Source organism: Pterocles gutturalis, unplaced genomic scaffold, assembly GCF_000699245.1.
Source record: "Pterocles gutturalis isolate BGI_N339 unplaced genomic scaffold, ASM69924v1 scaffold6141, whole genome shotgun sequence".
Lineage (NCBI taxonomy): Eukaryota > Metazoa > Chordata > Aves > Pterocliformes > Pteroclidae > Pterocles > Pterocles gutturalis.
Window position 1 is genome coordinate 1 of NW_010100246.1, and position 58,913 is coordinate 58,913.

The 58,913-nt window shown below is 41.3% G+C and overlaps 1 protein-coding gene across 1 annotated transcript; it reads left to right on the forward strand.

The window, feature by feature from the left end:
- Positions 1 to 1,166: 1,166 nt before the first annotated feature.
- DAB1 (Dab, reelin signal transducer, homolog 1 (Drosophila)) lies at positions 1,167 to 50,194 on the forward strand (the record flags this gene model as incomplete). Its single annotated transcript, XM_010078987.1, has 12 exons — positions 1,167 to 1,306; positions 3,643 to 3,741; positions 24,142 to 24,273; positions 24,905 to 25,024; positions 25,618 to 25,656; positions 26,944 to 27,009; positions 30,952 to 31,011; positions 44,555 to 44,617; positions 45,749 to 45,857; positions 47,775 to 48,323; positions 49,151 to 49,278; positions 50,111 to 50,194. Coding segments are annotated over 12 exons (1,589 nt in total), but the record flags the coding sequence as incomplete, so codon positions are not given.
- Positions 50,195 to 58,913: the final 8,719 nt, after the last annotated feature.

The window sequence follows — 58,913 nt, forward strand, 5'->3', positions numbered from 1 at the left end:
CAGCCTCTGGCTCTTTGTTCATTTTTCACAATAGCTAGAAAGATGGGGGGTAATCTGTGACTAGAGCTCCTCAGTGGTAATACTATAGATTTTAGCAACATCAGTCTGTATTTAGACAGGTTTTCTGGTGGAATTTGTTGGGTCTGAGAAAAAAACTTTAAATTCTTCAACATCTCCCATTTTTGTTTGCTGCTTTGTGCCTGGGAAGTTGGTTTGGTTACTTGTTTGGTTGCAGTTACTTGCAGCTCACTGCTGTTTTTTTGAGATACTAGCAAGAAATTCCACAGACAGCTGCAAAATGTATCTTTAATCAATTTTAGGAAGACTAATTCCCTAACTAACATATTTCTTCCAGCTAAGACACAGAATAAACTCTTCTGCAGATAGTCGGGGGAAAAAAGTCTTCCTGATAAAACTATCCCTTTCATGGACTGCTGTATTGTCATCGTGGTGTGGTTCAGGCTATTCTGAGCATTGTAGTTTGTGTACATTGGCCTTATCAGCACTGTGCTGTCTTATCCCCGATTGCTTTTTTTTTATTAAGAAACATTCTTGTGCCATTTTTTAAACTTGCCAGGGTGAGCCTGTGGGAGCCAACGTTGCTGGTTGCATTTTTTTCTGAATACATCTATAAGCAGAAAGAACAAAACAAGGAGACAGTATTTTTTTGCAGAGGTTTTAGAGCATCAGTATTCTATAGGCAAATAACATCGTTTGTTTTTTCATCATTCAGATGGTAATAGTGTAAATATTGCTGATACGGTTAGATCGGTCAGTATATAAGGCAATAGTTGCATGTTTCTGTTAGAGCTTTGTCTGCAAAATGAAGAATTCTCCAATGTCTTTGGATGAAAAAAAAACCCCGCACGGATCAGAAGTTTTCAGATCCATGAGGTCTGATTCAGGCTTATCTCTTATTTCTGTAAAACTAATTTGTGTGCAAATTTTGTGCAGGAGATTTAGTATGGCAATGGTTTCACCGTGAATTCATCTGAGGTAGCAAGGCTAAAGGTTTTATTGAATTAGTACTGTTCTTCCAATTTTATTGAAATGTTGGCATGTTTAGGTAGGAGTTAGATCTAATTTGCCACTTAATTGCGAGTATTTATTCGTTTGTTTTCCTTTGCACTCACACAAATTTCCTTGTTTCCCTTTTGTCTTTTCAGGTCAGGATCGCAGTGAAGCCACTTTAATAAAGAGGTTTAAAGGTGACGGTGTCCGATACAAAGCAAAACTGATTGGGATAGATGAGGTTTCTGCCGCACGAGGAGACAAGTTATGCCAAGATTCCATGATGAAGCTCAAGGTGCATTAAACTTTTAATGTTTAATATTATGGAGTCTGGGGAGTGAATTCCAGCTTGAACTTTTACTCATTCTCCTTTTGTGACAGTGAGTCACGCTCTAGTTAATTATGTATTGAAATCAGTCAATTTTACATGAACTCCTGGCTTATCCCAGTTTAATTTTAATACATTATCTCCAAGTTCAGTTAGTTATTCATGATTGACACCACTGCAATTTGTCCACAAATTATAAACAACGCACCTGCAAATTGAATAATTTTATTATGCAAAAGGAGAGGTAAACCACTATGAAGAAAAATGGTGTATCAGAGCATTTCACATGACAGTGCTGATCAACTACAGCCCTGCCTTTGGCCGTTCTCTCCTGTCGGTACAGATAAGAGGGGGTGAGTGACATTGGGGGGTGTAGGGGACAACTGGTGTCCTCACTGAGGGGATAATGTATTGTACCTATAATGGCAGGATTGATGGGTTACAGTGTCAGGAGGCAGTGCACTGAGAAAATAAAGAGGGGTCCCCAGAGTTTGGGGAAAGAAACGGAGAAAAGGAGAACATAAAGAAAAAGCAGATTTGGAGCAGACTGCTAACGTAGAGAGCAGGCAGAGTCTGAAGGCAGTAGTGATGTAGGAGGATGAGCTTCCTGGAGCATGCTAGACATCTCTCTCTGGTTCAATCTTTTTTTACAACCCTCAAAGAGCCTAAGAGCTCTCCACAGGAAGCATCCTTTATGTGGCCCTGGGAAATGTGGAAGAGCTGGAGTGGTTGAGAAGGATGGATTGTGTTTTTTTCTTGAGTGCAGTGCTGGCTGTTGGCTTCCCATCTGCATTGTAGGGTTACAAGCTAGGTCAAGGAGTAAACCCTCCACAGGCTTTTCCCCCTTTTTTTCCTTCCAGTCCTCTCCCCAGCAGTCTACCAAGAGAGCTGATGGATTTCCCATTACTGATTTTTTCAGGAGAATAAATCACTAAGTAGTACCTTTACCAACTAGCAGAAAATGGAAAGAATAGGTAGTTGGTTATTCATTAAAAAAAACAGCAGAGGGTGACGTGCATCTTACGGTTCAACAATCTAAAAGAAAGATCTGGTAGATAATTTACAAATCAATTACAAATATTTTATGACAAGCAGAAACTATTCTTAAAGGTGCACTGTTGATTTATCACATCTGCCACAATGTTCTTTCCCATTTTGATTGTATACTGGATTTTTCTCATCATTTCGTAGTTCCTAGAAGCAATTTGGGAGAATTGTCACTGTTCTGCTGCCCAAGTTTTTTTTTTCTCTCTCCTCCCTGGGTTACCATTTCCACATCTCCTGGATGCCCAATACCTGTTTGCATAGTGGTAAGACTGATCTAAATGGTGCTGTGAGGTGACTAAAACTATTAAGGGAAGAGAACATTAGAAATTCACGTTTGTATGTAAGGCAGCATAGCGTGAAGTTATGGGCTCTGGAAACCTAGTGTCAGCAACTGAGTTTTAAGGCCAAGCATACAGTTTTGGAGTGACTTTTGACAACTGACTTCATTTTTTCTCTTTCATTTGCATGTCTGTGGAATGTGAACAACGACCTCATGAAAGTCTTAAAACGTGTTAGTGGTTGTGAAAAGGTTGAAATTGCAGAGCACCAGATAAAGGCTAAATATTTTTATTTATTTACTAGTGCAGTTGGTTGCATTTGATCTTAGTACAGTGCTATTCATCAGGGCAGGCTCCTGAGAAGGTGGAAGTAGAAGTTACTGCTATAGTTATGCTGTGGGAGGATAATACATGAAATGCATATCGACAAGTTCACTTGAGCAATAAAAGCCTGAGATTATGAAAAAAAAAAACTAACCCTCAATACCAGTTATTTACAGCAGAGGTGTAGTTTGATTTTACTTGTTCCACATAAGTGTGCCCATGAAGTGAGCTAAAGTCGTTGGCATCTTTTTCCTCCACTGTTTGGTTTTTTTTTTCTAAAAAAAAAAAAAAAAAGTTGGCATCTTTTTCCTCCACTGTTTGTCTTTTTTTTTTCTTAAAAAAAAAACCAAAAACAAAACAAAAAAAAAATCTTACAGCTGGGAAAAGTGTGCTAGAAATGGCCTTCAGCTTCCATGAAAACAAATTTCGTGGAGGATTAGCTGGTGCAGGGGTTGGAAGTGGGAGCACATCTGAAATGCTCTCTGGGTAGCATAAAGAGATGTGGTGCCTTGAAAAAGTAAGAGAGGGACTGGTCCTGGGAAGCCCATAAGTTTTCCTAAAGAAGTGGTGAATTGTCCACAAGCAAATCTTTGTGCTCTGCTGTGGCACCTGGAAGAGTAATGAAACCAGCCAAACTGTTCTTTGTTTCAATAGGGAATTGTTGCTGCGGCTCGTTCGAAAGGAGAACATAAACAGAAAATCTTCTTAACAGTTTCCTTTGGGGGAATCAAAATCTTCGATGAAAAGACAGGGGTAAGTAAAATAATCACGTGATGGAACCAAATTGAATCTTTTCATGGATGTTTCTTTAAAAGCATTCCTGGCTGGGCAGTAATGTCTCACCGGTGTAAGCACACAGGAAGCATTTGACAAGCTCGATAAAGGGTTATCATACATCAGAGCAAGCCTTTAGATGGCTGAGGTGTAAAGTGTAGCATGGGGACGTGGTTTATTGTAAAGCCTTGTCCTGGATGCTTCTGCAGAACCACTTACTTGAGTTCACAGATGCTCCTTGTGTGCAGAAAAACACAGCTCTGAGCCCAGAAAGTGGCGAGAAGAGATTTGTTTTCCTTCTGCCAGATAAAAAATTGTTTCGTGGAAATACCAGCCCACTGTTTGCGGAAGGCTGGAGCAGTCTGTGGTGTAGTCTGGTGTCTGCGCCTGTATGGGTTCTCTCATCCAGCCTGGGCACCAGTGCACCAGTCCTCTGGATGGTGCTTAAGACTCCTCAGCGGTACCAAGTGACATTGGGGAGTCTAAGGACAAGGGGTTGGGATTAGAGGCCAGGATTGTCTTAGATTGGGCGCCTTGTGTCATGGGAAGCTGAGAGGAGGAAAACAAGCTGGAACAGGGAGCTGTGGACAGCCCCAGGAGTGTGAAGCTTGTTGTCCCCAAGCCTGAGATAGAGAGAGAAAAGGAAGGGTGCTGGGAGCTGGGGAGCTCCTGGGAGCAGGACACACTTGTCTGGGGTTGCCCTGCAAATGTCCCAGGGGAATCCTAAAGAATTTCTTTCAGGTCTGTAATTCCAGATCAGGGCAGATGTAGTCAACGTAACGCAATATACTCCTGTTAACAGCAGTGGCTGTCTTCTGTCAGATATGCAATAACCATAAGAATCAGAGCTTTTGTATCGTTAATGGTAAAAAAAAGTATAGATTGTATGGAATTGGAGGTAAAAGATATTGGAAAGTTTGAGGTTGCTGTTTAAGGTTGCCAGGCAGCAACTTGTCCAGTAGCATCTGGTCGAGGAAGATGCAGGAGACTTCCCTGCCTTACGTAGTTTTTGCCACAGCAATATCATGTTTGATTTTTTAAATTGCTCTGAAAGAAGAAACCTAAGCAAAACATTACACTACTTAGATCTAAGCAACAACACACAAACTGTTTTAGTCCTAATTAAGAAGATTTTTACAGCAGTTTAAGCTCTGCCTTGAATTTTAAAAAGCTCTTGATTTAATCTTTTGAAAGATTAACTATTAAACATGATGCCAGAAATAAAACCCTACTGATGATAGATGAAATTATCTTTGCCAGTTAATTTATATTATTAGAAAATCAATGTCATTGAGCTCACTGATACATAATACAAGTAGTTAGTAATGAAAAGCTCATTTGGAATGTGTTGTGTACGGCGTGTCTAAAGAATTCCTACAAAAGCAGTGTTTAAGAGAACGTTGCTGAGGGTAGAGCCCGCGTTCAGAAGATAGGAAATGTCAGGACTGGGGCTGCCAGTGCAGCCGTGGTTGGCTCCTCTGATAGACGTTAGGGTAGTAGTTAGCTGTGTGATGCCATACCTTTTTTTTGGCCAGAGAATACCAGCTTCGTTCAGTGTACAGAACAGAGTGTGATACGCTGAACAATAAGGCAATATTTTGTTTTATTCAGCCTACTGCCTTGCCACACACGCTGTACCAGCTTGGTTCAGTGTACAGAACAGTGTGATACGCTGAACAATAAGGCAATATTTTGTTTTATTCAGCCTACTGCCTTGCCATGCGCTCTGCAAAATGCACTGAGGCCAGTTGGGAAAATAAAAAAAAAAAGAAGAAGAGAGACTTGTCCTTCGGCACTTGTCTTTGAATGTTTCACAAACACAGGATTTATTTTCGTAAAATGAAGAGGGAGATGGGATGGGTTTAGAAACACAGGTGTGGTTTAGCCAGATTGCCCTTCCTGCAGCGTCCTGCACACACTCCCATCTGCAGCTGGTGAGGAGGGGACATGAGAGGCAGTCTCCTTCATTTCATAGCTTTGACACCCAGTACTCTAAATCTGACATAACTATATCATCCTTATAGTAACCCTGTCACTCAGTCACTGGTGCTGAGACTGAAACCTTTAAATCCACCTTCCAGCTGTCTGCCCCTGAGCTGCCGGAGTGATGGACAGGAGTATTGAGTTCTCCTTGACACAGACTGTGACAGAGGGATGTGGGGAGCTTTTGACATCGGTTTTTACGTGTGTTTTGGAAAGCAAGAGAACCGTGCTCTCCCTGCCAAGCTTTTGGAGCAGGGATGCGTGACCTCCTCTAGCAGTTCTCAACGGCCACCATCCCTTTGGCTTTTTCCCCAGCTTGGGTCTCTCTGTGTCCCAAGAGTTTCTCATCCTTGACCCATCCTTCTCATAGTCTCTCTCATCCAGCCTGTCTCTGCTTCGTCAACCCCAGCTTGAATCTCTCTGTGTCCCAGAGTTTCTCATCCTTGACCCATCCTTCTCATAGTCTCTCTCATCCAGCCTGTCTCTGCTTCGTCAACCCACAGTTGTCATCTTGTTCCCGTTCCTGTTGGTCGTCAAATACAATCTCAACATTATGTGGAGCTTCCTGTAAAGCCAAAGAAGGACGATGCAGTTAGGCAATGCAGGATGCTGATAATCCTATGCTTGATTTCGAAGCAGTAGAGAAGATCCCAAAAGTTGGCAAAACTGGGGATGTATGATTGCTCTGCCTGGCTGTTTTGATGGGACAGAAGGGAAGGGGGCAGGAAAAAGTTTGTGCTTTGCTCATGCAGACCTTCTGGTATCAGTGTTAAGAGTTTATACAGTTTGGAGACTGACGTTCACATTCATGCATCAGGGAAAAAAATATGCCCTCAATAGGGAACAGCCTGGATAATCTTGCATTTGTTTTCTCCTCCTTTAACTGCCTTCCCTATCCCCCACAATGCTTTATTTTTAGTTGTATTTCTGTAATTCTGGGATTCCCAAATGGATATTTTGGGGCACAGTGCTCATTTATTGTTTATTTGGAAAGGTTATGTACGTCTCTAGAGTGTCCTTTCTTAATTTTTATCACTGGCTACTGCTATCACATCTGCCACAATGGCAGTCTGATGCGTTAGGAAAGGAAAAAAATATTCTGAAAAATTGTAGGGTTCTGTATGTTTGGTATCTTGTAGGCTACTATTGCATTTTAATTTATCACAATAAAAAATCAATTTGTAGCTGAAAACTAGCAAATTTTTAAAAATTGGCAGTGTCGTAGCTGACTTTGTAGAGATGATTTAGGGGAATTGTTCCATATTTCATTACAGATGAAGGGCTGGAGTTGGCTTGCTCCTGAAAATGATAAGCAAGGTTTTTCCCCCTGTACTTTATAGCTCTTTTTAATATGTTCCAGACCTAATATTCATCAAAAAAAAGATTGATTTTAATAACGCTGTTATTCCAGCCATCAGGAATTCTGCCCTTTGAGTAAATTTGTCCATGAAGAAAATGAGGTTGAAGGTGGAATATAATTTGGGAAGAATTTATCTCACCGAGAAAACTACAGGAAAGATTTGCTGTGATTTTGCACTGTAGATGCGATACAGTTTAATTCATCTATAGCACTGCAATAGAAATATTAACACTCCTCTCTTAGGTTTCATCATTCTGTTCCATGGATTAATCTAACTAGGTCCCTTCGTACCACTTTTCAAATACTTGCTGATGTATTTTAGAATGCTTATCAGAGTTCACCCTCCAAGCCTGTGGTTTCTATATAGTTACAGACTCGCTCGTCTGCTGGAGGAACCTGCTCACGTGGGCAGAACACCTCAAATTGTTCTGCTGTTCAAGTCCCAACATTAGCTGTAAATTCTGAAGTTGTATTTGGTTTGACTGACAGGATGTTCTCCTCTTGTATGCCAAAAATTGTCATTACACATGGGTTTTGACCCTGTTTTTTCTTATAAATGCACCTTTTTGGTCAGCTGTCGTATGTTGGCTTTCCATCCCACTTGCCTTCTCTAGAATATGTTTGCTAAATATATACCTGGAGGAAATACTTTTTTTTTTTTAATTAACATTAAAAATCTCCCACAATTATTACTAAACCCAGGCTTTTTCTACCCAGTGCCGCTTCGGAGATTTCATGGCTGCATATTATATGAAAACAATTTTTGACCATTTGTTCTGTCAGATTCCCCCTGCACCCCGGTGAGATCTCAAGATGTCATCTTTCAGACACAGTACGGCACGAGCTGAAATGGGTTCTTCAGTGGTAGACTTCCATGAGAGTTCTTTTGTATTTTTCAAAAGCATGGTCTGTAGAAGGCAAAAATGCAAATAGTTGTATTGTGCTCTTTAATATTCTCGTTTTAAGGGTGGAAATCAGTGGCTAAGGTCGTCCTTAGAAAGTGACAAAAAACATAACTCTCAATATAGCAGGATACGCAAAAATTTTAAAGGATCATCCTTGTTCATTAGCTATTTATGAATATTATTTTGTTAATCACACACATCAGGCTATCTCCCCGTGATAGCTCAGTAATGCTTCATTAGACATGCATGACTAATATGGTTTCCATAAAGAGGCTGTAATTGTCTCATTGTTTATTTATGTAACAATAAATCTTTGTTTACTGTAGGTTACTTTTCAAAAATGTATTTAAAAATAACAAATTCCATAAAATACTTGGGAAACCATTTTCTTCTACATTCATGTCATGGGTGTACTTTTAAGCTCCTGCGCTTTCTGATTGCAAAATCCTGTTGACTCTAGTGGAAAAACCCAGGCACTGTGAAAGAGAAATATGGTGAAAGCAAAAAATTATGATTTGTCTTTAAGAATTACTAATTTTAAAGTAAAATTTTGTATCAGCACATGGACATGCAAATTGCTGGAATATACTGCAATATATATCTATATGAGCTAGTGTTATGATCCAGCCGCTGGTTTAGTTGTCCACATCTGCCCATCTTCCTGACCTTTTAAGCTCTCTTGACCTTATAATGCACAGACTTTTCCGAGTTGCTGCTAAGGCTTCTATAAAATGTTTTCCAGGTTATTCTGTGACTTTATCAGGTTTGTGCTGGTAACCCCTGGGTTTGCTGCTCTTCTCCATTTGATGTGAGTGACAGTGTTAGTTATGCTGATGGATTGCTAACAGGACAGCTCGACTTGGCTGAAAGGAAATTTTAGCAAGATTAAAATTCTCACTGTTGGCAGAAGATGCCTCATTTAAAATGTACCAAAGGTACTTCTTAACTTTACTGGAAATCTGTTGGTTCTGGCATCTTTGACCAGAAATCGAGGTACGATTATGGATCTGTAGTTATTCCTCGAAGCACATGTGCCGGAGCAGATGAAATGTCAAACTGTCAAGTCTCTGTCACTGAGCATCTCTGAATATTTAAAAATAGAAATAAGGAATTAGTTTTATCAGCTCTCTACTCGCTCTGCAGCGAGCAGGAGAGATGGTGTGATTAGTTCCTTGGATTTTTGTGGTTGCCAGAGCATGGTATTGGCCAGGAGATGGTTAATGGTCCCTGTCTGGGGCTCCTTCCTGCTCTAGGCCAGAAGCTCCCAGAGGTGGGTTTCGTCCTCTTCACTTCTTTGAAACTGAACTTCCCAGAGTTCCTCTTCATGGCTGCTCACAGGTGGAGCACTTCATTAGCACTGTTGATTTATCAGCTGATGTTGAATGAAGTCCTTCTTCCGGCCTCCCTGCCTCCCCTCTCTGGATTTTACCCATGTGTTTCTGATTTCTCTTTCCCCCTCCTGCAGTTTTCAGCTGGGATTTCCTGGGTGCTTTCTGTCCTTGATCTTTTTTTTTTTTTTCTTTTCCTGATATGCTTTTTATGAGTTACTTCATTTCCAAATACAAATGTGGTTCTTGTGTCAAACCAAATGCCCTGTCTCCTTCTGTTCAAATCCTGCCCCATCTCTCCAGCCCTCTCTTCACACGTTTAGCTAACAGCTCAGGCTTAACGTGACTAAACCAAGCCTTTTCATCCTGACTCCCAAAGGTCTTTCTCTGACCTCCTTTTCAGAGTGCCGAGGGAAATATCAGCATCATCTATTATTCAGCCCTGTGAACTCAGCAGCGTTTTTCAACTCAACCTTGTTTTCGTTTGTCACATCCAAGGTAACCCTGGATCTTGCAGATTCTTCTTAACGACTCTGAAATACAGCATTTATTGTCGTGCTTACAGTTAAAACACAGTCCTGCCTCTATCATCTTGTGTCTCAGTTGTTACCCTTTTCTTTGTCCTTGACAAATGTGACTTTTATTTTTGAAATCCATCGTGACTGCCAAGATTGCTGTCTCAGCTTATTCTTTCGATCATGTCACACTTCTCTTTGCATTCCTACACTGAATCTGCCTTCTGTATTTTATCCGCCTATAGCCTAACTGTTTTTATCCCAGGCTCTTCATGGCTATCTTTACTCTTCATCCACTTTCAAGGAGTCATTCCACAGTACCAACTATTCATCATTCATTTATTCGGTTTTCAAATAAACGACTCTGAGCCTCTTCCCATCCTGCTCATCATACTTTGGAGGAATTCTTTGCACGTAGTCATGCAGTACCCTCTTATTTTTGCTTCAAATCCTTCCTTGGAACACCCCTGTACTAAAAACTTGTTAAATTCAATGGGGCCGAGACTGCTGGTACCCTGTGCTCGCAGCCTGCCATGCAGATCTGTGCTGTCTCTTGCAGTCACCCTCTTGTCATTCCCTGGGATGAGGACAGCGCATCTAGTGCCTTGTCGATCCAGCCCACGAAATCATTCTTCTGCCAGAGAGCTACTGCGGTCATGCATCCCAGAGAAATCCCAAGGAGTGTCTGTCCCTTAGTTTTCCATGGTTGGAATTCAAGTATAAACTCTCTGGGATTACCTTTTAAGTAATTTTTTTTTTTAATCTGAATTACCTGTTAGTAGGAATTTTTTGTAAGAAATGTTGGGGTTTGGACCACGCTGAGGGCTTCCAAGGACTGCAGTGATGAAAACATTACATAGTAACAGTAAAGAGAATACTAAGAAACAGCAAAGTCAAATTTTGCATGAAAAATTGACATGAGGATACTTGTGGCCTTTCTTACGCGTTACAGGAATTGTATGTGTTGTCCTCAGCTTCTGCCTGTGCAGGATCCTCTGGCCAACTGGGAGTCTTGCCCTGCTGCTTGGCAGTTTCCCATCTTTTGACTTGTAAATATGAATCGTAAGACGTGGCATTTACTGTTCCACATGCAATAAATATCTCTAATTAGAATATGGCAGAGTAGGGGACTGAAAAACCCTGTACATTACTCCTGCAAGGTATTTATAGTCGTCTGATACTTCAAAAAGGAAACAATAACACATTTCATAAATAACATTGGACAGTTAGCAAAATGTAAATGTCAGAAGAACCTAATTCCGTAATTACATCCCTTATTGACTGTTGTAACTCATTTCTTACTGGCCTTCCAAACTGTGCCCTAGACAGTTTGGATGGTTCGGAGTGCTCCACTGGGATTTTTAATGGCCACAGGCTCATAGAGGTACATTTGATAGATGCCCAGAGATTGTGAAAACCTTATGTATTACAACAGTTTTATCACTGTGAAACAAAGCTCCCAAAAGGCAAAACTCGGGTGTGATTTTGCACATTGTGAAGTCTGAGTGTTTTGGGATCAGGAGCTTTGGTTTGAACCTTACAGCTTTCCTCCTAACGCTTGGCATACAGAGGAAGGCTGAAATTTTCTTTCCTCTCATCTGTTCTGCTCTGATCTACACCTGAGTTCAACCTTCTTGTGCCGAGTATCCTCAGGAACTGCCTTGTAATATTTCTGACACTAATTGGCATGAAGATACAATAAAGCTCTTCCAGACGTTTCGTCCAAACTGAAATAATTAGTGGGAGTTTGGTGTAGTTGTATTTTTCAGTGTGAAAAGGGTAAAAATCTGATTGCTTTCCAAAAGGCAGGGAATAAGATTGTATGACTTTAGTGATGGCCTCGTTTGGGTATATACAGCCTCCTGTGGTTTAATCCAGGCAGCAGGATGGATTGAGGAGAGGGAGGTACGGGTACGTGCATTGTGTGTAGGGATGGGGACCCTCACTCTATGCACTACTTTCCTCCGGTTAAAACAGCAGAAAACTCAGAGTATAGAGTTATACTGGGGTTTTTTTCCCTGTAATCACTAGCCGTTTATGATTCAGATAAATAAATCAGGATATGAAAGGCACATTGTCGTCCCACTGACTCCAGCTGTGATTTTGCCTTACAGAAGAGCACGCAAAATCCAGAGCTCCCCGGGATGGGGGAGTTGTTTACAAGTACTGGTATTTTTAAGCCAAGTTAATGCATTAACTAGAAAAGTGAAAGAAAGAACACTAGAAAAAAAATTTCAGGCCCATTTTCAGCACACGCCGAATTATAATGGCTGGATTTCAAACCGCTCAGGAAAGGATTTAGCAAGAGAAGTGCTGACATAATGATAGCGCAGGCGGCTGAGATGCACCGAAACCTCCCTGGAAAGCAGTGGGGGACCTTCAGTGGGTGCCGTAACAGAAAGTTACGTCTCCCTTTGAAATCTGCTGTTCCTTCCTCTTGGAGATGGCTGTGAAGCATTACGCCCCAGGTGTGCCGGTGATTTTCCTTCCTATTCGGTGCATTTTTGCTGGCAGGCTGCTCTGCAATTTTCCATTTGCCCTGGTAATAGCCATACTACCAGTGACGCTTCTGAGTTCCTGTGCTAACTTGTAGTCTGTTTAACCTCTCCTGTTGCTGGGGTCAGATGGAATGGAGATGGATGACCTTCACTGTCAGTGTAGTGGGTCAGGGAAACTATGGGAAGGTTTACTTTTAAAGTTACCTGGAGTTTGTGGGGTGATAGTAATAGATCTCTATTGGTAGTAAAATCAGTGTTCTGCCCTCCGGAAGATGTTTGTGTTTACAGGGAAGTCAGCAAGAGCTCTGTTCTGTCTGAGAGTCCAGGGGAACGAGTACATGTGTTGGAGAGAGTCCGGAGGAGAGCCAGGAAAATGGTCCAAGGCAGGAGCACCTCCCCTATGAGGACAGGCTGAGAGAGTTGGGGTTGTTCAGCCTGGAGAAGAGAAGGCTCTGAGGAGACCTAATAGCAGCCTCCCAGTAATGAAAGGGGGCTACTCAGGAGGGATGGGGAGGGACTCTTTATCGGAGGGGTAGTGAGAGGACAAGGGGTAATGGGGTATAAGCTGAAAGAGGGGAGATTTAGACTAGACATTAGGAGGAAATTTTTCACTGTGAGGGTGGTGAGGCAGTGGCCCAGGTTGCCCAGAGAAGCTGTGGATGCCCCATCCCTGGAGGGGTTCAAGGCCAGGCTGGATGAGGCTTTGGGCAACCTGGGCTAGTGGGAGGTGTCCCTGCCCATGGCAGGGGGTGGGACTCGATGATCTTTAAGGTCCTTTCCAACCCAAACCATTCTGTGATTCTGTGAAATGCCTTTTCTTCTACTTAGCCTATGGAATAAGTGACCCTGAGGAAGGAAAAGGGGAGGAAAGACTGGATTCCACTGGATGCTCTTATTTGTCCGCAGTCATCCAACACAAATACCTGCTTTTATCTCTGTCTTTCAGTTGAATAAGTCATAAATTTCAGATACCAATAGATCTTTGCTTAATAAATAAATAACTGTTCATAAAAGTTGGCTTCCTAAATGAGATAATTGCACTCATAACCTTTCTGGTTTGTGCACTGCAGGCTCAGCGTGTAGGTAACCATGTGTCGCAGAGCCCACGGGCTGGAACAGCATCTCCTGTTGTGCTACCCAGCACCTGGTGGTAATCATGGAACTACAGCAGTGCCTAACGTGTCCCGAAATTGTAGCGCTCCTCTAGAAAAAGCAGCATTTAACAGACTCTAGCTTACCATTAGTACTTTTTAATCCTTTGTGGTTCCAGTCCTAACTCTGCATCGTTGCGCTCCCAGTGAAGCAAACAGCAACACTCCGTCAGACTGTGAAGGGAGCGTTGTGAAATAGGTGAGGCAGAGCACTAATTAATTTGAGTGCCTTGACATTTAAAGCAGATGAGAAGTCTGGATATCTGAAAATACTGCATGTGGCTCCTAGACCCTGCTCTGCATAGCTCTGAGCATTTTTTTTTCTTTTTAGGTAGTCAAAATACACATCTGAATCCAATTTTTTTTTTATCACTTTCTTGCTTTTAAAAAGGCTGAGTTGGATTGTAGGAGGTTTTATAGCCTTATGGGATCTTTGATTAGCCAAATGCGCTCCTGTGAATGATACAGCAACTTGGAAGTATTTTAAAGTGTAAAGCACATGAGAATGTGCATAAGGCTTGGTGCTGAGAGTGAATTAGTGAGGAAGTTCAGTTTTGATTAGGAGAAGAGAGGTCGGACACGTGCTGTGCACAGAAGTTGTAAAGGGTGGGGGAGAACTAAAGGAATAAGTAGTAGAAAACAAGCCAGCATCCACGCATCAAAGCTGTGAAAGGCTCTACTGCGTGCATTTGAGTGAAAGGTGAGGGCAGCAGTGCCTGACAGCGTTTCTGAAAGGCAGGCCCTGCGTGACACCCGCTGCCGGGACAGGAAAGCAAGGCAGGGAGAGAGAAAAGCAAAGGCTGTGCTCTCTGCTGGGCCACCTCTGCCTGCGGACAGTTTGATCAAAGTTGGCTTTTGGAGATTTCAGTTAGAAGAAGACTAAAACCAAACATTCAGCCTGCTTTACATTAAAATGAGTGTGGACGAAACAACTCTGGGCATTAAAATGGGCAAATGGGAACTTTACGGCTCCCTTTTGGAGGGTGCCAGGGCAGAACTTACACTCTCCATTGCGGGAGTTGAAATGCAGAACTGTTGTCAGACAATGTGCCCAGCACATACTGAGTGCAACTCCAGGAATTCCTACCTCGGGATAAAACAGGGGGGGAAAAACCCCCAAAATTGAAACAAAAATTACCTGCAGGTTCCTTGTTCTTTTTTAGAATCAATTTGAGGTTTGCTTTTTACTTTTTTTTTTAATTATTCTTATCTTAGGGCTTAAGTACTGGCACACACTCATTGTGTTGCTGCAGGTGTTTTATGTCCTGGGTTTAGTGTCTGTTGTGGGACCCGAGCAAACAAAGGAGTGGCACATTTATTGGGTTGTTTCTTTATACATGCAACTGTAACTTAAAAGGAAAGGTTTCCTCTCTTTTTCTGTAGAAAGGTGGAAAATAAAATGGCATGAAGTGCCGGCATGGTCTTTATGACCAGGATGGGTAGTTAATGATGCTGTTTCTGAACTGTAAAGCTCATCGCTCCAGAGTCATCTTTTGCTAACCTGCAGGTGCACTGTGCCCATCAACAGCCTTCAGGCACATTCAGCATGGGTGTCGTTATAATGCTCTGTGGTTGTACACCTCCAGTTATGGAACAGTCTGAGATCTTATAATATTGATGGAGGTTGATCCTTCGTCTTTTCAAGAAGTCTGCCATAGCCTCCCAGGCCGGTTCTGCATTGGGAAAATATCCAGCAGCTGAGACATCTCTGCTGGGAACCAGGAGGATTTCCCAGCAGAGAAACAAAATTTTGGCAAAAGTATTAGTAGAGAAGGGTGACCCTGGGATGAAAAGCTTAACTGTTTGTGGTATGGAAAGGTAAACTCCAGTGTTTCTCATAACCAAACCAATGTCTGTGGTAGGAGACATTTCAGAATGTCTCCTTCAGCTGGAACTGTATATTTATATGTTGGCCACTGGAAAATTAAGCCATTAGAGGTGAAGAGTTGGGCTGTGTGGAATTTGTCCAGTTCTTTACTGTGACACTTGAAACCAGTCTGTTGTTGTAGAACGCTTTGTATGCTTTGGTTTATTTCTGATTATGAATTCACTGTTGTATTTGAAAGATATGAAACACTGTGTTGTGTGAACTTCTCAACTTCTTTGTTTTCATTTTCATTTGTCTCATGAAGGTAACCTACTGGTTATACAGTTTGTGAATTCCTAGAATCCTTTTCTATTCTTATTCTTCTGTATTCATGCCCCCTTTAGAGTCTTACTAAATTGGTATGATTATCTGGGAGACAGGTAGATAAATATAAAATAAATCCCTCCTGTCCTTCTTCCCCTTTTCCAGAGAAGTTTGTAACACTATGGAAGTACATTTATGGTTAAAGAAAGTTGCTGTTTGATGACTATCCAGTGCAGCTTAAATTTTAGTACTGCCAGTATGAATAGGATTTTTGTGATCTTCGCAAGCTCTGTTTTATAGGTTTTGCATGACAAATCAAGAGAATCAGAGGCTGGTTTTCACTGATGAGCTTTTCAAATCACAGGCTACAAGAAGAAGGTGGGTCATAATGCTCACTGAATCTGAAGCAGTTACAATCTGAGACAGTTGAAGCCAAAAAATTACCTCCAAAGCTCCTGGGAGTTGTACGAAGGAAATTCTTGTGCTGTTCATGTACATCAAAAGCATTTCAGGAGGTGAGGAATATTGGTGTAAAGGAAAAAAAAAAGAACCTTGTAAAAGTAAAGGCTTCTCAAAAGACATTCACAGGCTGGAAAGATGAACGCAATAAAAATTCGGAGAGGTTCAGTGATTCTGTAACAAAGCGACTGTCTCTACTGAATATTGTGCTCCCTCAAGTTCAAGATTTAATAAGAGTCTTACAAACTTGAGTACAGCACTAAAAAATCCAAGGCATGGTCAGAGGTGCTACACTTCGGCTGTATGCAAGCTTTGCCTTGAGAGTACAGGGCAATACTGGCATATTTGTGGCTGTTTTGATCTACTGACCGTTTTGCAGAAGGTGATGAGGTGTGGGCTAAGGGGGAATACACTCACACAGGTGTGTTACAGCCCTGGAAGCCCAGCAGTGGCCACTGGGCAGCTGCCATCCCAAAGAATAAAATAATAGCTTCATAGACAAGTATTGTTACTTGTGCACCACATTGAAATAGCGAAATGGCAAGGTAAAGCTGTGTCGGTCCTATACGATTGTTGCAGTGTAGGGCCATCTTGCATTACCGAGCTGATTATGGACTGGTGGGGCCATTCACTTTGGTATCAGGGATCAGATTTGCTCCTTCTTGGTATTGCTGTGGAAATCCTTCTTTGTTTTAACCATCCTGACAAAACAATGATGATGTCTGATGCAGAAACTATAAGGAATATTATAAGACTCATGGGAGGTCCAGCATCATGCCTTTAGTGTAGTACATTTGTTTTTCCAAGGCTCTGTAAAAATATTTCCTTGCCCTTTAGGATTTTCTTTGTCCTGGAACAATATTTGCAAGTACATATTTAAAATATAATTTGAGATTAAGAGTAATTGGAAAAGGGGTTTAGACTTAGCTGGCTACTTTCACTCCTGGTACAGTAAGAAATTGAAAACCTTTTGAAGTGAAGATAGAAATTGGCCATGTGTGCGTTCCAGTTTTGTTTTGTTCCTTCCACAAGTTCATATATCTAATAAATGGATCTTCTGCATGAGCAACTTAGCATTTGCTTCCTAAGACAATGAACAATAACTAAATTCATATCTGGGCTTTGTCAGGCATTATTACAAATTATGAGAGCCAGACAGAAGTTTATTACCGTAGTGGTGTTCTCTTTCACAAATTAGGTTCTTGGAACATCCAGCTAGCTCCATATCTCAGATCCATTCATCACAATTACACTGCTGTGCTGGCAAAGTTAAGTCCTGCTGACTTAATGGATTCCTGGTGAATATCAGGGGTCTCGAGTGAGGACAGCTCCGGGCCAGTCGAGAGCACCCCTGCATGTGCGTACCGCAGGAGGCACAAACAAGGACACTCGCATTTGCTCTTGCTCTCTTAAGAGTTTGCTGCTCTTGCTCCCCAGGTAAGACACAAGGAGTAGCAGGATACTTTTTTCATCAAGGAAAGGAAATGGTAAGGATTAATTCAGATCTTTGCTGAGGCTGAAGCACCCTTTTAAGCTGTCTTCCCGAGTCCAACCAGACAGGCTCCTACGTGGGGTACATTTGCAAAGTGCTCCACTTTATATAGGATGAATTGGAGTGTACAGGGTGTGCTTAGTCTCGCACTTCACCTGAAGATGTGCTTATCCTTACATGTACAATTCTGCTCACTGACTTTCCTCCTTCCTGACTCAGCAGCACGTTGCTGCATAAGCTTGGGAAGTCACATAGTCTGTTTCTTGCTTCTGTCTCCTTGGTTGCAGGAAGAGAAGGGCTCTCAGGAGTTCATTATTGTTGTTATTAAGAGGAAATTCAATTTACACATCTTCTGGATGCTTTGGTGTGTCACAGCCAGACTGCTGACCCCCTGGAGGGACGGAGGCTGTGATGACTGGGGCTAAATCCCTCTTGATTCTGTTCTTTATCAGCACTGTATTTTATGTGTCCTTTTCTGATACATAGACCAAGCTTTGATCTGCGTATAATCTGAAAGCATGCTTTTCGTGCCAAGTGTTTTTATTGCAAAGCTTGTGTATTGAAACACCTTTTAGGAGTTGGCACTTGGAAAAGTCAAGTCTTGAGGTTATTGTCTGCAAAATCAGTGCGCATGGAAGACACACAGGGATTAGACAAATTTATTTCCTTCTCATCATGAAGACGTGCTTAAAGGCTGCCATCTGAGAAGTCCCTTCAGGCTTGGAGGACACTCCAGAGGTTACATTTTCCCTTTCTGCTCCTATTGGGTTTTTTTTGCAGATGGAAAGTCCGTAACCTATTGCTGGGCTCAAACTGTGTGAGTGGCTTTGATTCAAAAAGATTCAGGGCTGGACCATTTGTTTCGGCTGTGTAGTGTGTAGCAAGCGTTCAGTCTCCCTCAGCAGAAGGGTTCAGTTCTCACTCCATGGTGGTATGTTCGGTTTATACTCCTTCGTGATCAAAACTGATTGCCTTGGCCAGTGCCTGGAAATGCCTCCCAGCACTGAAATCTCCACAACCTCAAGATGTTTCTAGTGGGTTTTGCTTTTCAAGTATTCATATGTGATATTTCTTTTTGAAAGCTGAATTGAAATTATACTTTGTTCCGAGACTACTTGCTCTTCTAGTAAAAAATCAGCATTTTGATAATTTGCTAGGCTTATCTGTACTGCTTTCTTCCTTTCCTAGGTCAAACTAGATGAAATTTTCCATGTGTTGTAGTAAATGTTTATATAACGGATTTTTGGGTCTGTCAAGTGTTTACCCACTACCACATTTAAGCCAAATCACTGTGTTCTGTCCTGTATTATTTATTCTGCTGGCCTCTCCCCATGGACATGCAACTGGAGTACTCATCACCATAGGAAAGGACTGTCAGATTCGAAATAGAATGTTTCCTATTTGCCTTTTGTTGAGAGACGTAGTTTCTAAAGCTGTTTCCTTTGTGAGTGCCGTTTTCATCCTCTCGCAGTGATGGTGGCGGGGGAGCAGTTGGCTTTTCCAGTGGACGAGCTCTGTCACCACCCCTGCTGTCGGTCACCCTGGGCTGTGTCCAGCAGTAATTCGCAGGGAGTTTGGAGTCATCAGTAACTCTAGCTCTGAAACACACCTAGCTCCCTCCTCGTGGCTGTTTCTGATTAAGCTGAAAATTTCAGCAGGGGTTAGGGGAAGGCTGGGTGCGGTTCCCCCATCTGCTCCTTCCCTGCGTGTCTCAGTAGGCTGATGCCTTGCCGCCCCCTCTGCCACGCAAACGCTAAGTTCCAGAAACCAACACCGGAGAGTTTGTGGTGCTGATACGATTTTACTGAGTCATCTTCTGTTTCACTGACGTTTGAGATCAGTGACTTTTTCCCCAAACTGTCTGTACACAGTCTCATTGAAATGGGACTGTCTCTAGGGTGAAAGGAACTTGAAGGACTCACAACTGCTTAACAGGTATCCACACACCGGTGATGGGTACCAGGGAAAACCCCAGGGCAGCAAGGGCTGATGGAATAGTTGTTCCAGATGCCTGTGTGTCTCTTTTTCTTTTTTTGTTTTTTTTTCCTCCTTTTTTGTTTGTTTGGTTGGGGTTTTTTGTTTACATACAGGGACTGCTCTCCATCCATACCTGAAAGTTAGAAAACTAGACAGGTCTGCGGTTTGAATGTGCAGCTGTAGAGAATTTAGATGTTCCACATCTGCTCCTTAAGGACGTGTGTGGATGTGGGGTGTTTACAATGGAGGAGAGCAGCTCCAGGCTACCTCTGCTAAGTACATTTTAATGAAACAGTGTTGTAGCACAAATATAGGCAATTAGAGAAACGTGTGTGCAGTTGGTGTCCCTGTGATCCCTGCAAATCTCTGCTAAAACAAAAAGGAGTTGTTAGGAAGTGGCCATGAAGAGCATTTGACAAAGTACTGTAGTAGCCGCATCTTGAGCATCGCTAAGGATCACGGCAGCCTCCCAGGTATAGAGGAGGAGCTGGCTGCACATCTGTACCACTCTGGTGTTTCTGGCAGCAATGAGATAAAATTCATTTCAGAGCCACTCGCCTGTTTTACAGTTCATTGTTTTCACTTAATGCGTTGCAGTAAGTAGTGGTCAGTGTACTATTGCACTTCTGGCTTGCTAAGCTTCTTCTTAAGGCGTTGCTGTAATTTTCCACATTAGGTTCGGTTTCTATGATTTGTTCAGTAGTCTTCCTAAACATGAGTTGGAGTACAGGGGACTTGCCAGGAGACAGCAGCATGGCTGAAACCGTAGTCCATAGAGTTATTTTACTACGTATGAATCTATTAAGGATTTTGCAGTTTGGTGAGTAAATTTGGTGTTTGGGGAGCTTTACGTGACATGTAAATATACTATTGCTTATTCAAAGGTGAGAATTGAATAGGCAAGAACAGAAACACAGAGGATGCTTGGGCTGCCTCTGTCACCCCCATCCTGGTGTCAGTAGCGTGGAAATTACAACAGTGGGCAACTTAAATCCCCGTGAGACTTGTCCGTATAGACACAATACGGTATGGCATGTGCTCCCTGCCTTTGGTGGGGCAGCTTTTCTAGGAGGCTCTGCAGCTCACAGGATATTTTTTGTTGTGGCTCCTACGAGAGTGCCCCGGGCTCCACTAAATAGACAACCTCATTAAAAGAGAAATAGCGACAGCAGAGCAGTGACTTTCTCATGCCATCTCACTCACATATTTGACATGATTGCTGGACCCTCCAAGTACTTAATTGATTGACTTAATTGATTTAGTGGCACTGGAGGCTACAGCATGGAAATAAAGGGGCAAGATGAGGATAGGGGGTGAAGAAATTTATGATAGGTACCAAGCGACCTGAGGGAAATTAGAAATGCTACAGATCTCCGAGGCAGCTAAATCAATTCCATGTGATGTACAGGGAGCGACCTGGGGGAAGAGGAGAAGCGGGGCACAGAATGGAGACAAGGAGAGAAAATGATGGCTAGTGGGAGAGACCGGAGCAAACTGGAGGGGAAGAGGGAAAGCCAGCAGCCTTGGCAGAGGGGGTGCTTGGACTTCTTTAATGCCAGGAAAAAACTTTCTAATGTATGAATAAGATACAATCATGCCATCATGTTTAGCCTAAGAAGAAGGACTTGTGCATCGTGGGACTGTTGTAGTTATCTGGTTTGAGACTTTATCTGTGCTTGCATTTAAAATCCTTGATGTTTGCAACAGTGACTGAAGTCGCAGGAGACCTAAAATAATTTAGAAGCTATGTACAGTGGATTTTTTTTAACAACTGAAGCTTAAATGTTAAATTACTTTCTAATCCGTGTGATATTTAATTGGCTGTATTGAACCATATTACAAATTAAGCCTTCTCCATAATTTTTTTCTGTCGGACTGCAGCCTTCCAAAACAGTTTGATCCCTCACTTATGAATTGGTAAATGGCTCGTAGCGGTGCTCAGCGAAGACCCAGCAAAAACATCAAATGGTGTGTGATGGAATCCATCTGCATGTGCCACAAACATCCCTGAGTTATGAGATACTTCTTTGGTGTGTTTCTGACCCACTAGAGACAGGATTAAGTCATGGTAAAACCTTGAAGATGTTACAAAACTGAAAGAAAAAAAGGGGGCTGGGGTGAGAGAGGGGCAGATCAGCTTGTGAATAATAGCTGTTGAGCACTGACCAGCAGTTCTGCTAGAAGCAATTTTACGTGGTTTTTGTTTAATTTTCCTTTGGGACTGTTCATATTGAGTATCAAAAGGGTGGCTACACGTGAGCAGTTACAAATGGGGGGATAAAGATGCCATTTCTATTGCTTGGTCTCATTTGGTGGGACAGATTAATCTGTGTGAAGGCACCAGATGCAAATCTAATCAAAACATGCAAAATCTCTGTATTTATAGACAGCCTCAGTGGTAAGTAGATGGTGTTTCTCCTCGTGCTGTCCCTTCTGCTGTCCTTTATTGTGTGCGGGGTGCTGGGCAGGCTGCATCCTGCAAACAAAGATTTCCGGAAAGGATGGAGTTCTGATCTTGAATTTTGTGGTGGTAGTTCTCTACTGCCTGCAAGAGGAGTCTCATTTCTGCTTTGTGATGAGCAAAGAATCAGGCACTCGGTAAATAGTATTTGAAATGAAGTATTGGAATATGTAGAAAGGGCACATGAGATGAATCGAGGGCTGTGAAAGCACAGGTTGGAAGGAGTGCTTGTATCTATGTGTGAATACAGATGTGTGTATGCAACATTGCATTTAATGTCTGTTCCAACTCAGTATCCCTCAAACAAATGGAAAACTCTTGCTAAACGCTCCATATAGTAAAATATGTGAAAGGATAAAGTTGCAGTTACCTTTACTTAATTTGTACATCTATTGATACAGTATGTAAAATATCATCGCTATTAAAAATGTAATGATTTTCAAACAGTTAATGAAGGTTTCCAAATAAATTGGAGTGTCTCCATCTGCTGTCTTACATTGCGGGTGGTACTTTTCCATGGTAGAATGAGCTTCAAATTTAATTCCACGAGGAAGGAATCTGATCGCAGTTTAATTTCAGCGCAAAGCGCTCTCTCGCAATCAATAAAGCAATGTCAAGGAACTTTGATTTAATAGAAGCCACAGAAAACGTTCCCCGTCATATGCAGAATAGAGAGATGGGAACATTTCATTTCATTGTAACAGATAGCACGCAACGTGGTTTTCAGAAAAACCTAATAAGTCAATATCCCTGTATTATCTAAGTAAGATCCCATCATTAATTTTAAACGCTTAACACGTTGGGAGAGTCTGAAGCGCACCTTGGGCTTAGCGACGTTCAGCCTGAAGTCTTGCGAGCAAGCAATCTTGATCTTGGGGAGTTAGGAGTCATTTACTGCGAAATGAAAATGAAACATGTCCAGTCTTTTGTTTGATATGTAGTCATCTGTCTCTTGCGTTCTGCTTCTCCTTTTAAACTTCAGTCCGTGTTCTACACAAGTCTCATCACTTGTCACTTGCCCTGCACGCACTCAGCCTTTTTGCTTCTACGTACGCACATCCTCTCCGGTTTTGAATTTTAAAATGTTTGGTTTTTTTTTTTAAACACTAAAAATAACTGGTTGTTTAGAGATTGCCTGGATACCATGCTGATTTTCGAAATGTGCTTTTCTCAAAACCAGCAACTCAAAAGAATTCTTTGCGAGGCTTTGCCTGCTCTCGGAAATAGCGTTATCCCCAGATGATATAAGAGCAGGTCAATATATCAGAAGGTAGTAATTTGAAATAACAGATTGTTTTAGATAAATTTTATGAGGATATTATTTTAAGTAGAAATACATAAATATTATTCTGGTAATACAATAATACTTAGACCAAAGTGAGAAAGGTGCTAGCACTCCAAAGCATGCTTCTAGGAGACTCACATTCACGTCCTGGCTCTGGGGAGAGTTTTACTCGTGTGTTTAAACAGAAGTTGAGACTTTTTATTATTATCATTAAGCAAAGTGGGATTTTAAAGAAAACATGAACTTTTGCATTTAGCATTGATTTTGAGTTGGATAATTGCATTTCCATGAAGTTTTTGGGAAAAATACATTTTTGGAGTTCTGTTGTGCTCTAAATGGAACGTCACTTTCCGTCTGATGCCGAGTGTTGCGGAGATAAAGCAAGTCTGGTCCCGATTCTGGGAGAGACTGGCCATCTCGGCTCTAGCTCTGCAGCCCCTGCAGATCAGTCTGTCCTCTGAGTCGCCCTGGATGAAGCTACAGGGAGCTGCTGCTTCTCTTACATGCCTACAAATATTGATTCTGTACCTAGGATGCTGTGTAGGTAGGAACTAGGTGATATATTTTCTGTTGAATTCGATCTCACCAAAAGATACCAAGAAAAATATTCAATTGAAGCTTTTAGTGAAATTATTACAGCAAGTCAAGTTTGGCTAGAATTTGAAAAAAGAATAGGCTGAAAAAATTCAAATATTAACTGATTTTGATACCAGGTTGTATTTGTTTGTTTTAATTCCATAGGTGTGTTGAGATCTAGGTAAAGCACTGACAAAAGAGAAATTATACAGCTTTTTAGTAGAACATTTTGATGGATATTTCTCTATTTTTTAATAGCTACTACAGCACCACCATGCAGTTCATGAAATTTCATACATCGCAAAGGATATCACAGACCATCGAGCGTTTGGATATGTATGTGGAAAGGAGGGAAACCACAGATTTGTGGCAATAAAAACAGCCCAGGCAGTAAGTGTCCCATGACTGTCATTTTCTATGATGTAACTCAGCAGAAAAGCCATGTTCATAAGAAGCTGTTCAAAAGGCCAGTTTTGTATTGTGTATGATTGTCACAAGTGTCTGCTTAGGTGCTCTTAAATAGCAAATTAATGAAACCAGCTTGGGAAAAAATGGGATGTATTTTGCGATTTCCAATTTTTCATTATGTATTTTTTAATAATTATTTACTATTTTCCTTTCTAACTAAACTAGACTGGCTATAGATACGTTTGGTTATATTCCTGTACTCATCTAAATAGAAAGTAATAGATACCAAATAGCTACTTTGCATATAGTGTACTGCAATTTCATTGCATGAGAAACCCCTAATAAATATGCTTTTATATTCATATGTATGCCTTTTGTATTCATAATGCCTTTTATATTCCTAATGCGTTTATATTCATAATTATACTTATTAATTTGCACTTATAGTTTGTTCAATAGAAATTAACCCAAGCCTGGATGCTGGGCTACAAAATAATTCTCTGAGAAGTTCTCTCCCATAGTGGAGGTGCTATAACTGCTCTGTCAGCAGGGTGGAATAAGAGGTATATAATTTCCCATATAGAAACTTTCCTTCTTCTTTTTGCTTCCATAGGCTGAACCTGTAATTCTGGACTTGCGAGACCTGTTTCAGCTCATCTATGAACTGAAACAAAGGGAAGAAATGGAAAAAAAGGCACAAAAGGACAAACAGTGTGAACAAGCGGTATACCAGGTACACGCATAAGCTTAGACTACTGCCAAGAAAAATATGGTTTGAAGTATCCCCCAAAGTTGCTCCAAAGAGGCATTGAGCATCCTCAGCATTTCTTAACAGCAATGGGTTTGAACGGTGCTAGCTTCAAATGGACAAACACGAACCTAACAGCCATCGAGAGCTCAGACGTAGGATTAAACAGGGATGAAACTATCCCTTGGGGCATGATGAGCATGTGTAGCAACTGGAAATGATCTGTTCATTTCCCATGTAGTGTTTCTTCTAATTCAGGAGGAAAACTTTAATGAAGGTCAGTGTGTTGTAAGTCAGGTTTTTAAGTGTCTAATACTTTAGGGAAGATTCAATATACTTCTGAATGTGTGTTTTCGAATCAATCCACTAAGATGCAGATTGTTAAACTTGGATGAAACTTGAATAAAGTTACTTTGAACAATAATGTGACTTTATCTGTATGCTAAAGAAAGAACACTATATGCTTACCTGCCCGTTTTGCTTATTTCTTTGCTGTCCCTCAATTTCTTAAAACAGTTCTTTTATCTCTACTGTTTATGTTCTTTGCTTTTACTGCCTGTCCTCTTACTTTGCTGTAGACAATTTTGGAAGAAGATGTAGAAGATCCTGTATACCAGGTAATTTCTGAAGCTGTATGGCCTTGGAGTTTCAGAAATAACTAGATAATATGTTACCTTCAAACACAGCCAAAACCTTTAACAAGATGTTTTGAAATTTACTGAGATAGGTCTTCTGATAAATTTGTAAGATTTTTACAGAAAATAGCGTATTTAGAGATTAAGCTGTAAGTAATAGCACAATATGTCTATATAGAAATATTAGATTAAATATATCCTAAAATGTGGCTTGTGAGTCCAAAAGTTTCCAAATGAGAATTATCATAATTTTTTAATACAAAGTCTAACTGAAAGTGAGTTACTTTGAGAATAAGGAAGGTGACATCTTGTTCTGATAGTAATAAATTAACATTTTGGTTTTGGCTTATGTGGGGCCCGAACTTGTTCAGAGGGTGAATATTTGGGAAAAAAAAACAACAATGGAATTGATGTTATAACACACTCCCTTGTTGGCGTTTGGGCTATGATTTAATAATAGATCTGAAATTTAAGTCTTGTTTCATCCAAGCAAAATGTCTGGGAGCAAAGATGATTATCAGAAATATGTCATATATTCATGTCCGATACCCTACTGAGTGTGAAGAAGAAAAGGATGTAATTTCATTCTCATGTTTTTGTGCTGAAACAAAATATATGGTAGTTTTTCATTTTTTTTTCTTCCTGGAGATTTTGTGTTCTTCCACTTAGGCATGTCAGTGGGAGGCAGGCTGAAAGAAACTGATTCAACCATTAGTGAATATTGAATAGCGCCCAAGGTGCAGTAGGGAAGATAATAAGAATTAGGATGGCCTAAATTACTATTCAGCTTTTATAATGTCAGGAGTTTTACTTTGTGCTCTTCACAATAAAGTGAGAACTTGAAAATAAAAAGTGTTGTGACAGCCTTTTGCCATGTGGCCCGTTGCGTGAGCACCAGCCTATTCTCCCAGTTTGGATTTATTCATAGATAATAAATATGTGTGGAAATAATTGCCATTATGTAAAAGAGGCAAAATTCACGTTGACTTCAGAAAATTAATATTGGGCCACAAGCGGTCTCCCTAGTGAGAAAGAATTAGGAAGTTGCTCTAATGATCATTAGAGGAGATTTAGGTCTATTCGTTGCCGGTTAATGAAATATGAAACAACCTTACTCTGCGCTTTCCAACAAACATGTTGTCCTGCTGCCAGCCTGTACTTTGAACTTGTTTCTTTAATGCCTGCCTGTGTTTTTACGTGGAATTCCAAATCGCCTTTTTCCCTTCTGTTTCATCTTTGACTTTTCCTCTCTGGCGGCTGGTGTAATAGTACATTGTGTTTGAGGCTGGACACGAGCCAATCCGTGAGCCTGAAATGGAAGAAAACATTTATCAGGTATAAAATCGCTCACTTCGGTGTTTTCATTGCAATGATTTGCAAGCATTTAGTAAAGTACATTTCATATATGGTTCACTTTTGTTAGCTTTCATTCATCACAAAAACATCTGGCATCTCATTCCGATGACGACGTGAGTAATCCGCCCCGTCTCAGTGTGATTCTTCTGTTTGTCATTTCAGCTTCTGCAAATTTTATTGACTTTGTCAAGGGTCTTAAACTTTTGAGTACATCGTGTAAGATGATAAATAGTGGATTCTGTTTTTCTGTTAATTTTTTGAAACTTTTTACACCTATTCTAAGAAACAGATACTGAAATCTTACGGAGGACAGACCATCCAAGCAATTCTTAGAAAGACATTTTGGTGGCACTGCTCTTCTTTCTGGCTAACCAAGGAAAGAACTGACCAAAACCTAAGAGCTTTCAATGGGTATCCCTCAGATTTGGGAAAATATTTTCAGAGTGCGTATGTTATGTTAGAGCCCAAGCTTGCATTCTTCACGCTGACAAAAAATTGCATTGAAAGCAATATAAAATAATCTTTTGTCATTCAATTTATCCTCAAGGGATTGGTACAGGGTTTATTAAAATATAATGTGATTCATTTTGTGTCACGTACTAAAGGCAAATCTGGAGATAGAAATTTCTGTATGCTGTAAGAAAATTGTGATTTGAGGAAATCATTTAGTATGGAGGGGAAGAAGACTGGAGCAGTGATTAAACATTTCATCTAGCTGTACTAGAGGTTGATCTGCTAATAGGAAAAGCTTTTTTTAAGGTAGACGGGAGCAGGGATAGAACAAAACAAAACAAAAAAAAGAGGCATTTTTTTAAGTAATGAGGAAAGGTAGGAAAATAGTAGAAAAAAATGAAATGGTGGAGCAGCTGTGAGCCTAAATAGAAAGAAGCTAAGTGGGAAAGGGAAATGCAAGTTAAACATTAGAAAATAACCATCTCATAGATCCCATCACAGGGTCATTACTGTTGATTTCCCGGCGCTCCACCACCCAGACTTGAGTATGCATCTTTCTGCATCTCTACACCAAGACATGCCAAGCTCTCAAGGTCAGAGTATGCCTAAGGTTGAAAGTTTTCTACCACATAGTGTTGAAAGTTTGACTATTTTCAGGAAAGCAATCTGTTAAATAATCACTGCTCTAGTTGTCAGTTTTATGCTAGAAATAAAAATCCCATGGCAACTACCTTCCAACAAAAAAAATCTGATTGTTGTTCATCGAAGTGCGGAGCTTTTGGTGACATTGTAGAGAAGTACCAGCGGAAGCAAGCAAAATAGGGTCTTCTCTCCCAGTGTTTGGAGGTTTTAGAGCAAATGCCGGTGGGTAGGGAAGAAGTAGGAACCGTGTTCTGAGGAGTGGCCTAGAGGACAGGAGGACTCTCTGGACATTTTCTTTTTCTTAAAATGGAAGTAGTAGATGATAAGCAGTGAGGTCTTGCCTCACCTCGAAGTATTACTGTTACTGTCCTGTAAATCACCAGAGAATTGCTGAAGGCTTCATATGACAGTGTCTGGATGTGGTGAAGTTTTTTCTCCCACAGTGGTGCACAGAAAATACCTGTGATGCACAGTATGCCGTACTCTCAGGATATGCGATCTAGCATTGTCCTTCATTGTATTTACTACAGGCATAGGATTTGCTTGAATAAAGCAAATGCTGAAATTAGGGAGCTGTGAGTCTTTTTCTGTTATTATTGTAACTGACAGATGCTGACGCATTGCTGCCATAGACCTGCCCAGAGCCGCAGTTTCCTCGTTCCCATGCACTTTGTGAGCTCTTGGCTTGCTGTGAACCTGGGTTCCCACAGCTCGGATCTTACACTTGGATCACTGGCAAAATTGTTTCTCTTCCAAGATCTTGATGATCTCAGAACCATCCAGGTTGCTATTAAAAATGAAGTTGGAAGAGGTCCTCTTTTCTTTTTTGGGTTTGTTTTTTGTTGGGTTTTTTTTTAGTTTGATGCAAATTGGTGCCAGCTTCTATTATTTACTGCAAAGCCTTCCCCGTACTATACTTTGGTCAATATGTCTGTTCAGTAACATGATGTAGCCTCACTTCAGCCTTGCCAAATCTTTCTGCTGCTGCTGCTCTGATCTTTCAACCCAGAGCTGCTACACAAAGAATTCACTTCTCCCTTGGTGGAAAAGATTCTTGCCCAGTGGGTGACTACAGATGGAAGATAAGTGCCAAAAGTGACAATTTCTATTTCGTTTTAACATTGTAGAGGTCACAATTTTCTTTTTAAGCATTCTTTCTCTGTCTGTCACCTTTCTTTGATACATTACCGCAAAGGCTGTCTGTGTCTGTCTGTTCTTTTAATATTGTCTGTCGATAGAAGTTGCTCTAATGCGTTAGTTAGGCAAGGAGTTGATCACTGACCATGTACCAATCTTCTCACCTACTGTCAGACCTCTTAATAGCATCTCTTTTTCTGTCTGTTGTTTTATGGTAGTGAGGTGGGGAAGGGATTTAGTTACGTGGTTTTGTATTGTGTATGTAGCAGCGCTGGTCTCTATGGAGAGGCAAGTTCTGCTCCATCAGGAGTTGACAGGCTGAGATGGGGGGGGTTTGAGTTGCGGTGCTTGTATTGTGGGTAAGATGCAAGTATGTCAAAATGGTTCACAGCTGTCTCGGAGCCAGAGCTGTCAGCAGCAATAGTGCTGGTACCCCTTTGCTGATATTGCTAATAAAAAAAAAAACAGGAGAAATCCCTTGCAGACCTCCAGTCTATGCAGAGATGCAAAAAAGTGTGATGATACGCGGCAAGTAAAGATAGCAGGAAGTCAGGAGGTATCGAGTTGGCAGAGAAAAATGTCTTTCAGAAGAGTTTCTCTGTCTTGATATTAGAAGTCAGAAGCTTTTTTCTAATGTAATTGTAGGCTGGAGTAAGAGAGAGGGGATTGATAGTACAGGGGAACGCTCGTTCCATAATAAGCTCTGGAGAGGAATGTGCAAACTGGGATGACTTCATGGGGAAGTTGACTGATGGGGAAAGTTTCCACAGAGAAATGAAAAATAAGTGCTGCTGATAGTTTATAAATAATTTACCTTACCACATTTGGCTTCTCTTTATGAAAACTAAACTTTCCAGTGGCTTACTGAAGACACCATTCTTGTTTTCTGCTCTTGCACTGTCACTTAACAGCCTGTAAAAAGAGAGCACTTTATTTCCGTGAAATTGAATTGTTCCACTCCTACCAGTTTCACATTATGTAATGTCATAGGTGGTTTTAGTGGAAGAGAATACTTTGAGAAAACCAAGGCAAGCAAGTCATTCCTGGGATAGGAATAGAGGAGATCTTTTAAAAACCTTGTTCAATTTCTATGAGGGTTCTGCGCTCATGCTCTTCAAAAACTTCTGCAATGCACACCAAGTTAAAGACGCCCTGTTTCCCATGAAGACTTTGACATTTAAACATGGGCAAGATCATGTGTGAACAGTAGGGAGAGTTTCTGATATATTATACAGAATAAGAAATGATAGCACATCTCAGTGAATGAGTAACATTCTTTCACCTTCTGATAAGCCAGCCCTACTCTAATATCAAAACTCGTAAGATATTTCACAGAAGCATGGAAGAGTTTGGGTTGGAAGGGACCTTAAAGCCCATAGAGTTCCACCCCCTGCAATGGGCAGGGACACTTCCCACTAGCCCAGGTTGCCCAAAGCCTCATCCAGCCTGGCCTTGAACCCCTCCAGGGATGGGGCATCCACAGCTTCTCTGGGCAACCTGGGCCACTGCCTCACCACCTGCACAGGAAAAGTTCTTCCTATTATCTCATCTAAATCTCCCCTCTTTCAGCTTAAAACCGTTACCCCTCATCCTATCCCTATGCCCCCTGATCAAGAGTACAGTTAACAGACTTCAATTTTTCATCAAACTTCCTTGGATAATGACTCTAGTTTTCATTTTCTGTTGCAGGTTCCCACCAGCCAAAAGAAGGAAGGTGTTTATGATGTGCCAAAAAGTCAACCTGTAAGTGTAAGTATCTTCCCTATTTATATGCAGGAAAGCAGATGTGTTTCTTAGTTTCTGTGGCTTCCATTTTTGCATGTAGCATTTGGTACATTCCTCATGATGGGAATTTTATCAGTAATTTGTTGTTTGTCAGTGGGGTTGGTTCAGAGTAACCAGGATTGTAATGTCACTTATATCCATCTCGTTCATTACTTAAATCTCCTTTCTGCCTTTTCTGACTCATTCTTATGAAAGTCACCATTTATAAATGTGTTATCTGTTGTTAAGAGTCAACAATGAGCCTTCTGCATGTTAATGCATGAATCGTTGCTGCCTGGATGAGAAGGGTCCCTCTGTTACCCAGGGCTGTACAAGGCTTGTCACTCGGAGTGAGCGTGGGCTGAATTTTCTCCCCTGTGTGCTCCATTGGAACTGTACTTTATATATTGTGCTCGTTAAGCTTGGTTTAGTAGGACAGCAGGGAAGGCAAGGTCTGAATAGAGATGAGGTCGAGAGGAAAAGGTATGCCAGGACATTGTCTGTGACCTCTACGGTGATTTTTCGTGGCTATAATGTCTACACCTCTCAGAAGACTTGCTGGTGAATACAGTGTGCTGATGGGCAAAGATTTAATTAGGTGTTTTGAATTGTTACCAAAAAATGGGAATTTGAATTAGAATTACTTTTCTGTTATTTGGAAAAAAAGAAAAACCAACCAAACAAAAAAGTTACATCAAAATCCAGTCTAACATATACCATAGCAAAGCAATTATTTTTCCAGTAAAACCATCTTCTCTGGTAGGTTTGTAAGGGCTGTGGAGTTGCAGGGCAGAGGTACGTGCAATGGCCATTAGTTTGAACAGCGGTGGGAAGCTCTGAGAGGAACTACATCAAGATTAAGTGTGCGAGAAGACCTCACTCTACAAACTCCTGAGTGGAAGAATTTTTTCTCTATGTGTTGCATTGCTTTCCTGGTTATTGTGGGTTGTAATCAGCAGAAGGAGATTGCCTTCCAATATTGCCACGAATTATTTCTGTAGTGCTTCTAAGTATACAAGAGGCTAAGGGTCAATATAGACTGTCAACTTTAATTCTTTCTGTCCTGTGCCTTGAGCAGTAGACTATTGAAAAAAAGGGGTAATATGCTGTTGTATCCAAATGGCACCGTTCCCTTCCTGTGTATTTGCATTTTGAAGACATGAAGCTTTTACCCCCAGAATGTATCAGGAATGATAACAAATGGGTGAGAGAAGTGGAGTGACAGGTACCTTAGAACAAGGCATGCATTTGCTGAAGGGTGGGTTATACTCTTTGATATAAATTTGTTCTATAAATACCTCGAGAAATTGTTCCATTGCATTGGTTACGTGGAAAATTAATATTTCTGAGGATTTGTGTAAGAATGGAGAAAAACAAAGGAAAAGGTCAGGAGTTTGAGTCTGCTGTAAGCATGGGAGAAATGCCTGTATTCAAGACGGAGAAACTCCTTTCATGTAAGGATGTTGGTAACTTGCACAGCTTGGGCTGAGCACGGAGACTGAGATGCTGAATAAGGAAGATAAATGCTGGGGAGGGGCTGGATGGGGGCTTGAATTGTGACGCTTCTGTGGTTTGCACAAACAAACAAATCTTGCCATAAATATTTCATGATAAGCCACCAGGAGGGAGGCATCATCGTGTTGCCTGGGAAAATCTAGTAAAATACCTCATGTTGCATAACTAATGAAGGTATTTGCCAACAAGGAATAGCTGTAGATTTTTCACTTATTTCTCCTGTAGTTCAGTGTTTCAATTTTTCCCCTGTACATTTCCTGTGAGTTTTTTATTCTTCCTTCAGGAATGTTTCAGTGGGTATAGTCTGTAATTTAGGTCGTTGCAGTACGACTGGGTGGACAGTACACTTGCAATCATGTCTGCAGACACTTTGGTGTTAGACTGTCCTGGCAATGAGCATGACGGTGGGATATTTGGCATATGGAACCTACTCTGTAATCATCAAATATATTTAATCTGTCATCTTCATGAAGCTGCTTGCAGACTTTTTTTTTTTCTTTTGCTATTTCATGGTTAAATTTAAAGGGATTAAAGTTTTTTCTCCACACAAGTCATGTACTTTAATTTATGAAGAAAAAGAGGAGAATGAGAAGAGGAAGAAATATGTAGCTGAGATTTTTGTTTCACCTTTTTATTGGTATGCATTAAAAAAAAGCAGCAGCAATAGCTCTTAAAATTAGCAATTTAATATTCCACTGCCCATCTGATTTATTGCTCACCCTTCCACATCTGAGACTCTCTGTCATTGAGACACTTGCCATAATTTTTTTTTCAATTTATAGCTGTCATTATTATATAAACCCCTAAAATTCAGTCTGAGGGCAAATAATCTAGCTCATCTACCTGGTTTAAATGTATAAGGACACTTCCTTTATTAGGAGATCTTGCTTTCATTAATTTCATAATGGGTGAATAAAGTGAGAAACTTTTTGTAGCTCCTCATAGGTTTCAGGCACTATGAATTATCTCTCCTGACAATAAATACAACACTTAATAAAAATGCATCAAGTTTTGCTTGAGTTCAAAGGGAATTGCTCACGTTCCCTGGACAGAAATCGATTTTCCATTTTGGGATTGTTTTCCTCTGATATGTTCTCTGGCGAGTTATCTCTCGTCTCCGCACATAAAAGTGAGGGGTACTGAAGCAGTCATCTGGGTGCCCTCCACCCTTGACTCTCCGTAGCCAGTGGAGAGAAATAACCGCTTCACGGGGAAATTCCTCCTGTCTTCATGAGGTGTGCCACGCAGGTGGAAATGGATGGACGTCTGGGCATTGTTCTTTCGTGGCTGCAGAGGAACAGTATATGTGCATGGAGATGGCCGAGGTACTTACACGGTACTGTGCCATTGTGCGAGGCCATTTGTCAGAAGGTGTCAAAATACTTTATGGGATGGCTCCTCATGATCTCTGATACCAAGTGATGTAAATACGGTGCAAATGAGGCGGAAAGGAACGACTCTTGGATCTCGGAATTCGAACGTACCCACTGACCTCAATTATGAGCGGTGGCTGGTTGCCAGGTCCCTTCTCTGACATTGGGATGAAAAGGTTGCTTATTCGATATAATTCTTGTATTTCCCCATCTCTTTGCTGCTTCCCTTCCCAGCAAATCCTACTCTGCTGTAAGTTTCCTCTGCCAGGGATGCAGCTCAGCAAGCACACGCTTTTCATCATACCCAGTGTGCTCCCTTCCCCTGTATCAACTCACACTTCTTGTATTCATTCTTATTTTCTCTCTGCTCCTTCCTTAGGACAATTCTCTTATTCTCCATTCACTGAGAATAGGCGTCAAGCCAGACAAAAAAAGCAAGCTTACCCCAAAAACCTTGTGCTAAGTGGTACATACTCCACATAGAAATTGCAGTTCTGTATGTGAAATTAACTGTTCTAAAAAAAGTGAAATGTTCAATGAGCTCTTTTTGTCATAATTTCCCATCGTCTCCCCATTATACATCCACATCAAGTTCTACCTGTCACGGTTATTCTCCGTTCACTGAGAATAGACATCAAGCCAGACAAAGAAAGCAAGCTTACCCCAAAACCTTGTGCTAAGTGGGACACACTCCACGTAGAAATTGTAGTTCTGTATGTGAAATTAACTGTTCTAAAAAAAGTGAAGTGTTCAATGAGCTCTTTTTGTCATAATTTCCCATCGTCTCCCCATTATACATCCACATCAAGTTCTACCTGTCACGGTGTTTTTAGTAAGAAGAGTCAGACTGTAAATACCTTTCACGGAGACTGTCAGTCACGTCACAATAAAACCGTCTCTTCTCGTCAAAATGTCTGAACTATCTGCTTACAATTTTACGAAGGCTTTCGAACAACTCATCTTCCTGCTGTGTAAAGATTCAAGGCATGAGCGCTGACGCCGTACAATGCCGGCAGTCAGCTGGCTGGTACCGACTATGCGAGAAATATTAACAACCCAGGGTGGGATGGACAGGGGGTGATTTGGCTGCCCTGGGGACAAGACATGGGAGGAATGTTAGTTCCCTGATCCAGTGCTGTAATAACTAAATCCGTCTTTGTATTCTTTTGTTTGTCTTTCTATAATTTTTTCCTTTTTTTTTTTTTTTTAAAGCTGTTTTATCAAGGAATATTTTGTGCTTTACTCCTTAATAAAAATTCTAGTGGCACAGGAAGCAGAAAGCAGGTCCTCCTCCCTAATCTCCTGTATTATAGCCTCTGAAGCATAAAGTGATGAAGTTTCTTCATGTGTGCTATATACATGGTTTATGTAGGTTTGATCACCTGGCTCAAAGTTGGGGCTATTTCAGCTGATTCTTGAAAAATTGTTCTTGCAATGCCTAGTAGAACAAGAACATTCAAAAGGCTGTTAACCTGGATTCAGAGTCTGATTTCCAACAATCCGGAGGGTTAGATGTTAGAATTAATCCGTTGTTAATGTATAAACCATTTAAGATGATGAATCTCAATCTCAATCTGGATAGTTTCTGAACATTGAAAATATGCCCATGGAAGCTGCTGGTTTCAGTCCATCCATAATTTTGTATCTAGCATGTCAAACAGTGGGGTTTAATAGTGTAGGAATACTGTTTCACAGATAAGAATAAAATGTCCTGATTTAGTTGTGCTTTTATGTTGTATTGATATTGTGGGCCACATCTTGAGCTCTTTTTAATCCCAAAGAGTTCTCTTGCTAGCAGGCTTTCCATTCCTGCCTTTGTGATACTGTTCCCTGAATGTGATCCTCAGCCCCGCACCTCCAGCAGAATGATTACATGCTCTCAAAGCATTGAATTTACTTTACTTCCTAGTGCAGTTCTTTAGGATGTTGGGAGATAATCCCATAGCGTGGGAAGGCTGTAATCCAGCAGCACAGCCCAGGATCAATCTGTCATTGTTCTCTCTCTGTTTGTCCGGTCCAAACAGCAGGAAACAAGGAAGCAAACAAAAGCTGCAGGTTGTGCCCTGGTGACACAGTTATCTTGTTGGATGGAGGTGACGTGGGTGTTAGTGTGGCAGGTTAGATTTGTAGTTTTAATACAGAACTTGGGTGATAGAAATCAATGATAAACATTTCAGTGGCCCCTTACAGTTAGGTCGTATGTCCAATGGCTTCACGTGTATCTGCATTCCTAACCCTGCCTGGATTCCTAGACATTTTCTGGGTAATATTCTGTCCCTTTTGATACTCTCCAAAGTGGAGAAAAGAGCATGTAGCTGAGCCGTAGCTCTAGCTCATTGATTGTGGGGTAAAGTTCTCTTGCATACAGTGAATTTCTGTCTTTTATGCAACATGACTGATGCAGATTTTGTCTGATGGCTGCTGATACATTAAGTTGACAGCCGTGCGTTGTGTTGGATTTGCTCAGAGCCCTGCAGCTCGTAGTAATTTGCTGAAGCATTTATTTACACACAATCTACTTTCTGAGTAATGTAGTTTGTAGCTTTACCTAGTCTGTATTGCTATATGCATTAAATGATATCAGTTGCACAATTTGCTGTTTATTTACAAATTAAAGGGGATGCAGGTCTGAGGAAGGTGCTGTATGCATTGGACATCAGCTTGAGGAGAAGCTGTTGTAAATGTTTGCAGATTCATTTGCTGCTATCCTACATTATTAAGTACAGAAATACACAGGTCTTGGCTTTTTTTGCCTGCTGAAACTTGGGAGATTTCAAGGTTTCAAAAGTACCGTGATGACGTGATATTCAGTAACAAAGGCAGACGTAACTTTTTCTTGGTTATAGCTTCCAGTCACCAGTCATGTTGAAAACCATCAGATGGACCTGTATAAATGTGCCTTGTGTTTGAATTTGGGGTTATTTCTAATTCCCTTCCATTTTTAAGTTTATTCCCTGCAAGCACCCAAAGCTGTCTCTGCTGTCACAGTCTAGAAATGGAGTTTTGCTCTCACGTGGAAGTTTGGATTCTCGTCGTCACTTCTCTCTGCAAGTTAAGGAAAGCCATCACATGTCACCTTGGCTGGCTGCACTGTGCCACCCAAGCCTTGCCATAGTCCCCTGACATTAGAGAGTTCATCTTTCCCCATCTGAGCTCTTACCGTGTCCTGTGCCTCTGTCCTCGTCCCCGTTTGCCCCTGGGAGAACTGGCGGAGCTACACGCTGAAATGAAATTTCATCAGCTGAAATGTTTTGCTCTTCGCCTTTGTTTCCATTTTTCCATGGAATGGAGAAATAGGTTTCATTTAATATCTCTGCATTGCATCAGCCACATGCAATAAATTGCATCTATTTGTAAAGGTACCCAAATCTAAGGCCAGGCTTGTGTTTCTAGAAGGCAGATATCAGGGCCTGTTGGTGCGTAGTAAATGGACATTACAGCAGGTTTCATAGCTTGCGTCAACATTTTGAAAGCCTCCGTGTTTAGTTCAACAACACAGCGATATTTCTGGACTTGCAGCATTTCTTTTAAATACATGTGATGTGGCCAGTGTGTACCATGGTGTATGCCATGCTCTCTGAACCCACCACCTGGGGTCTGGAGAAGGTACGGAGGAGGTGACCGTGTGGCTGGGACCTTTGCACCAGCATCCTCTGTACTCTGCAAAGTTTAGTTTTCTTGGGTGTTATGTTGCCTGGAGGCAGCGTGGGTCTGGCTCTAAGCTAGAGTCACTCTTTTGGACACTTGATTTATTAGCTTCTGTCAGAGACAAGTGGTAGTGGAAGCTTTTTAAATACCATTCCTGTAAGAGTAAATGCCTAAGGTACACAGGGAATTCAGAATTAAGTTCCCTTCAAATGAAGAGAGAATAAATGAGTAAGCGTACGTTCTGATCGTAGGAAGAGATCCTTAATTTAAAGGAAGCTATTGAGCAACAGTGAAGCAATTCACTCCAACACTCCTCAATAATCTCCTATGTCAATGATTCTTAACCGTCCCAGCTCTTTAGCTGAGCAGGGTTGACTAACAGCATTTGTAACCAGCACCTCCAGCACCTCCAGCACTTCCAGTGAACAAGCAAAGGAACTGGGCAGTTGGTGAATGCGGTGATGCTCAAGGCTGCGCTGTAGTTGGGTGCATCATAATGACCTCAGTACTTGGGTTCATTACTTCAAATAAAAATACAGAGGAGGAGAGTTACCTGAAGAAAAGCACTTCTGACAAGGGAGAATTACCCTATGAAACTGAGAAGAGACATTTTAAACAGGAGTCCCATGTGTCCCATGGGATTCTGAGCACTGGATTTGAACCCTGTATGAGTGACGGATGCCCCAATACTTGTATGTTGGGTAAAAATCCATCAGTGTCGTTTTATAGGCACCCGTGTTGCTGGTGTGACCTGCTCCAGTTGGGAATCACCCTAAATGTTCACAGAGCCTGACAACCAACAGGTTGTGCTCAGCTACACCCATTACCTCTGTAACTGGGAAAGGTTACGGCGTTTAAGGATCTCTAGGATCTGTAGGAGGCTGAAGATTGCAAAGGCGTTGACATTTTTTTCTTCACACACATATTCTTCAGTGTACTCTCTTTAATTAGGAAGTAATTGAGCAATTCTTTGTTGAATTATCATGCTACTTCATTAATCCAAGAGTAGTTTTACGGGAAAACAATATGTGTGTCGGATGTTTTCGGTGTGTCTCAACCCGCTAGACGTGGTTTGACTGATGATAAGTTTAGTCACGGTTCTGAGGTGCTCCTTCGTTAGAGTTCTAATTGTTTTTTAGAATAAGTTGTAGTTAATTAGCAAGTCGCTTGCAGCTCATGGAGCTCATAGTAATATCAACATTTGTTGTAGAAGGTTGTGCGAATAACTGGATGAACTAAAATAATCATTTAACTAAAATAATTATATAGCTAAAGTAATGGTTTGAACCATCAGAAAAAATATTTGACATAGCCAAAATATTTACATTTTAAACTAAAATAAGAACAAAAATCTTTAGTTTGACTATCTGTTTGACTTGTCGTTAGACTTCCAGTGTAAAATATCTGTTAGAAAAAAGGGTTTGGAAGTGCAGGGAGGCAGCACGGTTGGATGATCCCTCTTTTGTCTACCAGGCCGGGTGGTAGGAGGTTTCCTGCATTCTGGAGTGTAGGAAACCAAGTTTAAATCCCTCTGCTGTCTTAAACTTTTTGAATAGCTAATACCCAGCTCAAAGGTTAATTACTAATTGCTGGTTATTTTCTATATTTAGTATCCTTCGTACTCATTTTTACTTGCTGAGCTCTGTATCAGAGTACAAGTTAATTACTGTGTAATTTTTTTTTGAGCTTTTTAAGTACCATCGTTGCTTCATTCTCTGGAATTTCAGCATTTTGTAAGCCATTACTTTTATCATCTCAATTGCAAAATTATAGCAGTATTAAGCAGGTTTACTCATGATCTAAGTCAGTGTAGCTCCCTTGCCTTTGGTAAAACCAGGCTGAGTAACAGAAGCTGATATTCTGACTTGTTATATATACATAGGAGGGAAAGAAGGAAGGTGATTCACACTTTTTTGAGCGCAAGAGGCTTGTCTTAGATTTCCCTTTTAAAATCTGAACTTTTGCATTACTTAGAAACAATATGTTTTTCAGAGTACTTGATGACCAGAGGGAATACTGTAGTGAAGGTGGATCATTTTCGATTCAGGTTTATGAGAGCTGCAGTTTCCTTATCTCTTACCATTGCTTCTGTACCTTGGTTTTTCGCCAGCTCTTGGATAAGATGTTTTTCTTTAGTGAACAGTGAAAAGTGTCACAAGGAATTTCATTACTGGCTGGACTGATTTAAAAAGCTCACTGCTGCTTTAAGAAGCCAGATTTACATATTTCACGTTTAAAAAGATTTACAATATGTCTCACATGCCTGTATAGAAAGATGGAGCTTTCATTATAGGTTTAATGTCACCGCGATACAAGGATTAATATTCTTTCCTCCGCCTCGGTCTGCGCGGCTGGTCGCAAGCGAGTGGCGTGTTCCTGGTTGACTAAGCTGTTGGGATGTTTTCATATTCAAGGAGATGCATTTTTGAATAATTAAAGCGAGCTTTTACATTCCTCTGGGGAGAAATCCACAGACAGCAATCCTAGAGGAAGACCAAGGACCGGAGCATCTTTCCAGGCTTCTGGTTCTGTTGCGCACTGGGGAAAGAGGGAGAGGATTAGTGGCTTTAATTGTGACGGTTTTTTTGTATTGCAAAGCCAAACCGGAGCAAGGCTCGAAGGGGTAAATTCTGCCCTCGGTAGGCACGTTGCAGCCTCAGTGCAGTCGCCGTTGAAGGCTGTTCCATGCTCTAACAGACTGGGATATGTCACCCTGAGGAGGTATCTCCTCACCCGGGTGTGACGCAGAACACGAGCGGGTGGAAGATGCCGCTCAAGTGCTACGTGATAATTGGGCACTTGGGGATGTGCCACGACATGTTGGGCAAATGTTTCCTGCGAGGTCCCGCTGTAGCACAGGTGGGAATTTCTAATGGGCCGTTGAATGTCACACACGTGTTTCCTTCGTGCTGAGATGTGGTTATTTCTCAGCTGGTTTCACTGGGGCAGGAGCTGCTGCAGGGTGATGGGAGCTGCATCCCTGGGTGCTGGAGGATGGGGGTCCGACGAGGGGCTGTCAGAACAAACTGTGATTAACTGCTGGCCAAAACTGGTCCCTTCTGAAGATGCAAACCCCTTTGGTTTCAAGGTCTGTGTAGTTCTTTGAATAAGCAAACACAGCTTTTTTCACACTTTCCTTACTGGGGCTGGGGGAACACACGGTCAGCACCAGGATGGTGCAGGACTGGGTCCTCTCCTGGTTGTGCATGATGGCGTTTTCTTCCTTTAGCTTTGCCTTTTGACAGACATTTTTTTTTTTCCATGTGTGTGATGAGATGAGGGGGGGCGGGAAAGCATTCTACACTGTTTCAGAGATTTTTAAACTTATTTAAGATGGCATGGGATTACCAGCTGGTAATTTCCATGAAGCTTCTCAGTCATCGAAAATTTGATTTTTGATAATATGATGTAATGTTTTTTTCTGAAGAAATAAAGTCTCTAACACTACAATAAATGTTATCTGGATTTCAGCATTCTGATGACACTGAAGTCATATGTTAAATGTGTAGACAGATCTAGAGATGTATGTATGTGTGGGCAGTATACTCCTACCTATATTTACACACAAACTATAGATTTAAATATAACTTGAATTGACTTATGCAAATAATTTTATAAATTACTGGAAAGAAAATAATGTGTTTATACTGAAGTTATAGTTCTAGTTAAGAGGAAGCTCTGTTTTTTCTGCAAATACTTGCTTTTAGAGCTTTTGTTGTCCAAAACTCAATTTTGTTTTCCCTCTGAGGATGTTAAGTCCTTTCTCTCCCCGAGCCAATGAACAGTTCCGTTAATGTAAGCAGTATCAGAGCTCACTGGGTACGCTTATTGCTGAATTAATAAGTATCTGGGAAAATAAATAGTTACGGCGCAAGCGGTGAAATTGCCTTATACGTTAGAAGATGAGATTTAGCACAAATAAATGTATGTTTGCCCCACCTCCTAGCAGCATTGAAACTCACCCTTTTGACTGTGTGATTTCATATCTGTGCTCACTGCAAGATGGAAAGGGTTTTCATTTCAATGGTGAAGTCAATAATTATGGAGGGTTATCATTTTCGTGCTCAGGAATTCATGTCATTTTCATAAATCATTCATTTCATTTCATAAATCATGCTTTACAGCTGGAGAATGGAAACTTATTGCTGGACATTGATGAAAATCTTGTTTCAGTCACTCAGGTAAGGTTGTGACACTAAAAATGTTTTAAGGAAATATAGATGAAATCACCTATAGGAACAGTGCAATTTGAAAATGTTCGGTTTGGGATTAACTTCAGTGGAACGTAGCTAATATCAGATGTGAATAATTTAAAAAAGCGTCATGGGTGAAATCAGTTCTGTAGTGCCAGTGAAATCACAAAAATAAAAGATTTGCTGTCCAGAATCTCATATGCTGCAAGTGGATAAAACGATATCTGTGTCAGAGAAGGTACATTCATTTATTCAGGCTGAGAATTGGGTTGTAGAAAAAAAGCCAGGTCCAGATTTGGGATCCTTTTGTGACTTAAAAATTCCACCTCCAAGTGTTGCAGTTTAAAGGTGTCTCTAGTAAGTAAATGGGGAAGTTGTGTTCCCACTAAATTTCTGTTTACATGCTCTGATGTAATTCTGTAGCTCCCGTTGCACATAAGGTGACTATTCCGTAAGAAATAATTCCCCTATAAACATATTCCTTTTCCTTGGGGAATATTGTGAGTGAGGGTTTATTACAACAAACAATGAAGGCAGCTTTGGTATCACTCTCTCCAGCTGCCTGTTTAGAAATCCACCCGCAGAGTTTCTCTTCAGAGCTTTAACAGAATTATATCTGTGAAGAGTTTCCCGAGATCCATCACCTTAAAGCACTCTGGAGAGTGTTATTATTCCCATTTTACAGAAGTATTGAGGCACAGCGATCTGAGTTGTCACCTTTCAAATACATACCTTGTAATCCTGAGTTCAAAAGTATACTCACATCAATTTTCACTATTGATATGAAACATATAATTTTTTTTCCCACAAAAAAATGTGTAACTTTACAGACACTTTGTTAGTGTAGCCGTGTGTGCCCTGCCCTTGCACATCCCCTCTGGCTTGCTCTCCTGCTTCCTCACCTGGGATGGAACCACTGGAGGATCCTCCTCGAAAGGACACAAGCTATTTCTTAGCAAGCCAGAGAAGAGAAAACAGGGAAAAGCTCAGCAATCATGCGGGAAAAGGGCAGATTGAGGGGTGGTGCTGAAGCAGTTTGGACAGATGAGAAGAGAGTGGCTCTTTCTGTGAGTCAGTGTCACCTGGCATCTCTGGAGCCAGCAGTGCCTACACGAGGCTTGCAGTGATTTCCAAACGAGTGCTGCTGTTGTCGTTATTCCAACTTTTCTGGGCATTTTAACAATATTTACCTGGTGTGTGTTTGCACACACTGCAGGAGTGACTTCACTTGAATGGGAGTACCCTGAAGAAAACATGGATTTTCTTCTTTCTTCCTTCTTCCATTTCCACACAGGGATATATAAGCCCATAAGAGGAAAATATATTGTCATATCAGTAAAGCAATATGATCTATTTAATATAAAACATGATGTGAGGAAACGCTAAATAATTCATCCCTAGGTGCATCGTTAGACATAAAGCTGAGAACCATCCAAGCTGCTAGAAAAATTCCAGATCTAAGCGATCGTAGCATTGCTTTTGTAAATGGGAATAGAGACTGGATTGCAAAAATGCATAAACCTTTGAAATTATTATATTTTTGAATGATAGTCTTATTTCTTAAAGGATCACTTATAATAGAAGGTTTTGGGGAAAAAATCATAGGGCAATTTTGCTCCTGCGTTAGGTTGTGAAGACTGACCAGCCAGCGTGGTTCATGTCCAAAGCGCCACTTGTTGGCTACATGTGCAGGTCAAGACTCAACTGAATTCCAAGCCCATATATGTGATAGGAGAATGCAAGGTCTATGTGCCTAATGTTGGGAGGGGATTCAATGGACTGAGTTAAGATTTGCATTAAGCTCATTCATAATGAGAACTGTGGCTGCCCACATGTGTGGGTGTGATTGAGTATGATACAGGGAAGAAGGAGAGCCAGTAAGCAGAAGAAAGGTAGCGGATAAGGAGCAATTCTTGAGTTCCCATCAAAGCTCTCCAGAGTTGTCACCCTGATAAGGATGGTAGGTGGGTTTTAGGTTTCCTACAGCGCTACAAGGGATCCATGCTTTACCATCCCTGGCCCCCAGTTGAGGTGGTTTGCAGGTGAGGATGGATAGAGAGGGTAGTTTTACTCCAGTACATGTGAAGGAGCTTTGATTACGCAGCCACTCAAGGTGCTCCTTGTTATGAAAGTGCCTCTTCTCTTGTGGCCCAGTTGAGTGAGACCTGGATGGGTGACCTAGTTTGAGACCAATCTGAAGGACGCCCTGAGAAAACTTTTCTAACATGAGTTGAACGTAGAGCTACAAACCTATAATAACCCAGTTGTGCATCCTCCTTCAAGTCCACTTATCCAGGTCACAGCTGTCCCATGGGCAAGGCGAAATCGGGCAGCACTTTCAAAGCCCTTCCCTTCTGTGTCCTTCTGTCACTTCCACTGTCCGCTGACGTGTTTTAAGACCTTGCAATGGGGGTTTAGAAAAGGAGCCAGGGAAAAGGGACTGCCCATAAATCATGCTTGGTGCTCACAGATGTTAAGGGCAGAGCAGTAATGCATCCAGTCCCGTTCTGGATAGTTTTTTAGTTTTTTCATGCTTTATTCATTTTTTTATGGTGGAGAATTCTCAACAGAATGATTTTATAGGGTCAGTTTCTGGCTCTTCGGGCCCATCAGCAATATCAGAATCCCACAGCTTGAACCCATGTGCTTCCTCCATATGGGACTTGACATTTGAAGTGGCTTTTGGGGGATTTATATTGCTAGCTGTTACTAGTTAACTTTGCAAGTTGTAAATAGTTAACTCACAGTTTCTTCTCCTCAAAAGATAAATGAAAATTTTTTTTTTTTTTCTCTTTACAGGCTGTTACCCAACTAGAGCTTTTTGGGGACATGTCCACTCCTCCTGATGTAACCTCTCCCCCAGTGAGTACCCAGGCAAACTGAACTGTGCCTTTTTCTATGTGCTATTTTCAGCACATTTATTGAGCACATTTACAATTCAGGTCATCAGCCATTCCAGTAGGGAGCATTTCAAAGTGGTTTTTATGTTGTGAGAAAATAAAAAGTGAAGCGAATTGAATGTGGAGCCACTGCTTCATGGTGATGTGCGAAAATATCTTCAATTTTTATTTTTCTGATATAGGGCTAGGTGTCACATAAGATATAACCTGAACTGCAGATCTCCTTCCCTGGTGTTTATCAGAGACGCATGCTTCACTGCACTCTGTCTGCACTGCACTGCAGGAGGACCCGGTTATAGCCTTATTTATCATGTCTCTTTGGTTCCACCAAGCATGTATCCCTTCCTTAAAGGAAGGAAGACAAAACATTAGAGAGGGCTGAATGTGTTTTGGGGGCAAAGAAAATTTTCTCAATGTGCTTCTCTGCATCATAAAATGAAAACACAATCATTTTCCTGTGAAGCTTAGCGTAACATTAAGCTTTAGGGAAGTGTGAATATATTGAGAAAACTGAGGTGCTGTGGAGTCAGGAGCCGCACATCTCCGAGGTATTCCGGAGCATGTCTAGGGCTAGATGCTCAAAGTCCTGTCTTCTCATCCTTAGCTTGCTCAGTTAGGTTGGGTTTCTCCTTTAATGTGGACCTCTGGTTCTGATCCTCTTGGCTAACTGGAAGCAGTATTTATCCACTTCTCCATAAATCCTGCGGATACTTCATTTGCCTTTACTGTTTCTTACGTTAATGCCTTGGTCCCTGCCTCTACTGGTTGTCACCTAACACCTAGAATCACAAGTCTGTATGTTCTAGAGAAAGAAATTATGTCAATATTTTTCATGTGTCATATTCCAGCCTTTTTTTTTTTTCTGGTACAAAGTCTCTAATTTTCTGTCTTTTTCTCCTGTCTCCAGCAAATTCTAATGCTCTTGTTTCTGTTGCTTCTTTGCTTCTATATCTTTCGATTCTTTTTGCTTTCTCTTTCTTCCCTCCCTCCAAGCCTGTATTTTTAGAGTTACGGATGATGTGACAGCAAAGCATGTGCTGCAGAAGCTGTGGCTGATCTGTCATCATTGTATTTTATTCCTGTCTTCTTGCAGACTCCTGCTACTCCAGGTGATGCCTTTATCCCATCTTCATCCCAGTCACTTCCTGCTACTACAGACATGTTTGGTTCTGTATCTTTCAGCACTGCTGCCGTACCCTCAGGTAAGAAATCCACTGGAAACAGAGGCTTGACTCAAATCTGGTGATCAGTTCTCAGCTCTGGTTTGCACTTCAGTACCCAGGGCATTAATTTAGTGCAGCAGAAGTGGGGAAGGATGTTGAGGACAGTGCTGCAGGGCAAGGCTTTAACACGCAGGGAGAACATGATTTTGAATTTACCCACATTTTTTAAAACAGAAGCCAAAAAAGTCCCAGGGAGTTGAACCATAGTTCAGCCATCTGGATAACATACCTTCTAGGTACAGTAGCAAAAGAGGAAAAAAAAATTAGCTTAGCTTTGCTTTTTTGGCAGTAGCAATGGCTATCCTGTGGTGTCTCCAATAAACAGAGAACGAGACATGGAGAATTTGATCAAAGGTGTTCCACTTAGTCAAATCCTGATATTTCCTTTAGACTTTCCTGTGTTGCTCGAAGTGTCCAACATTCCACAGCCTGTGTAGCATTGTGCACAGACACGCACAGCATGTGGTTCTGACTGCTGATCTCTCCCCGGGATACTCAGAGCACTGCAAGAGCAGCGCTCTCAGCACCACTCAGGAGGAAAAAGGAGGAGGAGGACCTTGAATCATTCAACAGTGACTTTCTAATTGGGTAACTCCTTCTCTGAGGCTGCGTCACAGCATCTCAGGAAGGTTACACTGATGGGGAAGTGTTTGGGGATAACGTCAGATGAAAACCCTCGCTGCTCGGGTGAGGTTACAGCGGGGGCGAGATAAAAGGACATCTGGAGAATCCATCACAGCCACCTATTGAGATAGATATGTATCTGAGTTACTGTTCTTTTCATCATTCATTAATTTGATCTTTCAAAGTTCAGAAGATACAGGAGGACTCAGAAACACACTCAGGTTAGAAACAGGAGTTTTAAAGCTAAGACAGTATTAAAAAGTAAAAGAGCTTTTCATATTGTAAAGTATTAGCAGTGAATCATTAATTTAAATGTGAAACAGCGTGTCTGTGAAGCATAGTACTTCTGTCAGTGGAACATAATTGTATTATGTGGTTTAATTTGTAACATTCTTTACAGTAGTTTCAGTTTCAGAGCTGTTGGGGTTTTTTTCATTGTAGATAACAAAGCACCTGATTGTATAATTCCTACACAGTCGAACTCTTGGTAGCTTGAAAAGAAGGTTCAGGTCTGACGGGAAGCAGTTATTATTTTAGTGTTAATCTTTAATTTCCTCCCCAACTAGAGAGGTTTTATGCTAGCATCACACCTGAAGCAGTCTATTGTTACTAGGTATGTAGGACAGCAGAAGCTCGGGTCCCTTTTTATGTTCTCGAGTAACCAGGTAATAGCCAAAGGTGGCTTTTTTTTTAATCTGAATTCATCTGGGTTCTTTTGATTATGCAATTTGGGACACTTGCTTTGCTTTTCAGAGTCCCAACGGTTTGAACTGTAACTGTGTCAGAAGAGATGGCACAGAGTCCTTCTCTTGCAAGAAGGTCACACTGTCATTAGAGAGCCCTTGAGCTCTCATCTAACATACACAAAGGTGCTTCTCGGTATCTTGGAACCAGTTTTGTAGCCGTGCCATTAACAGGAGTAGGCTGGTGTTCCAGTCACTCTCCCCAGCAAAGAATAAAAACGAAAAGGATGAGGAACTGCAGCAAAGCTCACTGAGGAAGAGAAGAACCTTTTTGTTCAGACAAGGGGAAGGATTATTGCCAGTATCAACCAAATTGTGGTTTTGTATACAAATATTTGTTCAGCAACGTAAGTTCAACTTCAGTTGAAGTGTCTTCAGTTTTCTTCCTAAGTGCGCTGAAGCTCTGGGATCACAAATGTAGCCTGCATGTTTTTGCTTCATTGTGTAGCTTTTCCTGCATGATCTTGACAGTAGTGTTAAAATCTTTCATCCTTTTTTTTTTCCCCCCTTCTCTCTTTATCCTTTGAAGGTTATGTTGCCATGGGAGCTGTTCTGCCCTCCTTCTGGGGACAGCAACCACTTGTTCAACAGCAGTTGGCCATGGGTGCTCAGCCTCCAGTTGCTCAGGTGATGCAGGGAGGACAGCCGATCGCGTGGGGCCAACCCGGTATTTTTCCTCCTACTCAGCAGCCGTGGCCATCTGTAGCTGGTCAGTTCCAACCAACTGCCTTCATGCCAACACAAACTGTTTTGCCTTTACAAGCAGCCATGTTTCAAGGTACCATTGCTCCTATAGCTACTGTTCCACCCACAAGTGATTCCAACAGATCGAGTCCACAGACAGACAGGTCCAGACAGAAAATGGGAAAAGAAATGTTTAAAGATTTCCAGATGGCTCAGCCTCCACCAGTGCCATCAAGAAAACCAGATCAGCCTTCCCTCAGTTGTACCTCAGAGGCCTTCTCAAGTTACTTTAACAAAGTTGGGATGGCACAGGAAGCAGATGATTGTGATGACTTTGACATCTCTCAGTTAAATTTGACTCCTGTGACTTCCACAACACCATCTACAAACTCACGTGAGTATTTACATGCTTTCAGCCATACCTTTCCTCAGATGTGACTGCTCCTCAAAGCATTTCTTTTTTTTTTTCAATGCAACACAGATATGGACTGAGAACCTTCATGCATGGTCTAGCTTATTAAATGTGTTCCAGCCATAAAGAAAAATATCAGAGAGGAATTTCAGAGACCATTGAAATCAACAGCTCGGATAGCTGCTGTCTGAAATCTAATTTGTAAGAAGACAGTAGTACATTTTCTGTGCTAGGGACAATGCAAGCTGGTTGGAAAATGCCCATGACATTCAGCCTTACAAATTGTTTCACTTACGTCCCATTCAAGCCATACTTTGCAGAAATTAGGGGTTGGGTATTTATTTTAATAGCTTGATGTATTGAACATGTGAGGAAATTAATTGAAGAGCTGTAGAATAAGCTTATCGTGTTCATACCACGGAGATGGGGGATTTTACAGATTGCTGAAAAGAGGAATTCATGAGACACAGATTTACCAGGAGCCAGCCAGAGACCTTCTGTTTCGCTTACCTGCCACAGGGCAGGCGACTCATGCATTGTTAATGTAACGTAGTCTCATCTCCATGGTTCCTAACGACATATGCCAGATGCAGCCAAATTTAATTTGGAAATGGCTGAATGAAATCAGATACATGGAATTGATCATGACTTTGGTGTTCAAATTTACCTTACACCTCCTCGACTGAAAATCATTTCCGGGGGTAATAAAAGTTGGGGGCTCTAAAGCATGAGCAAATTTTGTGCTACTATGTCTTTTTGAACAAATTAACAGATACATATCTGTTGCTGTTACCTTAATCTTTGTTTAGCTCCAACCCCTGCACCCAGACAGAGTTCTCCATCAAAATCATCAGCATCTCATACCAGTGATCCTGCTGCAGATGACCTCTTTGAAGAGGGTTTTGAAAGCCCAAGCAAAAGTGAGGAGCAAGAGCCTGTGAGTAGCACCAAGGTTTCTAAATACTGATTAGCTCTTTCTAGCTAGAAAAGACAGAAGTTACCTAAGTGTTCGGTAGTGTCAGAAATAACTATTCTAACAGTGCTGGCTGGTATTTAAGGGTGAGCTGCAGACAGCATTCACTTCCCAGTTCTGTTTTGATAGCTAAAAGCGTGACATTTGTGTTGATATGCACTAATACTGCATACAAGGAACCCAACTCAGAGTTCATATGTAAGGTTATATATGTTAGTGGTATCCAGTTCCCTTTTTAGCACACCAGCATTCACCTGCTGATGGTAAGGGAGTCCGAGGTAAAACAACAAACATGCTGAGGCTGCAGAAGGAGATGTGAGAGTTTGTGTGTTAGAAGATGATGGTTGATGTTGTCTTGCACATTCTTGCATCCCGGTTGCTTGCCTAGTTACGTTCCTCAGTGTTCTGGCCCTCAGTATGTGATTTCTTTGCCTTAGACTCAGTGGACCAAAGCGGGAAATGTTATCCAAGCAGTGACTTTAAGTCACAGTTGGGTAGATAAGAGCCCAAGTGAGCCAAAGGCAAGAGGGGGACTGTACAAAAAAAGATCCAGTACCTTCTGAAGTCTGTGGCAGCTCCTGCGTGGGCTCCAGCAGGCACTGGTGTGGTCCTTTCCTGCCTGCGTCAGCTGTGGGAAACCATTATGGCTTTTGAGAACATGTCAGTGGTGACACTCACTTTCTGGTTTTCATGAGATAGGATGTACTTGTTATGCCCACAGCATGAAAATAACCTCGTGTTGACTTTTCACTTTCTTATTGTTGAGAAAAAAAGGTGTTATGTTCTTGTATTCTAGCCTGATGAGTCTCAGGCCTCATCCAACAGTGATCCATTTGGTGAGCCAACTGGTGATACTATAAGTCCACAGGTCGGTAGCTAGATAGCACAGGTTGGGGTAGGTATCTGTCCTTTTTTTCTCTACACCTTGAGGTGCTCGCTTATTCTTCCACCAGTGCCTACCATTGCTTTCATGGATGCATGGTTTGTTTTTTCCTTTTCATCTCTTCCGTTTTTCCTCTCCATTATCCACAGTGTATTCCTCATGCTCAGTGATTTGCATGGCTTTTGCCATTCACTAAGTGTTGCAACTTATGCAAATATTTGTGTTTCAGCTGCCTGCATGCTTTAAAGAAATGTAGACTTATTTTCGTTGTCAGATTCTAAGGTGAAATAGGGAACCTGAGCCATTACTAACAGTGCATTAGGCAGAACATTTTTTTGTTATCAAATTCACTCTGGCCTTTAGTCAGATGTAACATATTAAATGGAAGAAAACATCTTACCCACAGACATAACAAACATTAAATGAAATTATGTAATGATTCATGAACACCTCTACCCTAAATCAATGTGATAATCAGTAGAAGAAGCATATTTATCACCTGCATGTAAAAAATATTGAAATAGGTTTGTGTATTTTTATCTCCCAACTGCAAATTAAAAACATCTGAAAATTATGATCATTCATATTACCTTTGGCATACTGATGTTTTAAAAGTTATTCATCAAATGTAAGTCACTTAAATCCAGACAGATGGGAAAGATGATCTTTTCATCTTTTGTGTTACAGAACACGCTAGAAAATGTGGCTGCCAGGAAATGTTCTGTGATTTGCTTCAATACAGTATCTATGTTTTACCAAAAAGATAGTAAAGCTACAAAGTTTTATGAGTGCTGAGCATTGTTATTCCATCCAAATACTCTCTAGTGTTACTGTTTGAGGGATGTGTTTCATTATCTTCTCCCTGTCTGCCATTCTGTATTAGCCAAAGAAGTGATCTGATACTGATACTGCGGCTGTGCTTCAGCACAGAGCTCCTGGAGCAAACCAGTAACAATGGTACAACCCTTTTTATTTTTGTGAAAAAAATGCACTATGTTTACCGGTGACTTGTCCACCCTGAGCCGGAGTAATTTGGTTTCAACTCAAAATTAATAGCTTCATTAGGATTCAGTTTACTTCATACATTGAATATGGTTAAAAAAAAATCTTCCAGTGACTTAGCTTTCATCCACTTGGGAGTAATAAAATTATCTCTTAATAGTATGTGGTGCTGTGAGAAGTCATCTCCCCCTTCTTTAGCTTCACCACTGTAATGCTCAGCTCGTTGAGGCTAAAGCAGGAGTAACAGTGAGCTTTGTGTCTCATTGAGTCTAAAAATGACAGTGTAAGGATAGGGTCAAGTCGGGACAAGCTGCTCTAGTGAGAGCATCCTTTGGTTATTGTACTCCAGCGAGAACTGCTTCTGCAGGTTGGTGGTGCCACAGAGTGATTTGCCTTTGCCTGACCTCACCCAGCACTGACATACCAGGCTGTCCCAGCTTCAGACCATTTCAAGAGTTTTTTCCTAGACCAAGAAAGAGAATTGGACCTTTATCTGAATCTCATGCTCTGCAAACACATATACTTTTTTTAATGCTATTTATCCTAGTCGGGGTAATTCTGAGATTCATCGTGGGGAGAATAATGATAAAATCTCTTCTGAATTTTCTGACTGTCACAAAGATAGGTAGCATCATTTCTAAACTAGCATCACCCACTAGGTTTACCTACCAAGAGTTCTTGAGCTAGCTTGAAATAGCAGCTTAAGTCTGTTAATGCGTATTACTGTGTAAGGCAATCAAGTGGGGAACTCCTCTTGTTCTACTTTTACATAACACTTAGTAAAATATATTATTTTATCAGTCAAGGGTCTCTGTGAGCTACAAGAATGGAATATTACCCATGATTCCATATGTTTTTTCTATATTTTTTGTTAATCCTTGTAGAGTCTTGCATAAAATATGTATAATTCTCAGAAATGTATTCTAGGAAATGTTAAATAATGTTACTTATTATCGTATTATATTAATTCCTAAAAACTGTAGGCAGGAACAGGGGGCTGAACAAAAAGAAAGCCTCTATGCAGTGAAGTTACACTAATATCATTGTGCCTCTGTGCAGTGCTATTCAGCAGCAGTCCCCAGGAAATCCACTTGCTAAAACCAGCCCGTCTAATTCTGAAGCCTAGTATCGTCAGAGCAATGGAAAATCTAATCTCCATGGAAAATTATCAATTCAGGACTTGGTACTGTGTTATGTATTGAGCTCCACGTTTGGAGAAAAACTTAATGGGGAGAAACATGTAGTACAAAAGAATCATAGTCTGTATAAAAGTGTGTTAGATGGGAGATTGCTTTGCTCTTTAGGCCATGGTTCTTCACACCAAGAACAGCACAGTATACAGCTCGGATGAACGGACCTCTCGGGAGGGTGACAAAGTATTGTGTTCAGAAATGTTGAATGTATCTGTTGCCAGCATCTCTATGAAATCAGCTGTGCCCATATAGTATCTTTACTTACCTTGTCTTGATGTATTCAGGACGCTCACCTGCCTGGTATTTTGTATCCTGATTTTTCAAGGTACCCTAGCAATTTGGTTTCTCAATTCCTTTTGATATTCCATATTCTCATGTAGAAATGATTCAGCATCTTTCAGTTACTATCTTCTTTTCTCCATTTTTCCACTCTTCCTTCTGCAATCTTCAACTTAACCTCCCAAAATCCTCGTCCTAGCAGTTGCCGTTCTTGTAAGTCACTCTTCTACAAATAGCTGTGGGTTCTTCATAGGTAAATGTGGCATTTTATGGATATGTTACATTTTTGTCACCTTGTGGTTTTGGATTAAAGCAAGAAGTTTGAACAGAGGCATTTTCCCCTGGTCATCCTCTTTGCACCCGTGCACCAAATCAGCCTGAGTTATAGGCTGCTAGGTGTAGACCCTGCCCATGTGGATATTTCTGTTCTTGGGGGTATTTCAGCCTCAGTGATGGGTGTAGCACACCGTTACACTGGGAAGCCCTGAAGCTCTACAATTGAAAACTTGGCAAAGACTATAGAAAGGGGAGCTCTCAGGCATGATGAGAAAAAGGAAGGAGAGAAGCAGACTTCTTCAGATACCTATGGTTATGTTGGCCAGAGTCTCGTAATAAAACATCCTGATTGTGGAAAGAAATCCAGCCCGAATACTGTGTTTGGATGTGCCAGATGTGGTCTAACTCCATATGGACCACCCGAACTGGTTCTTGAAGGCAAATTAGCAACAGGCTGAAACTTCTGAAAGAGAATAAGGGAATATTTGACCCCACAATTATTGCAAAAAAAAGTCATTTTGAGTGCTGGAACAAATGCAGCTCTATTGATACCCTGCCCAGTTCAAGACTGGCACTGGCAGTCATTCATGAGACATTCTCAGGAAACCTTCAAAACATTTGTGGCTAGAGCATATCTTCCTGAAAAAGTTGTTTAGTTGTTCTGTGAAATGTGTGCAGACAATTATAAGCCCTCAAAATATGTCACCCCCTTCATGATATATCAGCACTGTCAGGAGAGCAACAGTTCATTAGAATATTTGTCTGTCAGCTTTTGGTGGTTCTTCGGTGGCCTGCTGCCATCATCCATCTTGGAGCGAGTGCCATTCTTTGTGATAAATGTTCCTCATAATCTTAGCTCCAGGATGGACTACTATAACTCTTTATTTGGGCTGTTATTGCGAAGTTGAAAGAAAATAGCAACTTATGGACAAAGCATTGGCTTCTCTGAGAGCTTGGTGAGCCTCAGGAGGGCATATTAAGCTGATTCTGCAACCCCTTCTTCCTGTCTGTCTGCTTCCCGTTGCGTGGAGAATCTGAATGGGCTCAAAGTACCAAAGACTATATTTTCAGGATCTGTTCCCATTGTTTATCTGTCTCAGTAGGAACTGAATAGAGTCCAAAGAGAAATTTATAATGATTATAGGTGACCTGTTGTTACTGTGGGCTCTAGACCTGTCATTCTCCAACCAAGGACACAGCGCCCAGCAGGGCTGTGAACCCGAGAGAGAGGTAGGTAGCGTTGTGCATTTGGAAAGGGATCACAGCTTGGGAAGTACTGCTTCATTCCAGAGAAATCTGGAGTTGTCATTTCAGGCCCCGTGCTCATTTGTTCGTCATTGTATTTCCCAGAGAATCTGAAGGGACAAGACCAGAGAAATCCAGGCTGCTCTGTGAACAGAGGCATCCTATAGATTTGCCTTCCTCTCCTCTGCTACAATCCCCCTGGAGCTATCCATTTTAATACAACCAGCTCCTACACGGGTTTCTCACCTCTTCCAATGTCTCCAAGCCTACCTGAAGTAGCCAGGTACCCTTCCATTTCTCCAACTTCTTCCTCTGAACAGGAGACAGCACACTACGTAGCTTGTCTGGAGCCATGTACTTGCTGATTGGCAATCCAACAATTCAATTAGGGGACGAGCTCTCCTGGCTTTCTCTGTAATGAGGTCATTTAAAACCTGCACAACAACTGATTTTTAAAAAGGCACTTGTGATAATTTAGTGTCCGTGAGACTTCAGAACAATGTGCTTCAAATTGGCCATCGGGTTCAAAAGTTATGAAGGAGAAATGACAGATACGTAGATGGAAAGTATAGTTGTGTGGCTACTGGTTTGTTAGGAGAGGGGCCCAGAAATAACAGGGGTGTTTCTTTGCACCAAGATGGAGCAGCGTTCATCTTTCTGAGTATTTCTCACTGTTTTTTTCATTTTATGGATGTATAGCATCCATCTTGATAGTAAAATGACAGAGATTTTAAAATACTAATAATTAAACTAGATATTTGAGAATAGGAAATATTCCGAGGCAGGTTTATAGTAAGAATAGGGGCACTTTCCAGTTATAAGACTGAACTAGAAGGTTTCTGTATTGATGCTGGAAATAGAGGCTAACTGTAATAAAAATAACCCAAGATAACCCACTGGCTGTTAATGGGCAAATAGGAATTAGCCATCTTAGCACCAAAGATATTTACTTTATCACCAAAGATATTTACTTTGAATCCTGCTTGCCAAGTTTACTGTGTGCTATTTTATTGAGTCGGCATGCAACAGAGAATCGCACTCCCGTTCCCTTCACTTGCATCCCCAGCACCAGATTCTCATTTTAGCTGGCGTTCCAGCACACTTATTTCATGAAACTCTATCATTCGAGCCTGCCCTTTCTGATCAGTCAGCCAGGAGTAAAACCGATGCTGAGAATCTATTGTAAAGGGCAAAGAAATCTATGCGGGCCTCACCTCTGCAATTCAGTACATCTTGCCTGAAGCGTTGCACGTAGCAGGGTGCCTCGCCGTGATGAAAAGACTGCCGGTGTAAAATTAGTTTCTTCCTAACCAAGTCCCGTGTTGTGTTTTGTGAGTGAGCTCACCTACACAAGCCCAAGTAGATGCTGAATCTTTCAAGAGATGTTCTATGAGTTCTGCTGGGGAGCAGATGTTAATATCTTTAAATCGGATGCAAATTTACTCCTAGTATTTACATAATGTTATTCAAAACCTTGTTACCTCGTGCAGTAGTGTGCTATACCAGAAATACTTAGTGTTTGCTACAGTCTTGTTTATTTTCCAAAATGTTCCTCAAAATGGGACCAAACTGATTTGAAGCATGAAGTATCTCTGGAATATGTAAATGCAGTGTACATAGGGATCATTTTCTCTTTGGCAGTTTTTGCAGTTAATTCCGAGAGACTTCATAACTCAACATTTACACAACATACTTGTAGCTTCCTGAATATTGAGATTAGTCTGAACTTAAAACATTCAGACCTTTTTGGTCCCTTACTGCAACCTGTCACTTTGGTCAGATACCTGACTTACGAATTCATATCCTTTTCCTGCAACATCTCCTTATTTCAAGGCTACTGTTCAACACAAAGAGCTCCATCAGTATGTAAGAATATAGTGAAACACTACTTTTGATAGCAGCTTCCAAACATAAAGGAAAACATTTACTTTTCAAACATCTGCCAGAAATTGCATATCGCCAAAGTTGGTAGAAGCCTTCAGGATTTAGCAAAAAAAAAAAAAAGGTGCTGCCAGTTGTCTTCTTGGTTTGTCCCTGTGGGCTGATAAAAGCACATCAGAAGTGCTTCTATGCCAGAAAGGAAAACACTTTAGGATTCAAGGTGTTCATGTGCATTGGAAGCTTTGTAAGCTGTTTTATTTGTTCCTCTCTTTTTTTTCTAACAAAGACCCATTCCTTCAATTCCTTCCCTCCGGATCTGTTCCTTGTACAGTGGTAGAAGTAGAAAGCAGAAAACATCGGTGAGATGATTCCGATCCTGTGAGAAGAGTTAGGCTCGCCTGCCTGTTGGTGACATTCCCTGTGACTTTTGAGTGGCATACATAAAAGAAGAAAGTTTATTTCTGCTTCCAAGACCCTTGGAAATAATGCTTGTGATGCCCCCCTGCATGAGAAGCTATCTGGGAACTCAACAGCACTCGACTCTCCTTTTCCCTCTTTTCTGTCCCTGTCTGCTCCTTCTGTTCTCTTGAGTGTCATTATCAATACTTTACAGATACCATTTGCAGTGTCGAGCTACAGGCAAGATGCGCTGCTTGAATTATCTCAAAATATTAGAAAACAAATCTCAGTCATTGACAAAAAAATTGGGCTGAGGAGATTGCGTGCAATGACTGCAATTAATTTCTCATTTAGGCTTCTGAAGGGGGAAATCAACTAAAAGGAAGACCTAAGAGCACATTTTTCAGTTAAAATGGGTCTACTAGAAGAAGAATTATTCAAATCAGTGAGCAATGCAAGCCTTTGCTGCATGAAGTGTATGTCCAGATAAATATTGGGTATGCATGAAAGAAATTTCTAATCCGAAAGGCTACTTCACGCATTGTTGAAAGTGCTGATGACCGCTGATGAACTCCTCCTCCCCCTCCAATGGTGTCAAGTTCAGTGATACCCTAGGACACCTGTTACTTAAGAGCATCTGCATGTCTTAGAGATATTTGAGGACAGCTCTAACGAGCACTCTTGACATTTTGAAAGGCTCTTTTTTTTCTCCCAAAAAGGCATCTTTTGTTCCGAAGGGATGTTCTCCCTCCCTCCTCGTTTCTTCTCCTCCTTCCTTTTCACTTCCCTTTGCAATCACCTCGGGTTCAGCAAATGCCTGAAGACTGGCCTGCTGTGTGTCAGGTTCCCACATTAATTAGGACAGATTTTCTCTCAACTAGCCGTGATAGATCATCCTGCCAGCTTCATGTCTGCGGTACATGAGAATTGGCACAGGTGGGCTTCGCACGCAGTATGGGAAATGCGGTTATTTACTCTCAGTCATCTCTTCTGATTACCTTCGGTTTTTCAAGGTCACAGAATATATTTGCCTCTTGCTGTGGATAATTTCAGCAGCCTTTATTTAATCATTCCAAAGGATTTCTCTCATTCTCTTGTATTGTTCGTAGTGTACTCAGGTCTTCGTGTAGGCAGGAGATGAGGAAGCACAGTCTCTGCAAGCTCCAGAAATTTAGTCACTTCAAGGAATAAGAGACAACTCTCCTTGGCATGGAGGAAACAGTTCATATTTTGGATTTCTTCTTTTGCTCTTCATTCAACACGAGAGGCACAGTGAGTGGGACAGGGCACTGGGACGGGGCACAGCCTGGAGCACTGGCTAGGCACCCTGGGCATGGAGTAAATGTAGCCCTAAAGATCCACCTTTGGGCAGGTTTTTCTCATCAGCAGTATCATTTCTGTAAGCAGTAATTAATTAAAATCCTCTGCCATCCCCTGCCAGACATTTCTGTGCTCCGCAGTGCCCAGTGATCTGCCAGCCTTCGGAGGTTTTTGTTGGGTTTTTTTTTGCTTCAAGTCAGCTTCTGCGGATGCTGCTGTAACCTGAGTTGATTGGTTAAATTTACCGTCATGGCGTGGTATTTGAATATTTATCAAGCTGTGGAGAGTTAATGCAGGATGGCATTAATTAGCCTTTCTGCCTGTCTTGTTCTTTTTTTAGATGTCATTCTTAGTTTAAAAAATTAGTTCCTGGCAATGAAGTAGAATGGATTTCAGCGTCCGTGGATGGTTTGCTTCCCACCACGGCCAAGATGAACGTAGTTTTCAGAAAGCCTAGGGTGGCAGCTATGAAGCAACACTGAAAAACACGGCAGCTTTCCCCCCAACACACATATCCAGGAATTCCCAAGAAAGTGTCTTTTAGCAAATTGACAAGCTTTCCTCCCAGCTTTAATGATTGTACTAATGGTTGTACGGACTCCTAACCACACTGCACGGAGCCAGCTTTCCTCATTCTTCACGGGCAACTCATATTGTTATTTTAAATCCCATCACAGCTTCATTAGCTCAGCTTTCCGCCATGGTTTCTGTTTGCAAGTTTTTTTTCTCCATGAGTTGTGTGAAACCCACAGCGATGTTCTGGCATGGTGCTGCTGGGGGCATCCCAGCCTGGTAGGAGTAATTCAGAACATCCAGTTGTATAAATACCATCTCATTTCTTCATATGTCTGTGCCCAGCAATACCTCCTGAGGATCGTTGCACGGCCAGTACTGGAAGAGAAAATTGATAGTAAGCATTCATTTTCTGAACTCTTGTCACATTTTCTTCACAATTCAACCAAGGTGCTGCGATCAGTCAAGGCAGCACAGAAAACAAACACTTAGGTTGGGTTTTGACTCACGAGGTATTGCTGTTCTCAAAAAGATGTTCTAAAAATGTTCTAAAAAATGTCTGGAGGCATCTCCACTTATTTTATTTTTATTATCCCCAGGAAGCAGAA